At 44.3% G+C, this 72,089-nt stretch overlaps 1 protein-coding gene across 1 annotated transcript; it reads right to left on the bottom strand.

Moving 5' to 3' along the window:
• Window positions 1-11,994: 11,994 nt before the first annotated feature.
• On the bottom strand, window positions 11,995-51,518 carry LOC147717244 (keratin, type I cytoskeletal 16-like). Its single transcript, XM_086924191.1, has 7 exons — window positions 50,745-51,518; window positions 47,297-47,379; window positions 42,168-42,324; window positions 39,466-39,627; window positions 20,876-21,001; window positions 16,289-16,503; window positions 11,995-13,397 (listed from the first exon to the last, which is right to left on the bottom strand). The coding sequence occupies exons 1-7, from the start codon at window positions 51,498-51,500 to the stop codon at window positions 12,911-12,913; spliced, it is 1,986 nt and encodes a 661-aa protein (XP_086780317.1). The 5' UTR covers window positions 51,501-51,518; the 3' UTR covers window positions 11,995-12,910.
• Window positions 51,519-72,089: the final 20,571 nt, after the last annotated feature.

Genomic DNA, 72,089 nt, shown 5'->3' with positions numbered 1-72,089 from the left:
CTTTCAGGAAAATGATTTGGTGCATGCAGTTGACACCAGTGGTCGAGCATCTGAGGTGAAAGATGGTTGTGTGATGGAAAAAGAGAAACTTGTGTCTAGAGATGCAGAAGAGGTGTTAGCAGATGAAGTTTTAGGGAGACGTACTAAGGGTCCAGTGTACACATGGAAGTGCAGTAGTATTTGTAGTGTGCGACAGGATTCAATCAATTTGCTTTGAAATATCTTACGTACATATAGTAAGAAAAGTCTCAAACAAAAAATGAAAATCTTGCAAGAGTTAGATCCTTGCAGAGTGAGAGAAAGCACAGGTTTGCATGGGCATTCACTGGCTTGTCTTTCTAGAAAAGTATGTCAGAGTGTTTTTCATCATTTTAGGATGTTAGCAGTGCATCGTAATAAGGTGAGGAAATTAGTGAGAAAGTTGTATTATGCAAAAAGTCCAGCACTTAAGCTTAAACAGTTAAACAGTGCTCTTTTGCATGGATCTGAAGTGGATGTGAAGACTATTTGTGAAGAAATTGAGTTTTGTTATTTTGGGAACAAAGAGGACAGTGTAGAAATGGATATAGTAATGGATGGTAATGTGCAAGACAATGGACAGATTTCAAGTACAGAAAAGTTTGACGAGGAAATTACCAAGTTTAAGGTGAAATCAAGTGAAAGGCCTAATTTAACTTGTGTGTGTTCTTGACGGACTCATTATAAGATTCAGACTAGGTTAGTTGATTTATATGCAAAATGTGAATTGGAAAATAATAGTGAATGGAAGGATTTTGTAAGTTATTTGTTGGTGGAGAATTCTTTTGATTTGAGTTTTGATCAGCGTATTTGTAATTATTGTTTGAAAAAATTAAATGAAAATAGAATGCCTGCTAGAGCAGTTCATAATAATCTTCAGTTGATAGATATTCCTTCTGAATTGATGGATTTAAATACTTATGAATCAATTTTGATTCAATGTGTCCATCCTTTTCAAGCTATTGTTCGCATGCAGCCTAAGATAGGGAAATTACCTCCTACAGATTTACAAAGAGGATTAAAGGGAAGAGTTGTTTATTTGCCTCTAGATGTCAAGAAAAATATTGATACAATTGGTGTAGAAAGAGTAGAAGAGGATCCTCTAGTTATTCTAGTAATGGGGTTCCGACAAAGAGTAAGAAAATCTGGCAAGATTTAGTGGATGTTAGGAAAGTCAAAATGGCAACGTTGTATTTGGTCAAAAACAATGAGTACTATAAAGATGTAAGTGTTGGAGCAGAGGAAACAGCTACAGAAAAAGACAGTGATTGTTCAGTTGGCCAAATTGAAAAAGTTGATGTGTCTAGAAATGAAGAAATATATGAACATTATACTGTTCATCCTGTGCATTCCAAAGAAGTAATGGGGAATGCAATTGACTTGTTTCAAATGAAAGCAGCAAAAGGAAGTCCCATTAGTGTATGGGAAGACATTTTGGAAGCTCGTTGTTTTCCACAGTTATTTCCAACAGGTCGTGGTGGACGATATGACGATCGACCAGTTCAAATTCCTGCAGCTGAATACCGGACTTTAAGATTATATGCTGAAGATCCAAGGTTTCGGCAATGCATTCCGTATTTGTTTCATCTACTGCATGAAAGGGATTTGTCTGGTCTTTCTTATGCAGTTAATCATATATTGAAAAGTGGAGCTCATCTGCAAAATGTTTCTGCAAGGGACTTTATGGAGAAAGTCAATCTGCAAGATAGTATTTTGGAATCTCAGCTAATCAATCTCATGGCATGTCAGCGTGGAACCAATGAGTATTGGTCCCGTTTCATGGAGAATTTAAATGTATGCTAAGAAACTTAGGAACTCCTACATGGTTCCTCACTCTTAGCTGTGCTGAGTATGCATGAGACGACTTACTTGAATTTCTACGAGAGGCAAATGGAAACATACAAAATATAGAATTGAAAACACCTGGAGAACTGTGTTCTTTGGATCCAGTGAATGTTTGCAGATATTTTAATCATAGATTTGAAGCTATGATGTCTTTTATTACCAACAAAAAAAATCCTCCCCTTGGAGAGGTTTTGGATTTCTTTTGGAGGAAGGAATATCAAGCGAGAGGTGCTCCTCATATACATATGTTGTAATGGATTAAAGAGGCACCCAAATTTGGATCAGATTCAGATGAAACAGTGATGAGTTTCATTGAAGAGTATTCAACATATGCTGTTCCAAAATCTACTGAAGAAAACAGTTTAAGACAACAAGTTTTACGTTTTCAATCTCATCGTTGTGGAAAGTACTGTCGTCGAAAATTTAAAAACAAGGAAAAGTACTACACGAAATGTCATTTTGCGTTTCCACGACCAGTGATTTCTAAGGGAAGAGTAAATAATTTGATGTCATCTCTATGACATACTGTGACGAGGAAATCTCCCAAAAATACATGCATTTTGAAAAGAAACGAAGAATCTAAGTACATCAACGATTACAACCCAGTGATTTTGTCCATGTGGAATGCTAACATGGATATTCAGTTCGTTGCTGACAACTCTATTGCTGTGGCTCGATATGTGACATCTTACATCACCAAAAAAGAAAAGACAGAACTGAAGGAAATGTGGGAGGACATTTCACATGAAAAGAGTCTAAGCAAGAAATTATACAGTTTCAGTTTGAAGATGTTGTCGCATCAAGAAATTGGAGCATATGAATGTTCTGATCGGTTATTATCAGCAAGTCTCTATGCCAAATCAAGAACAATCATTTGGGTGAGTCTAGGTCTTGCTGCAACACGAAACCGAGTTTTGAAATCTGTACAAGAAATTGAACATTTGGCGGAGAAAGAACCAAACAGTACAGATATTTTGAAGACAAATATGTTGGATACATACTATCCAAATAGAAGTACTCACCTTGAGAACACTTGTTTGTATGAAGTTCTGCAAAACTACAGTTATAAGAGGAATAATGGAAAATATGCAGTCATTGGCTATGAAGGATGAGTTGAGAAGCTCCAGACAAAAGAGAATTTTACTATTTAGCTCTTTTGCAACTCTTTAAGCCATGGCGTACAGAAGAGGAACTACTTGGAGATTTCCTCTGTTATGAAGACTCTTTTAATGCAACTAAGGATACCATAGAATGTCCTATATTTCTAAATTATCTGCAAATGTTGAACAAAGAAATAGAGCAAGAAACCACAATTGCTGAAGAGATTGCTAGAGACAGTTCTCAAGACAGTCAGAATTCTACTTCATTGAGTCAGGATCCACTAGGAGGACCTATTATCCAAAATGAAGCTGCCACTGCCATGGATGAGGTGGAAAGAGCTATGGAACAAGCTCAAGAGGATGGAGTTAACTTAGATTTGGTAAAGCAACTAAACGTTGAGCAAAAAAGATATATGATGAAGTCACAGAACAGATTGAACATGGATTCAGACATGAGAAAAAAGAGTGCTCATGTACATCATTTGAGCCTGTCCGACTGTACATAAGTGGAGAAGCGGGGACAGGAAAAAGTTTTCTAATTAAAGCCATTGCAAGTTATCTGCAGAAAAGGACTGATTCACCGCTGTCTTGTGTTGTAACTGCTCCAACTGGTCTGGCAGCACATAACATTAAAGGGATTACTCTACATCGTTTACTGATGCTGCCAGTTGAGCATGATAATCAATTGCATTACAACAAGTTATCTGGAGATGCGTGTTCTGAAGTTTCAAGAGTCTTGAAGAAAATGAAACTTCTTATCATTGATGAAGTAAGCATGGTCTCAAATCTAATGCTTGCTTTTGTGCATTTGAGAATGCAAGAAATTCTTAGAACAAAGTATGATGTGTTATTTGGAGGAAAACACATTATTGTTTTTGGAGATCTATTGCAGTTGACTCCAGTAAAAGGACAACCAGTGTTTAAAATGCTCACGCATGAAGATACTAGGAAGTCCCTTGGAAGCATTGGTAACGTTAATATATGGTTAAATTTTAAATATGCTGAACTGCTTCAAAATATGCGACAGGCAAAGGATGAAGATTATAAAAATATTCTACAAGATGTAAGAATTGGAAAAGTAAGCGAGCTTGGGAAAGAAGCTTTACATGCTCGATTAATTTCAAATTTGTATCCAAATGAAAACATTCTTCCAGAGAATATTTTTAAAAAAATTACTGAGAAGAAATCTGGGATATGTTTGATGCCAACTCTGCAAGAATGTTCCATCTTCAACAACAAAATGTTAGAGTTAGAAAATGAAGAGATTGTGAAACTGGAAGCAATAGATAAAATAGAGCATATGGGTGCAACAATTGTTTTGTCCGAAAATTTGAAAACCACATTGGATTCATTAGAGAAAAGTATTTCTAAAACAGCTGGTTTTGAAAAAACTCTGAATGTGTGTTTAAATTGTCGTATCATTTTGAGAAGGAATTTAAATGTTGAAAGAGGTCTGGTAAATGGAGCAATGGGTTATGTTGTTGATTTTGTGAATTATAGAAATAGAGATGCAATTGAATTTTTAAAAATAAAATGTGATGGCATTGAGCAAGTACAACAAATCAGTCGTTGTTCTGCTAGATTTTTACTTGTAAAAGACTTATATGTTCGCCGAAAACAGTTTCCTGTTTGTTTGGCATATGCAGTAACAATTCATAAATCTCAAGGTTTAGGTGTAGATAATGCTTTAGTGAACATTGGAAGATCTGTGTTTAAAGAGGGTATGGCATATGTGGCATTATCCCGAGTCAGAACTTTATCAGGATTGTACTTGATTGAGTGTGATGAGACAAAAATGTGTGCAGATCTAGATTGTGTTAAAGAATACAATAGGTTAAGAAGAGAGTATGCTCCACATTTGCCTCAATATCCTCTGTTTGAAAAACGTGTGGTAGGCCGAAAAAGAAGAAATGAGAGTAATTGCAGTGAGGTAGTAGCAAAAAGACAAAAAGTAGACAAAACTGTAATTGAAAACAGAAAGAAAAAGGATTGTGAAGTAAATGTTGTTGGATTTCAGTTTGAAAATAGTTCTGGTGTCAACTGCTATGCTAATGTAGTGGTTAATGTTGTTTTTTTTCTTCAAACTTTACAAGAACAGATTGTTGAAAATTGGGATCAAAGATTGTGTGGTTTATTGAATTCTGTGTTTGAGAAATGTAGCAGTGATAGAGCAAAAATAGAAAGTGTAACAGAAATACGAAATATTTTAGATATGTGTTCTGGTCAAGATAAATTTTCACAGAACATTCAGCAGGATTGTCAGGAATTTTTAATGTATATGTTTGGTGTTTTGGAAGATGAAGGTGTAGATGTAGATAATCTTTTCAGCCTTTCTTATCAATGGCAGCATGACTGCGACAATTGTAGTTCATCAAGTACTACTAGAATAGACACTGAAAGATTTATATATTTGACTTTACCAGACTGTAAATCAGTGTCATTTAAAAATCTAGTTAAAGCAGCAGATCATAATATGGTGTGTACCCAATGCAACTATCCAATGCTATCCACATTATTTATACAAAGTTATGGTTAGTATATCATTTTAGTTTTCCAACGATGTAGACCTGATGGAACTAAATTGACAACTTCTATCAAAAATGTTGTGGCTTCTCAGTTATCAATTTCAGGAAAAACCTTTACAACTAAAGCTATTATTTATCATGACGGTTCTTCGACAACCTCAGGACATTATACATGCTACTTAAAATGTGAAAAAGAGTTACTGCAATGATTCTCATTTGACTTATAAACAACGTTTGCCTTATGACTCTACAAATTCTTACCTAGTGTTTTTAAAACCAAAGTTTTAGTAAAGGGAATTGGCCTTTGAAGACGGGAATAGATAATAAAAGTTAGTTAGTTAGTTAGTTAATCTAATGTTTTAAATTATTTATCTCATATAGGTACTGTAAGTGGATCTCAAAGTAAAAAATACTCATATATCTGACACAAATTGGCCGTGAGGAAAGTGTAAGGTATGTTGTTCTTAGATCTTTTTTCATAGGAAGTCGATGAAATGGAAGTTATAGAGCACAGCAGACTTTTTTCCACCAAAAGGACCTTCACTATCTTCTATTTGGCCTCACAGAAAAGTAAGTGAATCAAAGATTAGTGTACATATATGAGATGTAAGTTTCAATGTTTTTTTTTAAACACAATCTTTTAGATTGTGTTTTTTTTTCCCGCTGTTATATGATGAAGACTTTGAACTCACAAATTTAAGTGAAATTCAATATATTCTGAGAACAGCAAAAATAAACAATGTAACATATTGTAGAAGTTATTCTATAGTTTGCATTGTGTAATTTATATTGTATTCACATTGTCTCACACTCATTTTCCTTTTTCACCCTTATTTACCTCTCTTTACTCATTTACACTGCCTTTTTTTAACTTTGTTTCATCACTGTTCCTTTACTGCACTTCATTCACAACTTCTCAATCCAATTTGAACTGTCTGCATTTCCTCTCTTCCTTCCACCACTTTTTATCTTTTACACATTCTCTCAGTACCACTGCTTTAGTTTTCTTCCCCTCTCTTTCTTTCTTTTTCTCCTTTTGTTTTTCTTTCGCACTCATTGTACTGTAGTTCACTCAGCCTTTCTCTTTGTTTTTCTGTATACTTACTCTCTCACTCCTTTTTCATCCATCGTTCTATATTAACCTCATTCCCTTCATCCCTTCACTCTGTGACTCCCCTTCACTCACTCTCAGTCATCTTCTATTCCTCTTTTTTATTAATAGTTCCTCATTCAGACTTCTCTCCTTTCACTCATTTTCCTTTTACTTTCTTATCTTTCCTGATTTCGTTTTGGTATCTCACATTCTTTTAGTATCTTACTTACCTTCAGTAATTTGTTCTCTTTCTATTTCTTTTTCCTTCTTTTTTCTCTTTCTACATTACTTTATTTCTGTTTTTGTATCCTTCACTATTGCTTTATTTCTTAGTAAACTTTTTTAGATTTTTTACCTCTTGAACTGTTTCTTCTATTTTAATATATATTTTTTACTAATTATAACGTGTTTTTTCTTTTGTCTTTCACAGATACAAGTAAGTTTTCATTAACTATATGGTAAGTGTGTTTACAAAATGTAGTTTGTTATCACCCTTTGCTTTAACCTCACTACTTTTCTCTCACCCTACCTCACCCTTGTTTCCTTACTTTGCTTCCCTCACTTATTCTTATCCTCCATGTTTACTTCCTACCACCTTCAACTTCTTTCAGTACCTCTGCTTATCCACACTCCTTCACTTACCTTTTTTACTGGTTCACTTAGTCCCTTTCTGACACTCCTTCCTTTACTCTCTCTCTGCTTTCTCTCTGTCACTCCCCATGTCTTACCCTTATTCACTTATATACACCCTCTTTCACTCCTCTTTACTTACACTCACTGCTATTTTCTTTCCCTCCGTCACTACTGTTTTTTTTCTCAGGTTCCGTCACTATCTGTCATTCCCCATACTTAAGTCTCCTTCCTTTTACTTTCATCACCCATTCACATTTTCCCAGAACCTCTGCTTTAGTCTTCTTCCTCTTTCTTATCTTCTTTTGCTCCCTTATTCATTTTCTTTTTCTCAGTTACTTCCTCTTACACCTTTTCTCTGTCTTACTATCTATTACACAGTCCCTCTGTGTTCCTCCCTCTAGCTCTCTTTCTCTTAACAGCACTCTCTCTGTCCCCATTCCTCATGCTCACTCCTTCATTATTTTTTTTTCTTTTTTTTTTGTTGGTGCGCTGACGGGGCGCGCACCGGTACGCGCACCGTGGCGTTCACCGGTACGCGCACCGGGAGTACACCAGAGTCAAATATGAAAAAAAAAAAATACTATTTTTAAACAAAAATATTATCTTAATATACAATATAGGGTTCATTTTTAGAAGAACATACCTTTCTCAGCTAAAGACATTTGCGAAAAAATAACCTTAGAAATTCACTAAAAAGTACATAGGTATGAAGCCCTATAAAAAGTTAAAAATTTGCAGTTAAAAAACCTATGAAATTCACAGAAAAAACCAAAGGTTTCACACCAGTTATAATTAGGAATCAGCATTAACAAAAACCTATGAAATTCACAAAAAAAAAACTGAGATTTCACACCAGTTATAGTTAGGAATTAGCATTTAAAAAACCTAAGAAATTCACTGAAAAAACCATAGGTTTCACACCAGTTATAGTTAGCTGGAAATTTTACTGACATAAAACCAATGAAATTCCACGTTATAGTTAGTTGGACTCACTATAACTTGCGCGTGTAATGCACTGCTGATGACATCACATATTACATCACTCATAACATGGTCAGTGACATCACTCATGACATCACTGATGACACCATCCTTGTGACAGAGTGACTGACCTCCTTTCACTGTAAAGTAACCCTTGAAACACATATTCAAAAATAGAAACTAACATTTTCAAAAAAGTGGATATACCCATACCAGTTACAACAACCAAATTTAGTAATTCCACCATCTATGTACACATTCACACATTCACCAACAGTTTTATATAGTCACTCATACATATACTCACTCATCATATGTAGTGATACCCCTATACATCCTGTTACACACCGACAGTCATCAAAAAGTTACTCACACACATACTCACACATGCAAATAAACTAATAAACATCCATTTATTTGCATATACAGATATACACACACTACCACCTTACTTCTAAGGAAACTTACACATATTTACTCTCTTAAACAATCACTTATAGAAATATATACTTATTTAAACAGGAACTCTTACAATCTCTCACTCTCACATATACTGACTTATATACATCAATACTCACATATACTAGATTAAAATATATCTTGTTACTGATAAAGACACTAGTGAGACAGGCATTAAATCACTAATACACACATATACACATTCATCCACTCATACAGTCCTGCACATATGCTGTTTTCAAAAAACATACAAACAGTGAGTCAGTCATTGATGCATCTGTGTGCTAAGTAACACCCCCACCAAACCATACAGACACTCATACTGATACTAAAAAAACATATAATAACCCATATACACACACATGTAGCTACTCACCAACCCATGCAGCCACTTATACACAAAGTGAAACACTGATACATATATTTAAATATTTAAACATTACTCGCTAATGTATGTATTCACTAAGATACACTTAATAAGCCAGTTAACCAATCATTTAAAAATTTTTTTTTTATTAAGACAATAATTTAAACATTTATTCTTCCATCGACTTTTACATATACATATATAAAACATATTTATTTTTCAGAAAGACACACATTCACTGGATGGTGTCATGAGTGATGTCATGAGTGATGTCACTGACCATGTCATAAGTGATGTAATATGTGATGTCATCAGCAGTGCATTACACGCGCGAGTCCAACTAACTATAACGTGGAATTTCATTGGTTTTATGTCAGTAAAATTTCCTGCTAACTATAACTGGTGTGAAACCTATGGTTTTTTCAGATATATATATCACTTCTCCAAGTTGCCCCTCGACAAAGGTGCACCCTCCAGTAGCTCGCACAACGGCGTTCACCAGGCAAGGCAGGAATTCGTCCTCCGATAGGATTCACAGTTCTTTAGCCGATCATTAAAAAGCCTGACACGTTTCTGAGTTAAATACTCTTCATCAGAGGCTCGGCGAAAGTTCGTGCTATGACACGCCCATATTCAAAATTAATTCCCCACAGGTGGGTTTCAAACGCAATGTTCACTGGGCATTGTAGTCTGTGTCACATTCATAAATCCAAAGATGGATGCACGATGAATTCAAACTGTCCATGAAAGCCCTGGATGGGCCTCGCTACTCGTACCAAGCCATAATCCTGTCAGCTACCGGTTCCTACGTGAGACTACGAATATTCTGAGCCTCGGGACCCCCAGTAATCACGGGATGGTGTGCCTTTCGCGGCTGGGCTTTTTAATGATCGGCTAAAGAACTGTGAATCCTATCGGAGGACGAATTCCTGCCTTGCCTGGTGAACTCCGTTGTCCGAGCTACTGGAGGGTGCACCTTTGTCGAGGGGCAACTTGGAGCAGTGATATTAAACGCGGCAGCCCAGTCGCGAAAGGCGCACCATCCCGTGATTACTGGGGGTCCCGAGGCTCAGAATATTCGGAGTCTCACGTGGGAACCGGTAGCTGACAGGATTATGGCTTGGTACGAGTCGCCGAGGCCCATCCAGGGCTTTCATGGACAGTTTGAATTCATCGTGCATCCATCTTTGGATTTATGAATGTGACACAGACTACAATGCCCAGTGAACATTGCGTTTGAAACCCACCTGTGGGGAATTAATTTTGAATATGGGCGTGTCATGGCACGAACTTTCGCCGAGCCTCTGATGAAGAGTATTTAACTCAGAAACGCGTCAGGCTTTTTAATGATCGGCTAAAGAACTGTGAATCCAATTCCTGCCTTGCCTGGTGAACGCCGTTGTGCGAGCTACTGGAGGGTGCACCTTTGTCAAGGGGCAACTTGGAGCAGTGATATTAAACGCGGCAGCCCAGCCGCGAAAGGCGCACCATCCCGTGATTACTGGGGGTCCCGAGGCTCAGAATATTCGGAGTCTCACGTGGGAACCGGTAGCTGACAGGATTATGGCTTGGTACGAGTCGCCGAGGCCCATCCAGGGCTTTCATGGACAGTTTGAATTCATCGTGCATCCATCTTTGGATTTATGAATGTGACACAGACTACAATGCCCAGTGAACATTGCGTTTGAAACCCACCTGTGGGGAATTCATTTTGAATATGGGCGTGTCATAGCACGAACTTTCGCCGAGCCTCTGATGAAGAGTATTTAACTCAGAAACGCGTCAGGCTTTTTAATGATCGGCTAAAGAACTGTGAATCCTATCGGAGGACGAATTCCTGCCTTGCCTGGTGAACGCCGTTGTGCGAGCTACTGGAGGGTGCACCTTTGTCGAGGGGCAACTTGGAGCAGTGATATATATATATATATATATATATATATATATATATATATATATATATATATATATATATATATATTCATATACCAATTATTTTAGTGACAAAATTAAGTATTGAGAAATAGCAGCAAATACAGTGACATTCAAATCTGGGTTATAACCTTATAGAGAGTACCATGCGTGCCATAAGGTAAGGCATCTTACTTTCAAGACCACATTTAGGGGCCGATTATGATGGCGGACGGACCTGAGTCCGTCTGCCACCCTGGAGTAGGACGGACCATCCGCAGGGGCAGCAGCGGTCACTCCGTGCAAATTAGGATGTGACCGCCACCCTGGCGGTCACATCCTGTATTTTTAACATTGCGGCGGGTGCTGCTTGAAGCAGCACCCGCCGCAATGTTAAAAATGTAAGCTGCGTATTTGCATGCACAAAGCGGCAGGCACCGTGCTGTGCCTGCCGCTTTGTGCACGTAAATGCAGGGGGGTACCATATGTACCCCCATGTGCACCCCCCACCCCCCCCTTTACCCCTGGGGGCCCGCAACGGGCCCCCACACAAAAATCTGTATGCCTTTGCACGGCGGAAATGCCGCTGTGTAAAGGCATAGTACTCCAGACATCCTAATATGGCTGGCGGTGTCTGATAGACACCGTCAGCCATGTTAGTGCTTTTCCGCCACGGTCGGAAGGTGACCGTGGCATAAAAGCTGCGGACGGAATGCCAGACCCACCAGCCATCCTAATATGGCGGTGGGTCTTTTGAGGCTCCGCGGCGGTTTCCCCGCATCTACGGGGCCAGCGGTGGCTTCCGCTGTCCCGGAGGATGCGGGTAAACCGCAATCATAATAGGCCCCTAAGTACGGAGTTTGTAATTTACAGCCATAAGACTGCTGGTGGTTTAGCTGATGTTTTCACTAATAAATTAATTCTTGTAATGGACCCATTTATCGCCTACTTTAATTTTAGTGATTTTCCAGCACAGCAAAATATATATATTTTTTAAATTGTAGATTTTTGGATAGCTGGCACCCAAGTAATTAGATAGTTAAAAAAGAGACAGACAACGTAAAGTGTAGATAAGCAAAGCTTTATTAAGATGTAGAGAGTAATCCAATGCTGATTTCCATAAACGATAAGCCCGTCATTCAACACATAGTAAACTGACCAATCCAGCCACCCACATAAGATACTTCACATTATAAGCAATCTATCAGTCTGTAATATTTCTCAAGGAGATTAACTAATTGAATTTTACTGTAAGATGCTAAACTATGGCACATATGCTCTAAGCACTTCTAATTCAAATAATGGAGATGCAATGACTAAACTTCAATAATCTCAATTGTGATAAAGTAAGTAAATTTTTAATAAATTGGATGGTTATTTCATAATGTTCACTATGCCCTTATCAAATCAGTCTCCCAACATCAGATGCAATAGGTGAAATTCGGTTCTATTAAGGTCATGATAAAATTGGCTATCCTCTTCCTTTTCCGTTAGGGGGTGCTGTAAACAGATTACCCCATGCCTCTCCTGTCAACTCCCACATCTTGTCATCTCACTAACATTTGATTAGGTGTACTTGGTCCATGGCTTCTCTATGTTTCAGTGACAAATTCTACAAAGTAGATTTGAACATCTTAGCTAAAAGAACGTGCAAGCTACCCCTGGCCTGAGTCACATATTGGTGCCATATTCATTGGTGCCTCATTGATGTACATTGCCACCTCATTCACACTTGTTCTGGTGAATTACCCCATTGCCTAATTTTGGACAATTTCAATTAAATAAAATGTTAACTGCTTCTCTATATATGCAGAGATGACCAGGAGCAAGTAAGAATGATACTCTGGTATCTCTTTTTGGAATGTTTTCTGATAACCAGGGATATTTTGGTATAGCTGCCTGATATGTGTCTTTCTGTTGGATTGTACTCTTTATAACATGCATAAGCAGAGGAATTTTGAAGGTCTGGGGTCTTTGTAGTTTACCAGTAATTCCTCCCTCCTCTCTTAGACTCCCCTGATGAAGTAGCTGTTCTTGACTGGGAGCCACTGGACATGCTTGCCATTCCTGAACTACTAGACATAGAATATCTGGCCTGTGACTGAGAGCTGGACTGGGATGACGCTCCCGCGGAAAATCTCGCTTGGGAGCTGGACATGGCCATGGACTGCCCACCGTCCACCACCAATCCCTCAGAGGATGACGAGAGGGACTGGGATGCTTCCATCACCACGGCGCCTCCTGAAGATTTGGCTTGTGCTGTCCCACCTGAGAACCTGGCTGAGCTCTCCGAGGCAGAGGACTTAGACAAGGACCCTGCAAAGGAGGAGCCGCCTGAAGCAAATTTGGATTGTGACTCTTCCATTGATGCAACGCCTGAAGACTTGGACACAGACATTGATGAGCTCACTGACATCGAAGCCGCTCCGGCAGAAGATTCGTCTGCGTTGTCTATCGACAAACGCCCTCTGCAGTAAATGAATAAATAAATAAACACCACTCCGGTTAGATGGTTTTGTACATCACAAACTGCTGGCCACACTTAAAATATTGTCTCGTTCTCCAGCCATTCTTCATCTGTACATCTATTAGACTAATTTTTCTTTTGTATCATTTTTCCCTATTTTTTTCTTGATTAAAAATGCTACAAGTACAAATGTCATTACATTGTGTGGCCACCCAAAAAGGGTTTTCCGCTTTCTAGTAGCTTTGAGTTTAAATCTTGCTTTTATTTAAAAAATATTTCACATAAAATGTCAAACAAATGGTGATTTTATCACAATTTTATTATGAAAGTTGTGCAATTTATCCTCATTTCTACCCACCTATATTCAGAATGAAAACTCGAGATCTGACCTGAGATTACATTTCTTGTCAGATTCCACTTTCTAAATGTAACCTTCCCTGGGATAACATCTGGCCATCCTTTACTGTTGACTGTTCCACTGAGATTATATGTTATCCTCTGAGCAGTGCCTAATTTGAGCCGGTGGTTGGTGCTGTGGTCCACCGGCACACTTTTTTGGGGACGGATCTTATTTTTTCATATCCAACATTTCCCAAGATCAGAGAGGGAAAGCAAACAAAGGGGAAAGAAGGAGAAAGAGAAAGACTGAGACACTGTCACAATGATGGAAAAGAGGAACCTCCACATGAGATAAAGAGGTAGGGAGTGTCGGGTAGTGGATTAAAGAGACATGAAGTAGATTCCAAACTACACAGCCTCCAGTGCCCGCCTTGAGCTTCTGAGGGGTGCTTTGGGCACCAGCACTTATTCTTGTATAAATTAAGCACTACTTTTAAGGCTAGCCTCAGGGAAATGTCAAGAAATGTCCAATCAGTCCTGATTAACCCCCAAGACCTGTAAACATTGCCTGGAAAATAGCATTAGCCACGGTGGAGTACTTTTAGAAACTTGACACACACAGAACTCCAAAATAGTCCAATTAAAGGAAGATAGGGTCATACACAGATGTGAGTCATATAGCTTCTAACATGAGGTTCTAATGTCAACTTGTGACAGAAGCAGAACACTCTGTATGCCCTAATTCACAAAGGTTGCTTGGGTGTTCCGTGAAGTGGTAACTAAATGGAATATCTGTGCTAATGCTGCCCTTGCTACCTTAATGTGTCATCTCATGCACCTGAGGCTTGGAGGTGCACTCAATCATACCTTCTTACTGGGAATTAGCAATTCCACTTGTGCAAAGTACACCTCGGTGTGTGCAGACATCACAATGCTACACGAATGTTAGACACCCACTAATGTGGCTCTTTTTTATCAAAATTGTGCCAATCAGATACTATAGATTCTCTCCTCGATGGACAGCCAATGTGGAGCCTTTAAGAAGCCACTGAAGGCAAAACATCAGTTTTTTAACCAATAGAATGGAAATATTTTGAAAATAGTTACTTTGTCTATTCACGGGGATATCTATTAGTTGGGGTGAGGGCACAGAGAGTAAGCCATTCAGTTTTGCCATGCATTTTACTATTATATTATTTTGTGCAGGCTAGACGAAATCACCACCAATCAAATTGTAGGTAGCTATAACGTAACAAATCTACTTTATATCAGCAACTTTCAAAGGAAGACAAGTAATAAATTACTGTATTAGTTTTTGCAGCCCAAAAAAAATTTACCTAGTGAAAAAAACTTTGCACACTCATATGGGTGTTGGTGAACAGCAAAAGAAAAAGCAAAGTTTGATTTTTTGCTTCTTTTTGCCTCTTTATTGCTGTATTTGATGTTTACCATGTGCTTGTCTGATGCAATTTGTGTGCTAGTGCAGCTGACTATTCATTTATAAATGCTGTAGAGCAGGGGTCTCCAATCTTTTTTGTAATGAGAGCTAGTTCTGATCTGTAAAAATCATTGTGAGCTACTGAAGGCCAAGTAACTTGTGCATTGTTACCAGCCACCTCTCACCTAGCTTCATTGACTTTAAACATAATGTCCATGGATCTCGATACTATGCATTACATAAGACTACACGGTTTAATTTTTGCCCATGTCAAAAAGTCTTTATAAACAGCATGCATATTACTCCCACTAGCCTGTAGAAATGATTCCATATTTATAACAGGAAAATACAGCCATTAGATTAAATGTGAGGAATTTAAAGTGAAGAAGCATGCTTCATAAAACAATAGGACTTATTTGACAATTTACAGTAGAGAAAAACATTAAGACTATGTTTCATTGAAACATTTTTCTTCACTTTAAATTTCTCCCATTTAAAAGAGAAGGACTATGCTTTTTTAGTAATAAATATGGCACTGGGTCTACCAGCCACTGGGAGCAAGATGCCAGCTGTTTGTAAATGGAACACTTTAAGGGAGAAAATTAAAATGAAGAGTTAACTTAACCATAACCTTAATTTCATTTTAATTTTCTCTCTTTTAAAAGTATTCAGAAATATAATTTTGTTCTCACACTCCTATATTGAGTTGAAAACAACTTTTATTTAGGAGTTAAATACCTCAGTGCTTCCGTCTGGACCTCTGCGACCCACATGGGTCACAGATTTGAGTGTTCATTATCAGATTCTGCTATCTGCAGCCTGATAATAATGTAAAATAAACATAGCCTTTCTTTAACTTTAACAGGAAAACACAACACTCATTTATTGTAGTTCTTAATTAAGAATTAACTCAAGGCTGGGAGCTCTACTAAAGGTTTCTAAGTGAGAATATAAAAATATAGAAACATTAACAGTAATATGAATGGAAAGAGTCTTAGTAGGAACGTAAAACAGTAGGTTTTTGACTGTGAACTTGTTTTCCCGTTTAAGGCAGACAGTGTGAGGAAATCCTTTAGAAGTTGGGAATGCCGCCGCCTAGTCCCACCTGTACTTACCCTTCCTCGTCCAGCAGGCGGCGATATGTCTCAATCTCCCTCTCCAGCCGGACTTTGATATCCAGGAGCTGCTGGTAATCGGCCTTCTGGCGCTCCATGTCACCCCGCACTTGTGACAGCTGCTCTTCAGTGGTTGTGATGATGAGCTGAATCTGCATCAACTGCACACCATAGCGGTTTTCTGTCTCCGTCAAGGACTCTTCAATGGCTTTTTTCTGAAACAATGAATGGTACTCATGAAGGGTGAGGATAAGTGGGTTATCGCACAGAAGAGGAAAGATAGAACAAACTTCAACAGCGGCTAGGGGCTGAAGGATTTTGCAATCACAAACCCCGGGATTTGCAAAATCATTGGGCTGGCCGCCATAAAATACGTTTACTAGTCAATAATAATTTCCATCTTTTAAAAAGCGTTTTGTGAGCCATACTGAAGCACAAGATTTATGGGGTGTTAAAGGCAAGAGCGGCCTGTGCAGGTAAGAGCAGTGGGGCGGGGTGGGGTGGAGTCGACAGACGACGGCGAGTTAAAGTAAACCCCTTCCATGCTGATGATGGCCCCCAGCCGTCATGCATCACAGTGCTCGTGTGCTGATGACGGCTGGGGGTCGTCATGAACCCGCCCACTCTTAAAAACGGCCGCACAGGCGCAGAATTGCGGCCGCGCCCAAGGGGTTAAATAAAAAAAAGAAAACCACTTACCTTGAACTCGCCGCATCGCTGAGTCAGAAATGCAGCGAGCATCAGGTAAGTGGTTTTCTTTTCATAAATGTTCACTTTACCTCGCTGTTGTCTGTTGGCTCCCCCCACCCCGCCCCACTTTTCTTACCAACACAGGCCGCTCCTGGTTAAAGGGGCATTCATTCCAAATTACGATTCAGAGATATGTGCCAGTGATTTCAAACCTTAATTATGGTCCATTTACTGACACCTCTATGAGGGGGTAACGGGTTGACAAAGGGAAAATGGTCATTTTATGGCTTTGTTATTTTTGGGAATCATGCTGGTTGCCTGAGTGGAGTGTTCTCCTTGATATCTTTCCAGACGGGACGCTATCGTGTTTTTTAAAGCAGCACTGGCGTCTTCAAGAAACTTGCGCTTCTTTAAAATGGAAAGATTTCAATTTTGAGGATGTAAACACAGAGATGATGTTCTGTTGTTCTTTGCAGGCCAAAAGACACACAATTGCAGGCCTCCATCTTTGTTTTGTATCCATTCAAATGGGCTCACAATTTGCAATCATGTTCATTAGGCAGGTTGTTCTGTGACTGAGGATTACTGGGGTGTCCTCGGAAGCAGCATTGACACATGAACTCTTACTCCTATCAGTGAGCCAGATCAGTTAGAACAGTTACCTTATACTTCAAAGTGTCTTTTTATATTTAAATCTTTCTTACTATTTTTGCATATGGTTTTGTGTGCGGAAACAGAAAACATTGATTTAATGTATAATGATACGTGATAGGTGATAGATAGGTCGGTGCTGGACTAGCACCACATATTTTCATGCATGTCATAGAAAACAGAGAGACCTTGGCTCACATTTTTCACGTTGTGATAGTTACTTTAAAAGGGCACACGATTCTGTTAACAAACTAAACTTAAATATCAAATGGGGGTGGATCACTTGTCCTGTGTAACTGGGTTTTTTTGCAAATTTCGTGCGCTGCACCGATAAAAAACCCTCATTCACGTACTGAAAATTTCTGATCACTACTGTTCTAACCAGGGGACACCTCCGGGTGGAGGAAGCATAACCACTAATCCTATGATGATGCTATCACGTCCCTAAGGGGTAAAGCGGAGAATTAAGATATACCGCTACTACAGACCTCCGTACGTGAATGAGGGTTTTTTATCGGTACAGAGCACGAAATTAAAAAAAAAAAACAGTTACGCAGAACAAGTGCTCCACCCCCATTTGATATTTAGATATTGAACAAGGAAGCCGTGTGGATCACAAATTCTTCCTTCTCCCTTCTTTTGATTTAATAACAAACTAAAGTTGCCATCTTTTTTCCAGGAATCTCTTTTGCAAAGGACTTCTGCCTATTATCAACATGTAGCTCATGGTCACTCCAAGGTAAGCCTACGGTACATTTTAATTATGCTAGAGAAATTTTGTAAGTTTCTGGCAAGAATATTTTCCTGAAAGTTTGCCTCACGGGCCAGATATATGACCCACCAATTTGTTACTCGCAAATTGCGTTGCATTTGCGACTCACAAATTGGGATGTACAACAATGTCTCAGACACTGTTTGAAATTCATAATGGGGTGGTAAATTGAATACCTCTTTAACATTAATGAGGCAGGCGCAATTTGCAACCCCATTAGGAATGGCTAGCACTCACAAGGATGGTGGTCTGCTGAGGTCAACAGACCACCATGTCTGTGACTGCTTTTAAATGAAGCAGTATTTTTTAATGCAGCCAATTTCTCTTGACGGAAAACGGTATGCAATTAAAAAAAAGAAAACTGAAACTTTTCAGTTTAATTTTTTAAGGGTAGGGAGTGGTCCCTGTGACCACTGCCTGCCCTTAAAAAATATTTTTTGGCCCATTCACAAAAGGGACTGTGGGGACCCCATCCTGTTTGCGAATTGTTTACCACCTACTTTGTTAAATAATATTTATTGAATAATGAAAACAGTACCGCAGGTACAATAACATAAGGCAGAAAAGCAACATATTGACAAGAGAAATGTAATAGAAAAATTTACAAGCTTATGTAAACAAAGAGGAAAAATTAGGTACTTTTTAAAGAATATTCATGTATATAGATATATGTTTTTTATGGGAGTAGAAAAAAGAAAGAGAACGAAAGGATAGAGAAAGGGGAAGAGAGGGGAAGGAACGAGGGACAAGAAAATGTGAGAAATGAGGTATATGAAAGTGTTAAAGTAAGGGTGAATGTGTAGATAGAAAGATTGTAAAAGGTAACCATAGTAAATCAGATGTCATTTTTTGAGACTGTGGAGATTCTATGTTCATCACAGATAAGTTAACATACAAATTTTTGAGTTGTCTTTCCAACAGGTAGGAATAACTTTGAACGTCATGACAATAAAGAGATCAAATAAGTTTAACCCACACAAAGGATTATGGAGAGCAGGAGACATAGAACCTAAAAACAAATTTGACATAGATAATGGAATACAGAGATGAAAAATCTGAGAACATTCTAACCATACGGATTGCCAAAATTTAAAGAACATTAGGACAATGGTATAGTAAATGAAGTAATGTACCATTAGAAGATAGACAGGACCAGCAAAGCGAAGTGTGAGAAGGGTTAATTTTATGTATAAATACAGAAGTTCTTGAAGTAGGTGGTAATTTGCGAGTGTTTTCCAACCACAATTGTGGTCACAAAACATTCATACATACAAATTCGAGTCGCTATTAGGATGGGATGCCCTTGGCATGCCCCTTCCTAATAGCGAGTCCCTAACATCATTTTGCAAATAGGTAAAATGTACAAAAAGAGGTTTGTACATGGCCATGCCATAAATTGTGGTCGGCAACAGGCTGATTCTCCATTTGCAACCGCACTTTAGGGTCATACATCTGGCCCCATGTGATTTACGTAATTTACGACCTCATGACACTGGCTCATGCAGAAAAAGTCTTGTTCATAAATTTTTGTGCACAACATATTCACATCTAATTTTCACTGGAAGCAGTGGCAAACTACATTTGACTCAACTGTGGTATTTTCTTGAAATATCACAAGAATTGTGAAAATGACTACACCAATTCACACACTCTTACTTATGCTGAGAATGGCTGTTTTCGGTCTAGCACAGATATGCATCTCTGTTATATAACTTCACATTATGGCAGAACACTAGGCAGATCCTATCACTGAGTTTACCCAAATATACTGGGCCTAGTTCACAAAGAAAGTATTAAATCAACACTTGCACATGTACATCTATGTGCAAGTGTAGATTTACTATTTGTGGTGCAGGTTTCCTTGAATATTCGAATATATGATTTTACCACGATTACAAGTTCCACGCATGGCATTACCACGCGAATTTTAGTTCGCAAGTGGCTTTACCACGCTGGAATTTGCAACGAAGGATTATACCACGCATTTTAACGTCCTTTAAGCACAAATGATAAATATTATTTTCTTACCTGACACCTTCCTGTCTTTCACCAGCAGCCCGTGGTAAAGATGTTTCCCTGAATATTCATGGGAAGGTCGTGTGATATATTCACACACAGTGAGAATAGAATTCCCTGCGAAAATGCACTTGTTTTCTCCAGGGCAAATAAGTTTTCCCTGCTGAGAAATCCCTTTTTCTATGCCCCATTCCCTTCCAAGTGTGAAAAACCCCGGGGTGAAATAAGAATCAGACTCTTTCCAGGAGAGATGCAGACCTGTTCAGGAAATGTTTCAAGAGCTCAGCTATTCTTACACTTAGGTATTCCGCCCAGTTTGGGCTTCCATTGATACAGTTGATCCCCACTAGTGCCAAGGTACCTCAGGGTGTATGTGCGCTTTATAAATGACATGAACAAATAAGCGTGAGTAGCCTCCATAGAATGACTGTGTGTTCCTCCCAGCAGGGTGCCCTTACCATGGCCAGTTGGGACTGAATCTCGGTCTCTGCGCTTTGAGCCATACGCCTTTGCTCGGACACTTCGGTGGTCGTTGTCTGCACTTCTTCCACGCCCTTGGTCATCTCCCGCTTCAACTCAAGACTCTACAAGGAGAAGCAAAGAGCAACAAAGGGTTAGCTACAGTGAAGCACAGCCCCCTTATTGCGTTTAATGTCTGTCCAAAAAAGACTAAAGCAGCTTCTGGATTTTAGTGCATTTGTCTATATTCACGGGTTCATTATTTTATCTTGGCTTATCTCTCACTTGTACTTCTTGGGCCAGATTACAAGCTAGGAGGTTAATTCCCGACGGAATTACAAGCTTGGTTTTATTGAATGCATCTCATAATCATCCGATGCATTAAATAACCCAAAATTCGTAACATTTTAGCAGGTCAAACCTGCCGAAATCTATCAGAGGAATACATAAGGTATTTACTGTATCATGCAGATTTTGGTGCATTATACACCAACATCTGCATGCTATTTTCCATAAACGCACAATAGGTGTTATTTATGGCATCCGGCAAATAAGGTATTCTGTGGTATCTTTATTTATCAGTGGAATAAATAACTCCTCAACATGTCTTCAGGGCCTACGTGTCTCTTTAGTTCCTTTTCGCTTTTGTTGGCCTGCCATAATGTCTTCTCCTAGTCTTTCTCCAGTCTTCCATTACAGATTTCTTCCTTTCAAACTGGATTTTCCCTTTCTTCTGTTGTTTTCTTTCTTTCTTTAGGGACGTAGGAACCCCATGGGTTTTAGTTAGTGGTAATTTAAGTAGTGGCGCCGGCATAGCTCGTGCGTGGCGAGCGGCAGGGGGGGTGTCATGCGACGGGGAGTCGCGAGGCGGGGGAGTCACACAGGGGTTGGGGTGCACAATATATAAAAGTAAAACTTACCTTGCCGCTGGGTCACGCGTCTCAGCTCCTGCTCTTCTAGTCGTAAAACAAGAAGCGCAGCCAGGCACCACTGAACAATCACAATGCTGCAATGCAGCATTGAGATTGGTAAGCATCCAGGCTCCCCTGACCAATCACACACCGCTGCAATGCAGCATTGTGATTAGTCTGAGCGCCTTGACATGTCACTCAGCCAGGGGCTGGAGGGGTGGGCATGTTCTCCATGAAGGCTGTAATGCAGCCTGCATGGAGAACAGGGAAAGTAGCAGTGCGCATGACTGGTTTGGACGGCCCAAGAGGGTCATTGCACACTTAGGAGTGGGCAAACCACTCCTCACCTGCCCTGCTCGAGAGCAGAGCAGCCCCGCCCGCAAAGCAGCACGAAGCATAAAATGATAATAACTCAAAGTTTTTAGAATTTTATGTTTCGTACTTTGCACTGCTTAAAAGCAGTGAGGCGATGCTCCTCTGCCATAACGGAGGAGCCGCCACTGGATTTAAGTGACAGTAGTTTTCTTTCTTCTCACGTTTCTTTTTTCTTTTAAGTATCTGCTCTGTGAAATTGATGTATATATTTTTTTCTTGTCTTCATTTCTCCTTCTCAACTCTTCGTTCCTCCTTACGTTCACTCCATCCTTCCCATCTTGTTTCTCTACTTCCTCATTTCCTTCCTTCTTTGCCTCATCACTACTTTTGTTCACTACTTCCTTTCTTCCTCCACTTATTTCTTCTTTCTTTCGAACTTCACTCTTTCCTTTCCCTATTCACCTTGCTCCTTCTCTTTCTCCTAAACCTTCTTCACTTCTTTTTTCTCTACTTCATGTTTTCTGTTCCCTCTTCAATTATTTAGTTATCTTTCCCTTTCTTCATTTACTTATTTGTCAGTTATTCCATTCTTATTTTCCTTTTCCTCTTCCTTTCCTTTCAACCTACTTCTTTTTTTCCAATCACTATTATACTTTCATCTCGCTGAAGTAATTAAGTGCTTTTTCGAAAAAACTGTACAGAGGTACAAAAATTGACCCAAAATATAGGGTATAAAATAGCCCATCCACAATTTAATGAAAGTACAAGGGGGCAGATTTACAAGTCCCTTGTGACACTTTGGCGCCGCTGTTCCATCACTTTTATGACACAGCGCAGCATAAACAATGCGGCCAATTTACAATGTGACGCGCCAGGGAGAGGCATCATATTGAAAAGCCCGTCATCACATTATCCCTGCGTCATGTATAATGTATGCAGGGTGGGCGTTCTCACGCAGGAAAGCCTTGTAAAAGTGACGCAGTGAAATCTACAAGATTTCACTGCGCCACTTCTAGGATGCCACTGTGTCAAACCCTTACGTCTGCTTGAAGCAGTTGTTAGGAAGGACACAGTACAGTAAGTATAGGCCTCATAATGCATTGCTGGAGTTGCATCGTGTTTGCGACATGACTCCAGCAGTACGTGACCTTTGGGCCAACAGATGCGTAAACATTTCTGACGCATGTCAATCCTTGCACCATGGTGCGCCGTATGGTAAAATACTGCGCATCCATGGTGATGCAAGGGTATCGCAGGCTGGCGCAGGGAAACTGACGCGTCTCTACACATGCGTCAGTTTCTAGTAAATCTGCCCCAAGGACTTTTTGACAAGTAGGAGCAAGGCTATTAGCTAAGGGACTGATTACGAGTCTGGCGGCTCATGGACCTCCAGGTTCGCAGTGGCGGTGGTCCGTCCACTGGCATATGACTCTCCGAGTTGTTCCGGCGATGGACCACTGGCTGTGCCAGAAAGCCGTAGTTCCCTGGTGGTGGCGCTGCAGAGGGGGCAATGCAATATGCTGACCCAGTCCCGCAGAGCATATTATGAGTTCCTAGACTGCCAGCTTTTCATGGCAGTGAGCCCGCCATGAAAAGGCGGGTGGGGAGGAAACAAACCTGGCCATTAACCACATCGCTGCTGTGGTTATTTTTCCCCTGTGCTGAAAATTGCCATTTTGCTGGTGCATGACGAGCTCAGCTCCTCATCAGCACAGCTCAACTGTGCCTCATGACTAGCTGAGCTCGTCATGAGCATGGAAGGGGTTAAGGGCCGCCATGCCCGCCTGCTATGGGGGTGCATTCAGGGGGGCACAACATGTGACCCCCTGACTACTTGCACCTCCAGTTCTAGCACAGCATGGACTTTGCAGTCCATGCCGTGCTGAAACATTTTTGCTCTTCCCATTGCGGTGCCCTTTTTCAGGACACCATCATGAGGAAAGGCAATAGGACCGTCCGCCTGCACGAGTTGAACTCGTAAGCAGGTGGGCGGTCCTTCTGCGGCTTTGGCAGGGCTGTACCGGCAGAAAGCCAGCGCAGCACCTCCAAAGTTGAAATTGGGCCCTTAGTTATTTTATAATATCATGGGCTTCTATGTGACATGTATTATTCTTACAATGTATAGTAGCAGGTATTTTGTTCCTTTTATACCTGATTACATTATCTTTCCATAGCTCCCATGTTAACCCTTTGGTCTCTTGTTCCTTGCTATGAAAACGGTCTTATTGTTCCAGATGCAGGGAAGCAATCTTGAGACCATGCTTTGAAAATAAACGGGAGACATCGCTAACAAGGCACACGTTACAACGTGTGTCACTACAACGCAATTTTTGCAACGCAATATCCATCACAACGCATGTCATTACAACGCATGCCGTTACAAGGCGTTCCCCAAAGTAACGCCCCAGCGGTGTTAGAATAGTAATTTGCTTTGTAATGGATTACACGTTGTAATTGTGGTTCTGGGCGTTCTGAACCTGTGTTTTAAATGTCATGATTCTGTTATGAATTTGGTATCAGTGAACCGCAAATGGCGAATGCGTTATTCATGAGTATTTTCATCATGTTACACCAATGGATTCACTGTGCATTTGAAGGTTTTGTATTGAACACTTGGGTTTCATCTTGTAAATAGCAGCCATGTTATTTCGTTGCCCTTACAGTAGGCTTTCCCCATGGCAGAGCAAGCATTTAAAGGACATAACCTTAGCATGGGTTTGTGCTGACTTCTGCATGACCTGACGACAGCTGACCCTGTTGCTTGAGGCTAACCTCCCAAGCCAGTTCCTTGTTCAGCAGCTGGCGCAATAAAGTTCAAAGAGCAGGACATGTCCGACCTTTTATGGCACCATTCCCACCGCTTCTATCTCCGTCCCATCTGTTGCTGCCTTTCCTTTACAACATGTTCATCGATCTGGGTTGAAGGTTTTATGGTGGGTTTGTCCGGCCTGATGGAACAGGAAACCAAGCATGTGTGCAATCCTTTTTTAGCCTGGACTTATCTTGAAAGTGATGCTTTGTATGCACGTCCTGGGAATTTGCAACATAATGCACTTCAAAGCAGGAATGTGTGCTTAAGGCGAAATATTCTGTATAAAAGGCCTGTGCGAAGGCCATGCAGGGAGACTCTCTCATCCAGTTGCTTTAAGCGTGGCTGGGCGACGGAGCCTCACAATTAATGATAATAAAGATGTCTTTTCATATTTCAGATTCTGTGTTGATTTCTTTGCCACTCTTGAATGGACTACTTATTGGTAAGACCCCTGAGAAGAGGTATTGTAAATATTTGGTTCTTCAGTTGGCGCCCAATGTGGGGCATCATCGTGGAAGTGACTACCTGGAGGAGAGATTTTTCAGAGAATAGAATTATGCTGGGGAAGGCAAGACAGGAATCTACTAAAAGAGGTACTCTGTGCACGGAGGTTCTGGGGGATTCTCTGTCTTTGCGGCCTGGCATATTTTTGATTTTTCTGACTTAAAACTCTCCAAAAGATGTCACTCCTGACTGAGCAACCCTTTTTGTGTACGTTTTTTTTAAAGAGACTGTTAGTGCAGTTAGAAATTGGCAGTTAGAATTTGGACACCTATTTGTTTGGTATAGCTTTGATAAGTATATGTGGGTCGCTCCCATAGTCCTTAGTTGTTGACGCTTTTGCTAGTGTTTTTGTCGGTGACACTTTGCTAGCGTTTTTGTTGTTGTTGTGTTATTTGACGCCTGCAGACGCCAAAAACTGAGGGTATTTGTTCTTTGCAGGGACTTGGTAAATCCCGTAACCCTTGAAGTTTGATGCTGGATTAGTGAGCTATAAGATGCCTGATCTTAGCGAATTTGAAGCTTTGTATTGGCCAACTTTGTATACGTTTGAATTAACCGGTTTATCTAAATAGGTTAGATTTACAAACATATTTCTTCCTTGGTGATTTTGTATCCGCAGGGAATTAAAATATGTAATAATACATAATAAGGATGCTTTACTCTGTATAATTTTATGAATGGAGATGCAGAACGATTTTTGGTGTTCTGCCAGCTGCAGCTAGTGAATTGAGTGTATTTTTGGTTTTTACACTGTTGAGCAGTGTTTCTTGTAAATATGACTTACAGCTACGTATAGTCCGGACTGTCCTGTTTTCGTTCTGAGTGTTGATTTGTGGGTTTAAATGTGTGTTTGAATGCGTGGTTAAAATGTGTGTTTACATGTCTATTTTGTTTGTGAGTTTTGTTGTACATTGCGACGACGCGGTTTACAAGAAATGGTTGGAGAGCGCTGCATTGTGTGTCCTAAATGTTTTCAACACTTTCTGTTTATGTCTGAGATGAGCACAATGTGTGTGGTTCACATTTAATGGGTATAAATAAGGCCCCAGCCAAAAACGAAATTGCATGTTTTTGCAGAAATAAATACATTTACAGCGTTTTCACTTACATGCACTGTATTAAATGTTTACAGGCAAAACGTTTTTAGCTGTAATATATTTGCATAGGAATGTTTCTTCAGCCAGCAATTTTTGTAGTTCAACACGGGTGGAATTTTGCATGACGGCCCTTTTACATGACAGAGGCCCTAAAATTGACGCAGAATGTGACGCTTTTTAAATTAGGCATATGCGCTAAGGTTTGTGAGTTAATGCATGTCAATAAGAGGCAAGGGATGTAGCGGGCTCTTATATGTAAAAACAATCACAAACAGAAATAATTGGGTTTTATTAGAAGACAAAAATTATTAATTATGGAAAAATAATTCATAAAAATTAGTGCTACCAAAATCGTTTTTTAATATTCATAAAGCGTAACACTCATGCTATGACCTCTTAGCATTAAAATGTGATTTGCGTTATGTTGCATCACTTAAATGACAAGAATTCATTTGTATAAATTCGCTTGCCATAGGCGCAAGCAAGCTCATTTTTATAACATATAAATTATTATTTTCAGATACCTGACTCTTGGATTATGTAATAGACTTTCTAGTAATCCATATTCTGCAAGAAAATTGTAAAAAATTCATTTTGTAATGCCCAAAATCAGAAAGTCGATTTTGAGTAAATTCACTGTTTAAACTGCATTTTTGCTTTCCTTAAAGTGTCTCAGCCTTAAGCAAATGCATGCATTTAGGTTTTGATATAAGGTTGTGCTTTCTTGTGATTCAGTGGGTTAATGTGCCAGTACACAGGCTCGTTTTAATATCAGGATTGGAGGTTCTACTTTCAAGATAGGCCTACGGACAGTTTGCTTATTTAACACTGATGAAGTGTGTGCCATAGGATTGCAACAAGTAATTACTCTAAAAAAACTGGTCTGTGTGTCTTTAGCTTTTGAGACAAATTGACAGTGAATGTAGTCTAATAATATGGGAATAGTGATCATTTTAGCGCCTAAAAAGAGAATTTTTTTTTTTTTTAAATAGCTCGGATTATTGTTGATTAGATCCAGCCTACTGGCTTTGTCAGCTCCACTGTGGCAGAAGCTGGGGGCTGGGAGAATCTGCAACAGCTGGCTCAGCGCGCTCGCGCCGAGATGTTCTCTTTTAAGTGTTTCCCCATAAATTATGGAGAAGGCCCCTCATGTGTTGCCATTTACAGCCTTTTAATTAGGCCTTTGTTTCCAAGGAATGCAGAATGACCTCTCTGCACGGGCTGCTAAGGGTGAGGTTTCTGAGGTTTCTGGTTTCACCGTGGTAACATGAAGGACCTTGATTTAAATGGGGAGATGAAAAGGGGTTTCTTTAAACATCGTGTTAAATGCTTGGCAGGACTGCTACAATGTTTGCTAGCTGTGTTTTATTTTACAGAAAACGAAATGATGCATCCAGTTTTAGATAAAAATAACATGCAGCCTTTTTCACACAATTTTGAAGGTTATAGGTTACAGGCCTACATTCAATACAGATTTGCTCATTAACAGTTAAGTAATAAACAGTTATTTTTTGTGTATGTTGCAATGTTTTTTGTTGTGTTGTGTATTTGTTTGTTTTTGCCAACAGATTATTCATGGATTATTCTAAGGAAGAGAAGACACGTGAGTTTGGCTAGTTGACAAAAGATGTGTTTTTGCGTCATTTCTTTCACAGAAAAAAATGTACATGTTTCTGTTTGAGGTATTTACAGCTGTCATGACATATTATATTTGACAATGGACCGACAACTGCGTTGTGCTCAATGTCAAACTGAGGGTGTAGAGTTTGTATGGAGTTTGGACCTGACAATTTAGACAGGCCCAAATATTGGGTTTTTTGCTGCAGGTTTAAAGTGCATAAAATACACATGCCATGGTGCTGCATTTTTGTATGTTTTGTTCATGTTGTTACCATCACAAGTTCTCCTGTGTTCTGAAGAGGTCCATATGACGATATGTACCTCTACACAATTATTGGATGAATTTGGTATAATGATAAATTTCACAGATATGGTTTGCATACTGTGAGGAATAATGGCAGCACTTTTACCAGTGCATGCCTACCTTTGGCTATACATTTGGCTGTATTGAAAATAAATAACTAAACAAATATAACAGGTTCAAAGTGTATCACCTGATGTTACGTGCTGCACATTCCCTTAAAGGAATAGGCAGCCCTAAATTGTTATGTATCCTTGATTGGACCTAAGGATAGAATTATAGATCTGTGACTCACGGTGACCTAATTTTTATATTGCGTTATTTAATCATGTTTTGTTTCTCAAATAGCATATGGCTTTTGTCCCCTTGAAAGGAAGCCAGGTTTAATTTTTTTCCTCTCCCTGAAGAGAGAACAGGAACATAGAATTAGAATTTGTGTAACTTTGGTCTTTTGTGTATTCCCCGTTCTCTTGGTGCTGTGTTACATGCCTGAGGCACCCAAGCACACTCTTGTTCTTCCTATAGATTTTTCTTTTGTTGTTCCGCCCCTGACCAATGTCGCATTATGCTTAGTTATTAGGCATTTTAGTTGTGTCCTAATTCCATTTCCCCTTTTCCCATATTCCTTTCACCAGTCAGCCCATTTATCATTATGGGTGTATTGTTTATGTGTACACTTCTAGACCGTAGTTATGTATTAGGGACCCCCCATGTTATGTAAAATGTTTTTTTCCCCCCATGTCAGGTAAAAAAAAATTTCAGACTGACTGTCAAGGTAGTGATAGCCTGGTTCCAATGTCTATTTTTAATTTTTCAGCTTTCTTGTGTTCCTGCTGCTTTAATTTTTGGTGGGATTAGATGTGTTCTAAACATGCAAATACCAGGACTTTCTAGTGTTTGTTCTTTGTCTTCACATTTGATCATTAGCCTTTTGTATTGCATAGTGCACTTAATGCACATTTTTAAAGGGACTTTTTCTTCATGTCTTTGATAATGTGAATGATGTTATCTTTCTATTCGAGATGTTCTAGATAAGGAATTTAGGAACACCTAGGCTTAGTCATTGAGGGAACACATGTATTTACCCCATTAGACAATGCCACTGTGTGAGGAAATTCATCTTGATAGAATTCCTGTGTAGCTATAGATGACAGAGAATAATGAAAAGAACATAACTGAAGATTCTAAAGATACTGTTTTGCCCTTTTTTGCCTTTGCTCTTGTATTTTATGCCCATGACACATTGTCACTCCCTTGCAGATTGCAGGTCACCTGCTTGCCAGTCCTTTTGTTAAAACACATGAATTGCTTTTGTGCTTGATTTGAAGGAAACTAACAATTGTGTTACACATCCTGCATCACTAGGGTCCTGCTGAGTCTTCCAGAGTTAAAGGAAGAGTGATTCCCTGCAGACCTGTGATCAACACTAAGCTCACTCCCCATCAGTGACCGCTCTAAGATGAACAGATGTCCTGGCTCTACACTTCTTGCAAACAAGGAAGTCGCGAAGCGGGACAACGATCATCAGCGCGACATCAGTGGTACCTCCAAAGCAAGGCAGTTGATTTGCGAAAGGCGTTGCAGAAGAAAGGAGGAGCTGATTCGTTTATTTGTTGTTTGGGCTCTGTACCTGTTATGTGCTGGTAAACCTCTGTCAGTGTACATTCCCTTGAGCCATTGGCCCGAGTTTTGGGCACATTCACACTTTTGCTTTGCACCAGTGGAACGGCAGTGCACCCGAGCATCCACGTTTAGAAAAAGGCACTACATTCTGGTGCCCAGGAGAGAGCAGCTTGAGCGTCCTCTGACACTAAATAATGAGTGTTGGAGCCTGAAAGCGCTGCTGATTTTGCTGGTCGTTTTTAAATAGTGCTTGGATCTGCACGAGATGCTTTGTGCCCTTGATCAATAAACAGCACATCATTTGTAGTGTCTGCCACAAGAAGAGACACTGGTGCATTGTTTTGAAACACTGAGACTTTCGAGTGAGCTGTGAGTGTTTTCCCCGAGCGGCACTCCAACTAAACAGTATTGTCTCCTCATGAAAGGCCTGACTTGAAGAGGCCCAACGCGAAGTACACTGGAAGCGGATCTGATGGACTTTGGGTATTTTTTGTGAGCTTATATAGACTTGAAGTTTGGAAAATAATTTTTGCTGCTTTGCTGGCATTGTTTTAAAGTATTTCTGTTTAGTAAAAGCAGAATAAAGTCCACTCTCTGTGGAAGAGTATCCCTTTTTCATCTGAGAGCATTGATCAGGAACACCATTGTTTCACTTAAACATATAATGAATTACTGAAATGCATAGGAAGCTATATAAAACGTTATTAGATAATTCTAGGATTTGCTGTCTGCTTAGGACTGTGCAAGTATTACGCATTTGACCTTTTGTTGTTCTTTTTCCCTTGCTGAATTGTATTATGGTTTTTTGTTAAATTTTTGATTGGTTACCATTTGCCAGTTGCAGGGTCACGTAGGAGTACAAACGGTTCAGTTTGTGACCTGAGTAGTGGCAGTAGGCCTGCAGGACTTGCAGTGTCCCTATGACCTGCTAATAATCACAGCTGATGTACTCTACCAAGATTGCGTGAGCGACATTAGAAAATGGAGATTGTATTGAGGAATGACGATAAAAAGCAAGAGATGAAAAACAGACATTATAGAATATTGTTCTCTAAGTGCAGTATAGCTCTATCTATTTTAATACTTTAATGTATTTTATTGGCTACTATATTTTGGTATGTTTCCCCCTACACTATTGACGTCTGCACCAACTTCCCAACATACTCTTTCTTTTTCTTCACATGAGTTTCATATTTTACCTGAACATGAACTGGTTAGGTCAGAGTTTACTGATAATTCCTTTGGTACAGTATTTACATCAACACCAGCTAGTGATGAATATAGCCATGGTCTCAGAATTAGCATGAGTATAGGTTATTGCCTATGTAAGGGCAAAAGGATGCTCTGTGGTTCTGGGCGTTCTGAACCTGTGTTTTAAATGTCATGATTCTGTTATGAATTTGGTATCAGTGAACCGCAAATGGCGAATGCGTTATTCATGAGTATTTTCATCATGTTACACCAATGGATTCACTGTGCATTTGAAGGTTTTGTATTGAACACTTGGGTTTCATCTTGTAAATAGCAGCCATGTTATTTCGTTGCCCTTACAGTAGGCTTTCCCCATGGCAGAGCAAGCATTTAAAGGACATAACCTTAGCATGGGTTTGTGCTGACTTCTGCATGACCTGACGACAGCTGACCCTGTTGCTTGAGGCTAACCTCCCAAGCCAGTTCCTTGTTCAGCAGCTGGCGCAATAAAGTTCAAAGAGCAGGACATGTCCGACCTTTTATGGCACCATTCCCACCGCTTCTATCTCCGTCCCATCTGTTGCTGCCTTTCCTTTACAACATGTTCATCGATCTGGGTTGAAGGTTTTATGGTGGGTTTGTCCGGCCTGATGGAACAGGAAACCAAGCATGTGTGCAATCCTTTTTTAGCCTGGACTTATCTTGAAAGTGATGCTTTGTATGCACGTCCTGGGAATTTGCAACATAATGCACTTCAAAGCAGGAATGTGTGCTTAAGGCGAAATATTCTGTATAAAAGGCCTGTGCGAAGGCCATGCAGGGAGACTCTCTCATCCAGTTGCTTTAAGCGTGGCTGGGCGACGGAGCCTCACAATTAATGATAATAAAGATGTCTTTTCATATTTCAGATTCTGTGTTGATTTCTTTGCCACTCTTGAATGGACTACTTATTGGTAAGACCCCTGAGAAGGAGTATTGTAAATATTTGGTTCTTCATAATGGCTTGCGTTGTAATAACATTGGCAATAATGGATTTTGCGTTGTAAAAAATGTGTTGTAATGGCATGCATAGTTCCTTTTCTCTTTTGTTGGCTTTTGTAATGGCTTGCGTTGTAATAACATTGACTGTAATGGATTTTGCGTTGTAAAAAATGTGTTGTAATGGCATGCATTGTAAATGAGTACATTGTAACATGTCCTATTCAAAATAAACACCAGAATGCAACTTTTATTTGGTTAAAATATCACGTCACAGCTTATCTGTAATAATTTATTACAGTACAGTATGTCATTTCCTTATTACTGCTGAGTAGTAATGTTGTCAAAAGATTTATCTACAGTTTTTAAAAGCTTGGTGCATTATAATAATATGAAAAATGTGAACAGAACAACATGATTATATGTGACATGCCGTAAAAGGAAGCGCATAAGGTCCTTATCTCGAATGTTGGAGCGGTGCCTTAGAGAAAGAAGGAAATTCTGGAGCTTGAAACAAGAAGGGTGGAAACGCAGAATTAAAATGAAGTAGAAGGAGTGTAAAACAATGAGCGATCATGGTATTTGAGTCTATTAAGCAGAAAATGGTCTGATGATGACCCAGTTAAGGCTCGATACTAATGCAGTCACCAAAAGGACCTGCTTGACCCCAGATTCATAGGTTCAAATCCAACAGGTGCAGACAGACTTCCATCCTTCTGAGGTCGACTGTATGAGTGCTATTGTATTGAAGAACAATAAAGCATCTTTTAGACAGCACCAAGAAAGCCCATGGAAATCTCGGTGTGAAGTAGGAGACACAGCAGTGTGGATGGGTATTTATTTATTTATTTAAGGTTTTTGTAGAGCGCGTAGTAACCCTTGAGCATCCCAGCGCTTGAACCTGAATTCCGGAGGGGTCAGCAACGGAAGGGGCTGAGAATCAGGGGAAGAGAAGGGTCTTCAGTGCCTTCCTGAACTGAAGGAGGTTAGGTTCAGTTCTTAGTCTCCGGGGGAGACTGTTCCAATGTTTGGCCGTGTGTACCGAGAAGCGGCGTCCTCCAGACCGAGCTTTTTTAACTCTGGGGACAGTGATGAGGTTCTCTCCGCTTGATCGAAGGGCTCTAGACGCTTTGTAGGGAGTGATGAATTCCTTGAGGATGGGTGGACCTTTGTTATGGAGAGTTTTGTGGGCCAGACAGAGGGCTTTGAAAGCAACCCTTTCTCTGACTGGGAGCCAGTGAAGAAGCTTCAGAGCTGGCTTTGCCGAAGATCTGGCTGGGGTGTGAGTAAGTAGGCGGGCCGCGGCGTTTTGGATTTTCTGCAGGGTATTGAGTGTAGCTTCAGGGGCACCCAGGTAGAATGCATTGCTGTAATCTAGCCTCCCCAAGATGAAGCCCTGGATCAATAGTTTCCTGGAGGTGGCAGGAAGCAGGGGGAAGACCTTTCTGCAAGCCCTGAGGAGTCTGAAGCATATTCCTGCCGTCTTTTTGGCCTGAGTTCTGAAGCTCAGATCCTTTTCGAGCCATACGCCCAGGCTCTTAACCTCCTCCTTGGGTGCAGGGGGGTCACCTAGACAGTCGGGCCAGATGTTAGGCGGCAAGGAGGGCCCTTTATGTCCGAGCAGCAGAATCTCGGTCTTGGACAAATTCAATTTCAGCGTTGAGGTGTTCATCCAGCTGTGGATTTCGGTGAGACAGCTATGAAGGTCAGAGGGATCTTGGTGAGGGTGTGAGAGGGTTACCACCAGCTGGGTATCGTCGGCGTAATTGATGATCGTTACGCCGAACGGGTTGACCAATTTCTCCAGCGGGGACATATAAACGTTGAATAACGTAGGGCTAAGAGATGAGCCCTGCGGTACTCCGCAACGGAGGGGGATTGCGGGGGAGTGGCTGTCATTTTCCCAGACTTGAAAGGAGCGTCCATCTAGGAAAGACGTGAGCCACTTCAAGGCCGTGCCCCTTACTCCAATGTCTCCCAGTCGTTGGATTAAGGTGTGGTGGTTTACAGTGTCGAAGGCCGCACTGAGGTCCAGGAGGATCACTGCCACTGATCCTCCTGTGTCCAGAATGCTTCTGGCCTTCTCCACTGCCGCCAGGAGGGTGGTGTCGGTGCCCTGGCCTGGGCGGAAACCTGTCTGGGAGTTCCTGAGTAAGTTGTTGCTCTCTAGGAATAGTGATAGTTTTTTATTCACTAGCTTCTCCGTGATTTTACTGTTTCCTGGGAGAAGGGAGATTGGTCTATAGTTGGCTAGGTCCAGGGGGTCCAGTGAAGGTTTCTTTAGAAGACCTTTGACCACCGCCGCTTTCCAGCTTGGAGGGACTACTCCCTGAGAAAGGGAGGTGTAGATGGGGGACGTGAGAGGAGGGATAATGGTGTTGGACACTTTTTTCAGGAAGCGAAGCGGGGCAGGGTCGCTAGGGGAGCCACTTTTGATTGTGGCCAGTGTCGCGGCTATCTCTTCCGTGGATACTGGGCTAAGCATGGGCGAATTTTGCGAATCTCGCGTTCGCGAATTTTGCGGATTTGCGAACTCGCAATCCACAAAATCCGCGAATTCTCGCGAATTTGCAGATTTTTTTTTGTGTTCGGGCGGGTTTCTGCCAGTTCGCAAGGGTTTTGTACAATTTCGCAAAACGCGAACTTACCTGTCGGGTCGCATGTTTCGCGAACTTGTTGTTTCTACGTGTCCAGCCTGTTTGGGACACTCTTCTTCATCACTGCCACTCTCTGTCACCACTGCCACTCTCTGACTACTCATGCCACCCTCTGGCCCACCCATGCCACCCTCTGTTTCATCACAGCACCCTCTGGTTGTCCAGTCAGTGTACATTATTGTGGCAACGCAAGCACACCTTCCCTGCCTCAAGTGACCTGAATTAATTTGGGGCTGATTAATGTGTCACAGAATATTTTTTTAGCTGGCACCTGCTTCCTTAGTGCTTCCTGATTAGTGATCTTTTGCACTTGCTAAGTGCTTTCATTGTTGCAAAATTAGTTACAACACCTGCCCTGCCCCAACTGACAATAATGAATTAGGGGCTGATTAATGGATTTGAACTTCCAGCCTGGCTCCTGCTTGTCTCCCTTAGCTGTAATTCAGGACCTTTGTGGCATATGTGTAACTATTCTGAGGTTCAGAGCAGGGTCACATAATAGTTGCAACTGGCAACTGAACTCTGGAGGGGCCCCTCAGGAAGTACTACAGGAAATGGCTACTAATGATGAGCCTGAACTTTTGAACCTGGTAAGTAGTTTCAGTTTTGCTAAGATCGTATTTCTGCAATTTTGCGCTTATTCGCGGGGCGCGAAGTTGTACTGGGAAGCCGCGAACTCACGCGAACAGTGCGAGCAAGCCATAAAATCCGCTGCTCGCGGATTTGCGGATTTTGCGGGAGATTCGCGAATCTCGCGGATTGCGAATTTACCGAAAATCCGCAAAATCCGCGAGCGAAACGGATTTTCCGCCCATGCTTATACTGGGCCGAAGGTGTCGAGAATGGGAGAAGGGCCATCGGTGTGGTAGTGGGGAGAGATGGAAGGGTCCCCGTCCATATGGCCGGCGTCGAAGGGGGGTAGGGACGCGAGAATTTTTTGAATTTTCTCGTCAAAGAAAGTGGCTAGTTTAATACATTTACTTTCCGCTGCTTTAGGATCCAGAGGTTTCGTAGGGGGGTCCGGAGCATGAAGGAGTTCTTTAAGAATGGCAAAGGTTTCATGGGCCGAGCAGGAGGAGTTTTTAATTCTATCTTCGTAGAATGCGCTCTTGGTTTTGTGGAGTTCCCGTTTGTAAGATTTTAGGGAGGCACGGAATATGTCTTTCTTGTCTGCCGTCTTATCTTTCCTCCATGTGCGTTCGTTTCTCTTGCAATCCTTCCGTAAGAGATTTAATTCGGGGGTGTACCAGGGAGAGGGGTTGACTCTCTTGGTACGTTTGAGGGTGCTGGATCTCGGGAGGATGCAATCCAGAGATTGGGTGACCCATGTATTAAACTCAGTATCAGCAGTAATGGTGTCTTGAGAGGGGGGGGATATCTTCCCGAAGTTTGGCTGCCCATTCATCTGGGACCAGTTTGTGCCAACGTCTGATAAGGGTTCTGATTTTGGGAGGTTGGGGTGGGGGAATGTTGATGTGCCATTCAAAGGGGACCAGGAAGTGGTCGGTCCAGGGAAGGGGGAGGTGAGGGCGGGTGTTCAGATCTTGAATATTTGTGAAGATGGGGTCAAGTAACTGTCCTTTGTCGTGAGTGGCCTGTGGGTTCTTTAAGCTGAGGCCAATGGAGGAGATGTCTTGTAAAAGTTCGGCAGCCTGAGTGTCGACTGGGTCCAAAAAATGGAGATTGAGGTCCCCTAGTAAGAGATAATTCGAGGAGGTCGTACACTCAAGGGTGATATGGTCCAAGAGCTTGCTGGGGAATTCTGCGAGTTGGCCGGGGGGGGGGCGATATACAAGCAGACCAGACAAAGATGTTACTGGAGAGATTTGGATGGAGAAGTGGCAGCTTTCGCAGTCTTTGATGTTGCCATCAGAAATTCTGCAGGTGAAGGCATCCTTGAATATTATGGCTAGGCCGCCTCCTCTACTACGTGGTCTATTCAGAGAGCAGATTTGATAGCCCGGAGGGAGTGCGTTGACAATGTCAGGGCCGTTGTTGGGAGTGAGCCATGTTTCAGTGAGAAACAGAATATCCATAGCGTGGTTTAAAATCAAGAGGTTTATTTCGTGGGCGTGTTTAACAAGAGACCTGCAGTTGAGTAGACCTAGTTGAAGGCCACTGTGTTCCGAGTCTGTGCCGGGAGGATTGCAGAGACTGCAGCCGGTAAATGGGTTATCGCCCATATGGGTATAATTGCAGGAGGGATGTTTTTGTGTATTTAGGGCCAGAAGCCTATCTCGGGTGTAGGCAGGGCATTTCTTGAGAGAAATGGGTAGAGTAACTGGGCCTGGGTCCGGCTGGGCCCTGACGGGCCCAGACGGGCTTGCCTTTGGCGCGCCTTTGGCGCGCTGACGGCGCGCCCACTGCGCCCGCTGCGCCCGTCCGCTGCGCGTCCTGGTGCTGCACATGATTTTATACAGGAAGAGGGGCTTTGGAGGCGTGGCCTGACGAAGTGGGCGTGGCCTGTGAGCAGGCTCGCTCGCTGATGGCGGTGATGGCGGTTACCTACCCCGTGGCAGCGTTCAGATCGACTGCACAGGTGTTAAAGGTTCTGGATAAGTGCCCCAACCAGACTAGCAGGTGAGGGAGAAGTGCGCAAATTATTAAAATCAATTTCACACAAACAAAGTTTTTAAAAGTGCAGATTCAAACAGAGCTCCCGGCTGTGCCTCAGGAGTACAGGATCTCGGGAAGGCTGAGCGTCGGCGCTTTAAGTAGTCGCAGGGGGCGTGGCCTGGAAAGTGGGCGTGGCCTGATGAAGTGGGCGTGGCCTGTGAGCAGGCTCGCTCGCTGATGGCGGTGATGGCGGTTACCTACCCCGTGGCAGCGTTCAGATCGGCTGCATGGGTGTTAAAGGTTCTGGATAAGTGCCCCAACCAGACTAGCAGGTGAGGGAGAAGTGCGCAAATTATTAAAATCAATTTCACACAAGCAAAGTTTTTAAAAGTACAGATTCAAACAGAGCTCCCGGCTGTGCCTCAGGAGTACAGGATCTCGGGAAGGCTGAGCGTCGGCGCTTTAAGTAGTCGCAGGGGGCGTGGCCTGGAAAGTGGGCGTGGCCTGACGAAGTGGGCATGGCCTGTGAGCAGGCTCGCTCGCTGATGGCAGTGATGGCGGTTACCTACCCGGTGGCAGCGTTCAGATCGGCTGCACGGGTGTTAAAGGTTCTGGATAAGTGCCCCAACCAGACTATCAGGTGAGGGAGAAGTGTGCAAATTATTAAAATCAATTTCACACAAACAAAGTTTTTAAAAGTACAGATTCAAACAGAGCTCCCAGCTGTGCCTCAGGAGTACAGGATCTGGGGAAGGCTGAGCGTCGGCGCTTTACGTAGTCGCAGGGGGCGTGGCCTGGTAAGTGGGCGTGGCCTGATGAAGTGGGCGTGGCCTGTGAGCAGGCTCGCTCGCTGATGGCGGTGATGGCGGTTACCTACCCCGTGGCAGCGTTCAGATCGGCTGCACGGGTGTTAAAGGTTCTGGATAAGTGCCCCAACCAGACTAGCAGGTGAGGGAGAAGTGCGCAAATTATTAAAATCAATTTCACACAAACAAAGTTTTTAAAAGTACAGATTCAAACAGAGCTCCCGGCTGTGCCTCAGGAGTTGAGGAGAAGTTAGATGAGAGTGGAGAGTGTACTAAGGCTAAGAAAAGGAGAGCGCTTGGGGAGGGCGGACCAGGAAGAGAAGGCTGGAGATTGGTATGGAGAGAGGGAGCAGGAAGCCAATTCACCAAAAATCCAGGGTAGCGGAAGCGACATCACGCACCTTGTGTTCTTCAGTTTCACTCACACACATATGCTTGCACATACACACTGATTCACACGTAACACTCTCCCTTTCTTATTTAAACACACACCCAACAGCACGGACACAACATACATTTAAAAAGCAGGTTTATTTTTTAATTACCACAGCTGCAATGGAAAGTCATATTCCAGCTAACTGTCCTTCATTTTTTATTACACTAGTGGTGTATAATAAAACATTATTCACGATTAGTGTCATAAAAAAATTAAGAGAACACAAAGAAAGTGGAGCCCCAACATTCATTCATGAGGGTGAGCTGCCACTGGGTTCCTGGCACTGATGTTGCCACCTCTAAGATCAGGGGTTGCCACGGGTTGCAAGGGGCAAGCCAGGGGTCGAAACTGGGACCCCTGGCGACCCCTAATGATGTCCATGAGAGGGAGCTTGGAAGGCAGAATCCCAGAGATGCTAGAGCTGAAGTGATGAGACTGCGAGGTCACCCAGGACTGATTGCAGATAGGAGGAGAAGCCAAAGTCATGAATCTGAGTGGAGAAGGTATAGAAGGGTCTGGGAGTCAACACTAAGAAGTGGCCGGAGGGTGGGCTCAGAGATGCCACAAGAGGCATACAGGTGGAGAACAGTAGAGGCTGACGGACAGAGAGATGGGACAACATTGCAGAGAGGGATATAGTGAGAAGAGTGCCTAGACTAAGCATTTGTGTATGTGCAATGGGAGCGACAGGAGGCTGGCCCAGCAAGTGTGGAACATTGACCTTTGCGGCATCTTCCTTCCTCCCCTCTTTCCACACCCCTTTCTTTCTTCCCGAATGGTACCTTCTGGATGAACCACTGCTCGGCTTCCATGCGGTTCTTCTCAGTGAGTATCTCGTAATCGGCCCTCATGTCTTTCAGGCGCTTGGTCAGCGCGACCCCTGGAGCGGCATCAATCTCCACATTGACCTGGCCAGCAGCCTGGCCCTGTAGCTCCTTGAGCTCCTGTAACAAGAAAAACATGTGTGAGCTATATCTGGAAGCGTAAGCCGCTCGGACAAGCACCAAGCCAGGTCTGGCACGATGTGCATATCTGTGGCCAACCGAAAGGTGGTCCTCCCATCCTGTCAAGGATGATGACACAAGTAACATTTAGCAGGACAAGAATAATAAGCCCATATTTTGTAAATGCCAAATATAATCTTGTTATCATTATTTTAGTTCAACAGATTTTATTTCAAAGTGACAACAGGAATTGAGTAATATAGGGAATAGCATAGGGGAGAAATACAAATCTGTTACATTGAAATATTCCGGGAATATGCGTCTTGAGCATAATCACCTAAACCAAAAGTCTGTGTTAAACCCTCCCGGCTGACATCTCTGCGATATGAAGTCCGCATATTTAAACCTTGACAGGTCTGGATCAACCTCGTATCATTATGAGGTGGGTTAGATAAGCACCACTGAGCAGGATAACAGTCAATTATTTTATTCACAGTGCGTGTAATGCCAAAACCGTGGCAACTATTAATATTATTATTATTATTATTATTATCATCATCATTTTTATTTTTAGCATTATCGTTATTATTATTGTTATCATCAGCATAAGCATTATTATTGATATTATTATGAATATTATTATTAATATTATTATCATGATCATTATTATCATACTTATTATTATTATTATTATTATTATTATTATTATTATTATTATTATTATTATTATTATTATTAATATTATAATTCTTATCAATATTATTATGTATCATCATCATCCTCACTATCATTATTATTAGTATTATCATCATCATCATCATGATTATTATATTATTATTATAATCATCATCATTATCATTATTCTCATTATAATTATTAATATTATTGTTGTTAATATTAATATTATGTTTATTATTATTGCTACGTTGTATGCTTATACGTATTTTCCTCTTCCCTTCCCGCCTTGGGGCTTTTGGTTGATTTGTGCTGCGTTCACACTTCTGGGACTGGACATTTTAGTGTGTGCAGATATATATGACAAAAGCACTTACAACTGCACATTAATATTCGATACATTTGCACTGGATACCCCTAACCACTCATTTGCAACATACCTAGAAGTACTAACTTGTGTGTAAACTTAAGCGTGTAAGTTACGCACCCATGAAAAGCAGATGTTCACAGTTCGTAGTTACTCGTATTTACTGGAGTAAGGCAGTCGTACAGCTGTAAATCAATTATGATGTAAATAAGGCTCATGGTATGGTCCTTGCTCCCTCTAATCTGCTCCTACGTGTAAGAGAATGTAATAGCTTGTCCTACATATAGCTCTCATGCCACACTTCTAACATTTCTATGCGCTGTAAACAGCAGGTGCTATACTGGGGCACTCGATTTACCAGAAGCATGAAAGCTTTAGTAGGCGCATCTGGATTGGGTCTGATGGACCTGCAGACGACAGCAGACCCAGCAACAAGCACTTAATTCACTAAATCATATTTCTGGATCAAAGTCCACATACCATGGAAAATGGCCATACACGTCCTCAGATATATTGACCATGCAACCCCCCTCTTTGTTCACGCGCTATGAGGACAGGTGAGAACATTGGAAATGTCAAGCTGAGCCTCCAGTCCATTGATCTCACCTCCACAATTGTGGGCGCCCCAAATTCACGAAGAGAACTTGGAAGGCAGGCAGACAGTGCTGTGACGCTACACAATTAGTCCTCTAGTGCATAGTCTGGCATCCACTCTCCTCTTATTAATTGGTGGCACAATGCGAGGCTCCCTGCCAGGGTTCATCAGATCCCTGTGTCTGTTTTAGTGCCCTCAGTCAACAGGGTGACTGTAAAAGGACCGTCTTTTCAGTGTAGGCATTTTATCTAAATTGTATTTTACACCATTTGAAGGTGTATAAATGGTATGAGGATGCTGTGTTGTTTCTGAACTTTGGGTCAAAGGCCCACTTGTGTACAATTGAGTATTGCTGGGTGTATTTGGTGTAGGATGTGGCACTATTTCTCTCTATCTCTTGAGTGAGTTTGGAAAGCTGCACACCTGTTTACTACCTTACCCTCTTGCTGCATGTGCATAGATGCACATTGGTGCATCTAGTGATCTTCATTCTCAACTATGCATCGTGAATTTACTTCCACTTACACAACTGTGTGTGGCACAGTGACCCGACTTCCATATCTACAACTATTGAATCAATATACCAGAGAACCACCGGAAGTTCTGAATGATTCTAAAAAGTCATCTTCTGGATAAGATTTGCTTCCATCGCGTTTTGTGAAGTTGTCATCTACATGGGGTTATCTCCACATACCATGCTATACTCCAACCTTCTTTGATTGATGCAAACACACACACTCGCATGATTGGAAGATCTAAAGTTCTTGAGCACAACATTAAGCCTGTAGAGATGTGATGACTTGAATCTAGTAGTTACTTTTGATCTGGCTTCCACAGCTTTGCTGGGCGTCAGGAATTCCACAGGTCACCACAACTTGTGTGGGGTCTTTATTTATACCATACCTCTTGGTGGTTTGTCTTAAGGTAGGTCAGCTCCTCAGTCATGGTTTCGATCTGGACTTCCAAATCTGCCCGGGCCATGTTCTGCTCTTCTAGAATCCGGCGTAGGCCGATGATATCAGCCTGGACAGATTGATGGAAGTATAGTTCATTCTCATACCTAGGCAAGAAAGAAAGAAAGATTTATAGATTGTAAATAAGGCACCACAGCTCCAATGCAGATTATAAACTGAGAATAAATATGGTAGCAGTGACCAGAAGAGTCCGCAATTTTAAAGTTCTCCTCGTTGCGGTGGTTGTCTCCACATGTGAGAAGTCCCTCTTCAGATATGACGTCAACATTTGAACTCTTTCTCTGCTCAGGATTGGGCATAACTTCTGAAATGCAACTACATTTTTAGATAGTCTCGATGGTTGGACAGGGTCCTAAACAGCGATTTAAATGGGCAGGTACTGTCCAATACTGAGTACCGCCCTTTTTATTTTGAGAGGGACATTACCTGCACTTCTCAAGAGAGGCATAATACTTTTTATTGGAGAATACTGGCACATTTCAGTAACAAGCAGGTACTTTGGTACCTAGAACCTGCACTTCTATATTTCCATTTCAAGAACTGGTCCTAAAGTCCTTGAGGACACGCCCTACCCTACGTGGGTTATAATGGACAAGCCCACCCACAGTGCCTTCTCAGAACGGAAGGCATGGCGGGCTTGTCCATTATATCCCAGCAGAAATAGTCCCTGCAGCTCAGGGCTTTAAGTCGGCCGGGTCCTGCCGGTGTTGAACACAGGCAGTTTTTAAAAATGGACATCGAAACTGGTACTTATTCGGCTCTGTTTTCATGCCCTGGAACAGACAGTCCAGTTTTTCCACAAACTGTGGCTTTCGAGTGAGCATGCGCACCAGTGTGAAAAAGATGTGCACATGCTCGCTTTTAACTAATGGAGCAGTTGCGAGTGACGTCACACCAGGTGAGTGTTGAGGCGCGAAGGGGATCCTATAGAGACTTTTTCTATCTGGATTTCCATTCCTTTTCTGTAAAGCCAGAGCAGCAAGAGCATTCTCGTGCCAGCCACTGTGGAAATCAAATCACTGGAACCACCTGGGACCAAACTGGACCACAATGCCCCTGCTTTGCCCACTGGAGTCCAAGCTTACGGTAGAGGACCAGCAGCATCCAACCACCAGTACGACCCTGCTCTGCTATTTCAGAGCAAGTGACCGGCCTGCACACTGCAGTGAAATCCAGCCACAGGGGAAGGGTTTCTCCTTTCAAAAGGATTTGCTGAGGTACCAGCCTGCGTGATCCTGCCCAGCGCTAACAGCACCAGGAAGTTTCAACTCTGAGCAAAGATTTGGATGTTGTGCTGTTTTTCTTTTCTTCTTGCTAACTCCATGGTGTGTCCCAGTGTTTGTATATTCCTGACATAGATTTAGGGGTGGCAAATAATCGCCATGTACAACTTTGGATGCACCCCACAGTGCTCGTGCTGAGGTGTGGGAAATGTGTAAGTCCCGCACATAAACAACCAATGGCATTTTGCTTTTTCCATGTGTGCTGCAAAAATGAGGAGGATTCATGCATTTCTCTTGTTTCTCCAACTTAAGACCAGGTTTTCCCTGGTCTTAATTTTGGTGCTGCCTCCTATGTACCCCACCCTTGTACATAGGGGGCAGCGTCAAAAACAATGAGTGTTGCAGTGGAACGCCCACCTCAACACCCACTGCCCCCCCTTTCACGCTAACCATAGCATGAAAGGGGGCCTTATTTACGAGGCAGCCTTAAACTACGTTAAGTGGCTTAACACTGCCTTGTAAATAAGGCGAAGCCCATATCACCACCACAACGTCGGTAAAAGTGACGCTGTTGTGGCGATAGGGGCTTGTACATATGCACCTATGTTTTGAATGTATAGCTTTTCCACCAGTCCACACATCGTTCTACGCTTTATTTACGTTCAAATGGACACCTATTTTTTTCCTGGCTGTGAGCAGGCAATATTTTTGTCTTCTCTATCATTTTCTCTTCACCTTGAGCTAATTGCTTTTGTGTCTCATACTCAATTGTACACAGATGTACCACCATTTACTCAACCAAAACCCATCAACAACAGACTTTGTTACAGAACATGGTCAACTACCTATACCATGGGTGCAACCCATTGCTCTGCTTCATGGATAGTAAAAAAAAAAAGTAAAACACAAAATGTGACATTACATACATTTCCTAGCATTGGCAACCAGACATTACAATATATGATGTCTTCCATCAGAACAGCAAGCTTTAGGCCTCGGGTGAACAATGCAGAGATAATCCATTCGTCGGCAGGTTCAGGCACTAATAATACTCCAGGAACACACGTATAATCTTAGTGTTAGCGGTTTGCCATGCTTGCACCTTGGGGAGAGACCACCCGTCTGCTGAGAATATTTAAATTTGTTCCATCAAGTAACTAGACGATAGTCACCACTCATCAATTCTGTGTACATACTCAATGCAGACAGAGGGTTTATGGTCCTGGTTGTAGTCCACAAGCTAAAATTCCACTGGCAGTGACATTTAGTCAACGTATCTGCTTCACTGCATCATCAAATAAAAGCATTAAAATATTATTGTGGTCTCAAGACCTGTCTCTTCGAATGATCCTCCACCCAGCGGGACCAGCAGCCCCACCCAAGCGCCTTGAGACCCTCACGGGTGAATAGCCGCACTTTATAAGCCCCTGATTTATTAATTGAACAAAAAAGTGAGCATTTTGAAGGAAGTCACAAACGTATACCAGGATTAAAGGATCAATTAAGAAACTCTACAAGGAATAAATATTCAAAAGTCAAAAATGCCAACACACCGCCAAAACCCTGCTGGACCATCGACTTTTTTTTGGTCTCCACTATCAAAGTATCTTTATTCAGGGTCCTGCTCGCTGCACTTCAATTACATTAGAAGCAAACATGTACCCCAGGCATTGGACTTCCTTTTATTATCCTTTGCTGAGTGATACCTCGTGATTTTCATAAGCACACAATGCTAGTCCCCATGGTTTAGGCCACGCTCATAATTGGGTTTGCCACGCCCCTATTCGAGATCCCCTTGCCCCAGTTTTTTTCATCCCGCTCAAAGCCCTATGTGACTCTTGTCCAATGGGAGGGGTGAGCCCTGAATTCTATGTACTATAAGGAACTGTGGGCCCTTTGGAGGACTACATCCCAATAGGACAAGTAAACTTGGTGGCAGGTATGTAAATAATTCTCTGTAGAACTAAATATAGAACGTCGACAACAGCAATTCATTCCTAAAATCTGAAAGATCTCTTTCCAGCAGTACCATTATCTCAATGGGCCATTGTTCAGAGACATTTTGGCTCCTCTGGTAAGCCCTTTCCTCTCGCTTTGAACCATAGTCAGAAAATTAAAACCCCATGTAAGAGGATGGATATAGGACCACAGTTTCAAAAGAGGTGAACAATTCAGTTTTATTTTCGATTTGCATGTTTAGAGCAGCAGAAGCTGTTCATGCCATCGTTCTGGGGAACAGTCAGAACACTGCGGTCTAAACCGCGAGTGTTCCGACTCCGCAAGCTAAACCATGCTTGCCTTAACCACACATATGCGCAATTAAGGCAATGCGCAGTCTAGCTGTTTGCTGAATTGGACGAAAGCAGGAAGACCTCGCAGGAAGAGTTCCGCAGTGAGGTTAGTGAGGCTGGGCTGTAGCTCTGGGGGGGGGGGGGGTCGGAAAGTTTTGTGGGCTAGGGGTGTGTCGGGGTAAATTTGATGGCTGGGGGGTGGGTCAGGGTAGTTTTCTGGGCTGGGGGATGGAGTGCTTTGATGGGCTGGGGATGGTTTGGGGTAGTTTTGTGGGCAGGGGGTATGTCGGGGTTGTTTTGTGGGCTGGGGTGAGTCGGGTAGTTTTGTGAGCTGGGGGTGGATCTGAGGTAGTTTTGTAGGCTGGGGTGTGGGTCAGGGTAGTTTTGTGGGATTGGGTGTGTCAGGAGTACTTTTCTGGGTTGGGGTTTTGGGGCTAGTTTTCAGGGCTGGGGGGTTGGAGGTAGTTTTCAGGGCGGGGGGTTGGGCTATTTTTCTGGGCTTGGGGGTTTGGGGGTAGTTATCAGGGCTGGGGGTCAGGGGTAGTTTTCAGGGCTGGGGATTCGGAGTAGTTGTAAGGGATGGGGGAGGATCTAGTATTTTTTTTAAATTTGGGGTTTTGGGTATTAGACCTCAGGGCAAGGGGGAATGGGTAGTTGGGGTATTTTTTAGGACTTAGGGGTAGCCAGGGTAGTTTTTAGGGCTGGGGTAGGGCTGGGCTGGGTCAGGTTAAGGGACAGGGTTTTAGGCCTCGGGGCAGGGGGAGGGGAAGGGGTAGTCAGGGTAGATTTTAGGGCTAAAAGAAGGCGGGACGTTTTTAGGGCTGGAGGGGGTTGGGTAGTTTTAAAATAGGGGTTTGCCTAAGCGCAGTGGAAGGGGTTGGGGCAGGGACAGCGCAAGGGGGTCTGAGGGGGTTGAGGTAGTGTTTAAGGCTTAGGTACAGCGTGGGGGTTGGGAAGGGTTAGGAGTATTTGGACCTCAGGGCGGCGACAGGGTTTGGGGGAGTTTGTAGCTTTGGGCGGGGGATGGGGGTCACAAACTTAGCCACCCATACCCTTTTACCATTCATGCCTTTACCACAAAATTACATGGTAAAGGCATGCATGGTAAAGGAATGCATGGTTAAGACGCATTTGTGGTTTAGGCGGCATAGTAGAGGCACACGTGGTTTATCCAGTCGTGCCTCTTTCATACAACCCATCCTTCTTCATGAAACGCATTTAGAACCAAACCTGACGTTGATTTGCAATAATAAGAACAATAATATTAATAGGGACATGTGTATTCTTGGGAAAGAGTTATTGAGTAAAATGTTGTTGCATGTTTTTCAGGAAAACGTTTTCATCCTTGAGAAAGGGTAGTGTGGAGCGAAACAAACACACATCAGTACCTTATGATAAGAAATCTGGGAGTACAATTAACTAAATTGGAATTGGAAAAGTGAAGCATAGAATATGTGTTCTCGGAAACCTTAATAGAAATATTTATAAAACCTTTGAGAGGGGCTGCAGTGAGCCCTCCTGCTGCCGCCCGCCACCCTACTCACTTTATTCTGAAGTCGTCGGCAGCCAGCCTGGCATTATCGATCTGCAGAACCAGCTTGGCATTGTCAATGGAGGGTGACTGTATCTGGAAGACAGGCACAGCAGATCACTTTATTAGTGAACGCAACACCATCAGGTAGACAGGCACTTATTATCACAGACAGGCACAGCAAATCACTTTATTAGTAAACTCGCCATCATCAGCTCATTTCTAGGTCTAATATTGTGGACTCAATTCAGACTTGCAATCTTAAACCTGAAGTCTAAATTTAGACTTGAAGTCTAGGGCCCAATTCAGAAAGGTTTTGGCGTTGCAGCACACGCAATGTAATTCTTTTTATTTATTTATTTGTTTACTCAACTCCGTTCGACACAATTCCGGAGTTTACTACCCCCAACCCTGCCCCTCCCCTACCCCGCCCCACAGCCCTGCAGCACTCCCTCGAGGAGCCGCATCTGAATTTAATAAGTCATTCAACTCAAAAGAAATTAATATAAAGAATGTATTTTTCCAATTTAAGTAGGAAAGACTCAGCAGGGCTCTTTTGCAAATACTATCAAGCACCACCGGCCGCCTCTACATTATGCTAAAATTGTCTCAGCCCACAGAAAGGCTGAAACTTGCAGACATCCTGCTGCTTGCCTTGGTGCTAAGCCCTTTCACACTAAATAACAGAGACATAAAATAGACTTTCAGAATGCCCAGGTGTGTGTGCATGTGGTGCGTGGGGTTCAGGGAAACGTGTTAATAGCCTTAGTTCCCACACACTGCAGGGCATTATTAGTTGGGAGTTGCCTGTTCCAGGAATATGTGCCTTGCGCCTCCACTTTGATACATGCCTGAGAGCAGTTGGTATCGTCCTCAGCAGAGGGAACAAAGATTAATTACATTTCAAATTAATAAAAACGTAGGAGCAGATTTAGAAACCCTTTGCGCCTCTTTGCGCTGTCATTGCGTCACTTTTTGTGGTTGAATCAGGCGTAAGGAGTGACGCAGTGTAGTGGGAATAGTCCACAAAATGCATTGCTGGAGTTGCGTCGTGCTTGCTACACAACTCCAGCAATGCGTGACTTTTGCCCCAAAAGATGCATCAGAATTTCTGACGCATCTGTCAATCCTTCCGCCATGGCGCACCGCATTGTAAATACGGCGCATCCATGGTGGCGCACGCATTTTTTAGGGTGCCACAAGGAAAGTGACGTAGCTTTATAGATGCGCCACTTTCTTGTAAATCTGCCCCATACTTTTTTTTTATGAGACGACGAGTTGTGTACATTTGAGAGAGGCAGATAGTGCCTCTGCCTTATTGTGAAGTAGAGTCACAAGCAGGAACAATCAGTTTGTCTTCAGGCATATATATGTGCTTGGAATGTGGATGCACGCCTGAAGGCTTCATGGCGCTTCAAGCAGTTGATCTGACAGAGTCTCCCTGTGTCTAAAGGTTTAGTCCTGTATTAAACTTACTTTGGTGATGTTGTATCTGAATGTGGCTAGAAGCAATGCTTTAAATGTCTAGATGAGTGAGAGTATCTATTGGATTAAATGTTGCACGTGCCATATTGATTATTGCAGACTGTGCACATCCTGCCCACTGTCCAAAAGGATACATGTAGGCATGCTTAAAATGTGATCTTATGTGAATTCTCTCTTTGACAAGAGCGTCAACCTGCTGCTCACGAGCTCTAACGTGCGCAAAATGTCACCATGTCTCAGTATCTAACAGCAGAAGAATCCTGGTTAGTTGTGCAAACCTACAACTTTTGTTAATATTTGTCAAGGAAATTGCATGAACACAGTCTCGATGTGGTCCGTTTTGAATTTGACTTCGATTAGCAGCCTATCCATTCAGGGAGTACCCTGGCCCTCGCGTCATCATGCCTTGCCCTGAAAATTCCAGCCATTTGCCGATTGTAATGCAGGTGGATTGATTTAGTCGTAAATTGTATCAACCCCGACTACCAAATCACCTGTGAAATGTATCAAGCCAATTTATAGCTTTGTTTTTTTCTTTTTTAACATCAAATAATCATTTACCTAAGAAATGCTGAACATAGCAACAGAATCGTGATACAAAAAGTGATTCGGTTTGGGTCATAAAATTAATTTTTGCATGTGAGATGCACCATGTATGTTGATTAGAAGACAGGCTAAATAAAACAACATCGACTGGCTATGGAACTTTCTATATGCATATTTACATTCTGACAGTAGAGTATAATCGCAAAGTACAGAAAGATTGAGCTGGTGAATAATGCGAAAAGAAGGTAGAGAGGGTAAAACATTTCTCCCTAATCCTGGGGTTACACCTGACCCTTCCCTTGGTGTAGGGCTGGGTCGTTTTACCATACCACTCGGTGCCCCATAGCTATTAGCGCGCTTTGCTGAACGTCTTTCCTGCAACAACCTGAGAAGACATCGGATTGCACCCTTTGCATTATCTTTCTTTTAATAACATGTTCTGGGTCAGGGATGCCCTGTTCAAAACGTCCCTCCAACATTATGACTTCTTGCCAGTCATGATGCCAGTTCAGGTGGAGCTTATGTAGCAATTCCTATACGTTGATTTACACACATATAATTGTAATGTGTGTGTGATGCAGAGTGCTCTAACACCCTACACTGGTATGTGTGGCGCTATATAACAAATCAAATGCAACTAAGATAGGCGGGTGATGGAGAGTTGAGGGGCATTGTTAAAAGGTGGTGGTGAGTGAATCTGGGGTGGAGGTGGTCCCCACCCCCACCATGGATGGGGAGGCGCCAACAAACATCGTTGCGCCACCAGCGCAAAAGTCGCCCTGCGCGCTGGAGTGACATGAATCGTCTTCATTAGGTTCAGGCAAAGCCCAACTGCTTCATTTTGCATTTCCTGAAGCTTTCGGATTTATTTGCTATTGGTCTGTATCTAGCCTTTGTATTCGTGGATCAGATTGGATAATACTCAACGCCAGGAATGATTGATTACCTGATGAGTGAACGAGCGATCTGAGGAAAGCTTCACTGAAATGTTTACTTATATTCCTGCCTCTAGGCACACGGCAGGGCACACACAAGTTATCGATTCAGCGGGTTCTGTTGGTGTGCCTACTGTTGCACCCAAGGAGCGCAGCCAATAGCTTGAACTGTTTTGTTACTGAATTCCATGTAGCATGTATTTCCAATGTACTCCCACATTTGCCAAAGACATCAGACATCAGAATATTTTTTACATTTAACAATCTCTATTAAATTTGCGGGTATTCATCACCTCAATGATTCCTAGCATTAGTGCTGCACTGAAAGGGCGTTGTAATGAAAAAAAACATGCAAAATTAAGTTTGATATCATAAGTATCTAAACATTTCTCAGACATTGATGAATAAAAAAGATACCATTCTGTTGCGTGTTTTGTTTGGGGAATGGCTTCGCCATTTTTGTTAAGTGTTGAAGTTAGGATGCCCTTTTCTTACCTTGCTCCTGAGTTCAGCAATTGTCTCAAAGTACTTGTTTTGGTCAGGATCAGGGCCGACAGTGCCAGAGTTGATCTGCTTTTCATACCACTCTCGAATTTTGACCTCTAGGTCCGCGTTTGCTGCTTCCAGAGCGCGCACCTTCTCCAGGTAGGTAGATAAGCGGTCGTTAAGGTTTTGCATGGTCTGCTTTTCATTGCCAGGGAAAAGACCTTCAGGGGCCCCATAATCACCAGGGAAACCAGGGCCCATCCCACTAACATAACCACCTCCACCACTCCCAGGCCCCTGAAATCCTGGACCATAGGCGTCTCCTGGACCAATACCAACACTACCTCCCATGCCACCTCCAAAGCTTGATCCCAGCCCACTCCTTAAACCTCCTGCAAAGCCACTACGAAAACCTGCTCCTTGGCCGCCACCAAAATCTCCCCCCTGGCTAACACCAAAACCTCCTCCCTGGCCAATGGCAAATCCAGACCCCTGGCTGGCCCCAAAACTGCTAATGTTCCTTCCAGACCCCATGCCTGCCAAGCTGCCGCCTGCACTCATGGCATAGTTGCTGCCAATGCTTTGGGCATAGTTGCCCCCTGCACCTCCACCCATGCTGTAGCCACCACCTGAGCCCTGGCGAAAGCTCATGGATGAGCCCCCACTCATGCTGCCCCCAAACCCAGCCCCACTGCTTTCATATTTTTGGGACGATAGCCTGCTATATCCACCTTCCCGCTGGACAGACATGCTTCTGGTTGCCATTTTGTGATGGCTGGAGGTTCTGCCTTTGCAAAGATCAGTGGCAGGCGTAGGTCTTTATATAAACCACCGTTTGGGTGTTGCAGTTCAGCCCAAGGCCCCCCCGACCCCACCCCATCCCCACCTCGAGTATCCGCCTTTTTCTCATGTTGGAAAGAGCTCTTTTTTTTGCCCGATCAGCTTTAAATGCAGAATTGAATGCACTCATTTCTAGGGGAATATGTCCCCAGGAATATTTGCTTTATTCAAATGAGAAAAGGGTGGGGTGCAAGAAAGTCTATATGAATATGTCAAAAGCAAATATGACTGTAGGAGACAGTTCCACCTCTGTAGATGTTGGGATGACTTATAGATAGAAGACCATGCCACATGCACACATAGGTTCACCATTCTTAGGAGTAGATTCACTAATATTTGACTTGGGCAACTCCATAGCGCCAACTAATGTTATGCGCTGTGTAGCAGTACAACTGGGATTGTAATGTCGATCAGCTGAGTGAGCAAAAAGAATTTGGAGGTGCAAGTTATTGCTAATGACATGCAAAGTGGGCGTGCCAAGTTGTTAGCAACCGTAAACAGTCGCTAACATCGCTATCTCTTATTACCTACAATGGCGTACTTTTGGAAATATTTGCGCGAATATCTCCAAAAGCTAACGCCTGCCCAGAGCAGTTCTTAGCCATGTTATCCAATGGAAGGTGGTTTACATGGCTAAGTGCATTAGCTCGGTAATGCAGGAATATCGCTGACTTTTCATCGATATTCATGCATTTCGGACGATTTTTATAGCTTTTGAGATAAACCTTGATAATAGCAAGGTTTATCTGAGATAAAAATCGGCGGAGCTCAGCGATAATAATATTGCCGCTAACCGTGTTAAGCGATGATTATCACTTGATCTTGGTAATAGGCCCCTGTGTTTCCCATGACACTGGCTGGACTGTCCTCCTCCACTGTGTCTTACGCTCATTACAGCTCACTGGAGGGGCGGCAGGTCTGGCCCAACTACAACTAGCAAATCACAAGTTGTTATCGCAGTAAACACAATCATCTGAAGAAGTAAATCCGGCTTTTTAGGTCTTGCCTCCAGACACCGTTCTTTGTATTTTTTTAAAAAAACTAAAAAACTATTGTATCCAAAGAATATGTGTGACGAGGTTTGTGTGAACCCGTTGCTCATGGTTGCATGATTTTCTTGTCTATCTCAATTCCCTGCTCTCTGTTTGGTAGCTTTCCGCCTATTCATGTCTTTAAATTGCCCAAGGAGTACTTCAGTCTGATAGTTTTTTGAATGGACGACTTGAATTTTACCACTCTTGACCTCAAACCTTGCAGTGTAGTGCATGAGGAACTATTTTCTCTCCATCTTTCTGTCAGTTTTTTCTCTCCTGGTCTTCTCTTGCTCACCAAGGGGCAGATTTATGTTAACTGGCGCATCTCCAGAGATGCGCCAGTTAACGTGCGCCACAGTGCACCACAGCTCCGCCACCCATGGTGCGCCGCATTTACAATGCGGCGCACCTTGGTGCAAAAACGGCACAAATGCGTGACGCATCTGTGCTGGAAAGGTGGCGCATTGCTGGAGTTGCGTCGCAAGCGCGACGCAGCTCCAGCAAGGCTCGGGGGTGCCCCATCTTCATAATGCTGCGTCAAGACCTATACCTGCTTCAAGCAGGCGCAGGGTTTTGACGCAGCATTGGCCTGAAAGTGACTGAGTGAAATCTCATAGGTTTCACTCAGCCACTTTCAGGAGGCGTTCCTGCGCAGGAACGCCCCCCCTGCGCAGGAACGCCTCCTTATGGCGCAGGGCTTTACAACGTGACGCATCTTATCGTAGTTCCCATGGGTATAGTCCCCTGTGTTTTACCCAATTTCCCCAGACTTTGTCCCATTTGCCAGGACATCCCGGATTTTGTAAATTACTTTCTCTGCCGCGCAGCACCAATCTAGGTCTTGTTCCCAATCTTTCACTGTTGGTGGCTGAGCCTGTCCCCATGATTTGGCAATGTTTCTTTTGGTTGCTACATCTGCTAGCATCAACCATAATTTATTATATTTTGCCCAGTTTATTTCTCCTGTAGCACACAATAAATGCCATCTGGCTTCTAATGGGGCTGCCATTCCCGTTACCTTTGACATTACGGTCGTGATTGCCCTCCAGAATCTCAGAACTCTGGGGCAGCTTCATAGTGTATGGAAGAATGTGCCTTCCTCCGCACATCCCCTGGCACACATATCTGAATCACATTTCCCCATTCGAAAAAATCTGAATCTGGTCGTGTAGTACCTATGTATATTTCTAATTTGTATCAATCGAAATTGTGCTCTTATAGCTTCCTCCTTAGGGCTCTGGATGACCTCAAGCCAATCATCCTCTTCTAAGATGCTGATACCCGCCTCCCACTTCTCCCTAAGGACTAGAAATGGGTAAGCCTGGGCGGAGAATTCCGTTCCGCTTGGGTTATTTCGCTTTCCACCGAAAACGCAGAATTGCCCAAAATTCTGTGATCCGCGGCTTTGCAGAATTTTTTGCTTGTTCGTGCTTTTAAAATGCTTGTTTGCAAGATATTATTCCCCGAGCATGCAAACAGCGTTCGTGAACAGGAAAAAAGTATCACGAACGGGCGGAACAAGCAATTCCACGTGTTCGCTGAACTTTTGCGTGCTAAAGGACATTTTTTACCATTTCGCAGAGCTTTGCGTAGCGCGACTACGCAAATTTCTCCCACCCCTAGTAATGGGTCTGATGTGTGATTCATAATCTTTTTGAAGATAAGTGAGGTTGCCTTTTCCGATATTTGGTCTACCAGTATTCTGTCTTCAGGTGGTGTGGCTTCTGGTATTTGTTCTCCCCTGCTAATGTGTGCCATTAGGGCATATTTCAATTGTTAGTATCTCAATTTCTCATTGTCTGACATTTGATATTCTAACTGCAGGTTTGAAAATTCTACCATCTTTTGGTTTCGCCAAATATCCCTCAGATAATCAATACCGAGGAATGCCCATGCGCGGAATCCCTTTAGGCCCGCACTTCCCCCCTGGAGATCGCTGCCCCATAGAGGAGTGCACTTTGTTATTTTCCCTTCCCAGCCCAAGAATTTAGTACCTCTCTTCACAGTCTCACTGTTGTTCGTGAATGTGTCTGTTATTTATCCAATGCTTTCTTGCTATACAGGGCTTCCAGATACCCCTTTCATCCCACCAACCAGCAATATGCCGGTTCCTCTCTTTCAGCATATACCCAATCATTACCCAATCATTGATCGTCACCAGCTGGGCTGTCCAATAATGTTCATGTATATCTGGGACTGCTATCCCCCAGTGGTATGAACCACTCTGCAACTTATGCAATGCTAACCGGGGTTACCCCATCCCACGTCTTACCTGAGAATCTATCTTTTGGAAATATCCCAATGGTATCTTATATGAGGTATTTTGTAGTATACATATTAGGCATGGTAGAGCCATCATTTTAAAGATGGCTGCTCGTCCATTAGTGACAGCGGCAACTTTTGCCAGTGTGCCATGCCTGTTTGTGGGATCACTATTCCCAGATGTTTCAATTTTGTTTTAATTACTAGCGCTCATCCTATTGTTGTCAGGAGAGGTACAAATATCAATGAATTGCTCCAATTTATTTGATACCCTGAGTAACTGCCAAATAATTGGAATTTATGGAGTCGCATACAGGAGAATTTTGTCCTCCCTTTCTCCTCCAATCGGTATATCTTTTATCAATATGTTGGTCCTAACCCATGCTGCTAATGGCTCAAGCGCAAGTGCGAACAGCAGGGGTGAAAGCAGGCATCCCTGTCTCGTACCCATGTGTAATTTCACTTGCCTAGACACTGTGCCGTTGACCCTTACTCTGGCCAGGGGGTCTGTATACAATAGTTGAATCCAAGCTCGAAGACTAAGGCCAACGCCATACTATTCCCACTCCAAAGAATACAACAGTAGGGAAAGTGTTGGATAGCGGAGGGGTAAACATTACTATTCCTACTCCAGAGAGAGCAACAGTAGGGAAAGTGTTGGATAGGAGAGGGGAAAAAATTACTATTCCCACTCCAAAGAGTGCAACAGTAGGGGTAGTGTTGGATAGTGGAGGAGTAAAAATTACTATTCTCACTTCACAGAATGCAACAGTAGAACAACTGTTAGATAGCAGAGGGGTAAAAAATGTTATTCCCACTCCAGTGAATGCAACAGTAGGGAAACTGTTGGATAGCGGAGGAGTAAAACAAACTTTTCCCACTCTAAGCAGTGGCACAGTAGGGAAAGTGTTGGATAGCGGAGGGGTAAAAATTACTATTTCCACTACAATGAGAGCAACAGTAGGTAAAGTGATGGATAGTGGAGGGGTGAAAATGACTATTCCCACTCCAAAGAATGCAACAGTAGGGAAAGTGTTTGATAGCAGAGGGGTAACAATTACTATTCCCACTCCACTGAATGCAACAGTAGATTAACTGTTGAATAGCAGAGGGGTAAAAAAAGTATTCCCACTCCAGTGAACGCTACAGTAGGGAAAGTTTTGAATAGCGGAGGGGTACAAATTACTATTCCCACTCCAGTGAGTGCAACAGTAGAGAAAGTGTTGGATAGCGAAGGTGCAAAAATGACTATTCCAACTCCAGTGAGTGCAACAGAATGGAAAGTGTTGGATATCGGAGGAGTAAGAATTACGATTCCCCCTCCAATAAGTGCAGCAGTAGGGAAAGTGTTGGATAGTGGAGGGGTAAACAATACTATTCCACTCCACTGAATGCAACAATAGAATAACTGTTGGATAGCAGAGGGGTAAAAATTGTACTATTCCCACTCCAGTGAGTGCAACATTAGGGAAAGTGTTGGATAGCAGAGGGGTAAAAATCACTACTCCCACTCCAGTGAGTGCAACAGTAGGGAAAGTGTTGGATAGCGGAGGAGTAAAAATTACTATTCCCACTCCAGTGAGTGCAACAGTAGAGAAAGTGTTGGATAGCGGAGGTGCAAAAATTACTACTCCCACTCCCCTGAATGCAACAGTAGAATAACTGTTGGATAGCAGAGGGGTAATAATGTACTACTCCCACTCCAGTGAGTGCAACAGTAGGGAAAGTGTTGGATAGCAGAGGGGTAAAAAATACTATTCCCACTCTAATCAGTGCAACAGTAGGGAAAGTGTTAGATAGCGCAGGGATAAAAATTACTATTCCCCCTCCAGTGAGTGCAACAGTAGTGAAAGTGTTGGATAGAGAAGAGATAAAATTTACTATTCACACTCAAATCAAATCAATTCAAATCAAATCAGGTGTTTGTTAAGCGCGACTACTCACCTGTAAGGGTCTCAAGGCGCTTGGGGTGTGGGGGAGGTTTGCAGGTTCCAGTACATCAAGAAGGGGGTCAGTCGAAGAGCCAGGTTTTGAGTTTTCTTGCGAAGATGGGGAGCAATGTTATCTGTCTGAGGTGGAGCGGAAGGTCATTCCAGGCACTGGCCGCGCGGAAGGAGAAGGAGCGGCCTCCCGATCTGGTCTTTCTGGTGCGGGGGACCACGGTGTAGGAGAGCTGGGCTGATCGTAGGTTCCTTTGGGGTGCGTGGAATTTGAGTCAGTTGTTCAGGAATGCTGGTCCGGTGTCGTGGAGGGCCTTGTGAGCGTGGGTTTGCATCTTGAAGGTGACTCTAGCTTCGATAGGGAGCCAGTGGAGTGTGCGCAGGTGCTGGGAGATGTGGCAGTGGCTTGGCAGGTTGAGGACCAGTCTCGCGGCGATATTTTGGATGTTCTGTAGCTTGCGGGTGAGGTTTTTGTTTATTCCGGCATAGAGTGCGTTGCCGTAGTGGAGCCTGCTGGTGACCAGGGCATGAGTGACGGTCTTTCTGTGTTCGAGGGGAATCCATTTGAAGGTCTTACGTAGGAGGCCGAGGATGTGGTAGCAGGAGGACGAGACGGAGCTGATCTGGTGGTCCATTTTGAGCTATGAGTCCAGGATGATTCCCAGGTTGCGTGCGTGGTCTGAGGGGGTGGGCGGCTTCCGAGAGCGAGGGCCACCAGGTGTTGTTCCAGGCGTCTGGGTTTAGGCCCATGGTGATTACTTCTGTTTTGTTTGTGTTTAGTTGTAGGCAGCTGCTTTTCATCCATTTGGCGATGGCTTCCATGCCTTCTCGAAAGTTGTGTCTGGCGGTGTTGGGTTCGTTGGATAGGGAGAGGATGAGTTGGGTGTCGTCTGCGTATGACACAATGTTGAGTCCGTAGGTTCTGACAATGGGGGTGAGCGGAGCCATGTAGACGTTGAAGAGCAAAGGGCTGAGGGAGGACCCCTGGGGGACTCCGCAGGTGGTAGGTGTAGGGTCTGAGAGGAAAGGGGGGGAGTCTGACCCGCTGCGTTCTGCCAGAGAGGAAGGAGCGGATCCAGTCGAGGGCCTTGTCTTGGATCCCTGCATCATGGAGTCTGCGCATTAGGGTGCAGTGAAAGACTGTGTCAAATGCCGCTGAGAAGTCGAGGAGGATGAGGGCTGCTATTTCTCCTTTGTCCAGTAAGGTACGGATGTCGTCTGTTGCTGTAAGGAGGGCGGTTTCGTACTGTGTTTTTTTCTGAAGCTGGATTGGGAGGAGTCAAGGATGTTGTGCTCTTCGATGAATTTGGCGAGTAGGCTGCTGATGGCTTTCTCAATGAATTTCACTGGGAACGGGAGCAGGGAAATGGGTCTGTAGTTTTTGAGGTCAGTGGGGACCGCCGAGGAATTCTTCCGGAGGGGGTTGATCTCAGCGTGCTTCCAGTCATCAGGGAACGAGGCGGTTGCCAGGGAGCGGTTGATGGTGCGGCAGAGCATGGGTGCGATGGTGTTGACAGCTCTGTTGAAAATCTGGTGGGGCAGGGGTCCGTGGGGGCCCCGGAGTGGATTGACTTCATTGTCTTCAGTGTGCCTTCGGTGGTGAGGTCTGTCCAGTTGTTGATCGCTGGCTTCAGGGTGTCGGGGGAGGTTGATGAGGGTTCAGTGTGTTGGTTGTCTTCGTCGAAGTTGTCGTAGATGCTCTTGATTTTCTGGAGGAAAAAGGTGCTGAGTTTGTCGCAGAGGTCTTGTGAGGGAGGGATGTCGGTGGACTCACTGGTGGGTTGAGCGAACTCCTTGATGATGTTGAAGAGTTCTTTGCTGTTGTGTGCATGAGTGGAGATTCTGTCTTCAATCTCTTTTTTCCACATTTTTCTGATGAGTTTGTTGGTGGGCGTTGAAGTTGTTGTGGGCTTCTGTGGATTTGATGTTCCTCCAGGCCTTTTCGAGGCGGCGGCAAGTGCATCTGGACTCTCGAAGTTTGGTGGTGAACGATCTAGCTTTCTTGGCGTGGGTGTTATTGTTTTTCTTGAGGGGGGCTATGTTGTTGGCGCTGTCGGAGATCCATCTGTGCAGGGTTTGGGCTGCGGTGTTGGCGTTGTTGTTTTCCGCGATGGTTGAGGTGGAGTTGCTGAGTGATGAGGTTAGCTGGTCGTCGGTGATTCTGGACCAGTTTCTTTGTGAGTGCAGGTGCTGGTGTTTGTGGATGGTGGGTGTTCTGAAGGTGAAGTAGATGCATCAATGGTCAGTCCATAGGAATCGGTGGTGTGGCTGAAGGTGATGGAGTTTCCTGTTGTGAAGAGGGGGTCGAGGGTGTGACCTGCTGAGTGCGTGGGTTTGTTCATGATCTGGCGGAGTTCAATGTTGTGGAAGTGTCAGGGAGGGATGTGATGATGGGGTCCAGTTGGTTGTCGAGGTGGAAGTTGAGGTGTCCCAGTAGGGTGTCATTGGTGGACGTGATGGAATGCGGGGAGATGATGTCCGTGATGGAGTTGGCGAAAAGTCCGTTGGGTCCAGGGGGTCGGTAGATGAGGGTTCCACGGAGGATGGAGGTAGGGCTGGCCAGTATATTGAAGTGAAGGTTTTCCATCAGGTCTGTGGGATCGTCGGGGAGTGTGCTCAGGCGGAGGGTGAATTTGTGGACGATGGCGATTCCTCCTCCAGGGCGGGTGGGGCGGTCCTTCCTGGAGATCTTGTATCCTTGGGGAATGGTGATGTCTGGTCCCATGGTGGTGTTGGTCCAGGTTTTGGTAAAGAATGCTATAACCGGGTTTGGCCCAGATTTCGGTGGCGTGTTTGTGGAGGGATCAGACATTGAGGAGGATGCATTGCAGGGTCTTCAGTTCGGTTGTGTTCTTGCGGGCGGATTGCGCTGGTTCAGTGGTCTTGGCGGTGCTGCAGGTGTGCCGGCAGCGGTGACAGCTGAAGGGTCCTTGGGTGTCGGCTGGTGATGCTAGCTTGCAGTTGTTGTTGCGGCCTGGGTTGACAGCATGGAATGCCGCTGGGTCGTAGCGTTGGCGGTCAGAGATCCAGGGTTCCTGGCGCTGGTTGCAGTGGGGTCGCAGACGGGCGCAGATGGGCTTGCCATTAAGTAGGGGTCGGGGAGGGCTGGACAGCTGGAAGGCAGGAGCGGGGAGGTGATCTGGATTGGGCCGGTCGCACTGGTCGTGCTGGGGGGAGGGGCCGCAGGGGCAGCAGTGGCGGGGAAAAACGGGCTAAAAAAGGCAAAAGGAAAAAGGCAAAAAGAGAGTGAAAAGTGCAAATAAGGCAGCAAAAGCGCAAGAAAGAGTGGAGGAAAGACACAGAGAATACCGGAGAGCGAAAGGGGGCGATTGAGATGAGGGTAAAGAACGAGTGAAAAAATGGAGGAAAGACACAGGAGAGTGAAGGAGGAAGCTTGAATTGAGGGGAAAACAACAAAAAATTGAGGTTAAGACCCAGAAGTAGATGGAACGGGAGAGATAGAAGTGAGGGAAAAAACGAGTAGAAAAGGAGAGAAAAAGCGGAGCAAGAGAATGGAGACAGAGGTCCACTGGACCACCAGGGATGAGGTGCAGGTGAAACTTGAGGGTAGAGGAGGGCCTTGAACACCAACCCTCGAGAGTGCAGGGGCTCGGGGGAAGGCCTCACTTAATGGTGGAGCTGCGAGGGAGGGAGAGCAATTTCACTGGCAATGAGTCAGTGGTCTTGCTCCGACTCAAACAATTAAAGAAAAATGATAAACATTACAAATTATTTAAAAAAAACATAAAAATAAATAAACAATATTTAAAAATGAAAAATACAATATATTAAATATGTATACAATGTAAATATTGTAATATTAGTTACATATCAAAAATGTACAAATAATAATATAAAATAATAAATACATTTATAAAAGAAAATTATTTATACTAGAAAATATTTACAAACAAATTAATTAATACATAAATCTATGTATTGTATTTCCTACCCTAAAACACCACACCAATAACAAAACACTTAAAAAATTTTAATTACGTTTTTCCCCAAAACTAACATAATAATCAATAAAAAAATATTATTAATAAAAAACGAATAAAAATTAATTGACTACACATATTTTAACACTATGATAGCCACAACACACACCTAAATTAAACTCTAAAATATTAAAACACAATTAAAACGTATTTAGAATTTAAAAACTATTACTATTAACAAATTATAATAAAGTAATTAAAATGTATTTAATACCCACCCTTTACCCCTTTAAAAGTAAAAACAACAGACAATAAATTAAACAATTGCCCAAAAACATATCAAATAATTATTAGTAATCAACAACTATATATTAATTAATTAAATACAAATGTCTTCCCACCCTTTACTCCTATAAACACCAAAACACACACCTAAAATTAATTACACACTTACCATAATTAATTACCAATTAATTAACTAGAATTAATTAACATCCAATTATTAACTCATCAATTAAAAATAAATTACTTCCCACCCTTAACAACTATAAACCCCACAACACACTTACAATTAGTTATACGATTACCATAATTAATTAGCAATTAATTAATTGGAATTAATTAACAACCAATTATTAATTAATTAATAATAAATTACTTTACACATTTGACACTGAAACATCTCGATTAAAAAAATATTAATAAATAAAAAATAATCAATAATTTAGTATAATTAAGTTACTTCCCACCCTATTCCCCTATAAAACCACTACCCGATACAGAACTAAAAATGCAAAATGTCAATAAATATTAATACCTAATAACAATTTAATACATATATTAAAAATACAATAATAATAATTCTGAGTTTTTAAAGCGCCTGGTTACACCTGCCGGTGTGTCCCCGCGCTATCAAGGACTGAACAGCAGCTAAGAGAGGTATCTCAAGACATGCTCCAGAAAATTAGGACTTAGGGACAGGAGTGTTTTCGGCTCTTTCTGGAACAGCACCTCAGAGGGCTCCGCTTATGTGGGAGGGAGTTCCATCTTCGCGCGGCTAAGTAGCGAAAAGAGCGTCCTCCCATTCTTGCCCTATTAATTCTAGGGACCAAGAACAGGCCTGCGCCCATGGAACGCAGGAGTCGGGTAGGCTTATAAGGAAGAAGCAAAGTGCGCAAAAGACAGGGCCCCTTTCCATGGGCAATCCTGTGACTGATACAAAGTGCTTTGAATTCTATACGTTCCCTGACAGGGAGCCAATGCAGTGTCTCCAAGGCTCTTTTTGAAGAGGCTCTCCTGGGAAGCTGTAACACCAATTGCGCGGCTGCGTTCTGGATACGCTGTAGTCTTAAGGTACAGCTTGCATAAGCTCCCAGGTAGAGGACATTCTCATAGTCCAGCCTAGAAGTAACCACAGCCAGGTTCTGAAACTGGGATGGTGCAGTGAGCTAAAAAACGGTGTTGGATCTAGCCCTGATCTCTTGACTGGGTGAGAGCTTTCTGCTTAATTCAGAGACTCTGTCCCTCACCACCCCTTGTTGTAAATATTTTTGTCCACCCTAAGCGTGGAAGGGTATTCTCAGATGTGAGACCCTTGCTCATTGCACCATCAGGATTCAAGCAAACCGGGCCGAAGACGGCTGTAATGCCAGAAACCGGTCCCCGGGAGCTTGTTTCCTTCCCAGTGTAAGAATTGGCTTTTGTAGTTTGGTTTGCCCTGTTCATATCATGCACTGGGACAGGAACAGACTAATTTGCATACAGCCAGGTTCTGAAACTGGGATGGTGCAGTGAGCTAAAAAACGGTGTTGGATCTAGCCCTGATCTCTTGACTGGGTGAGAGCTTTCTGCTTAATTCAGAGACTCTGTCCCTCACCACCCCTTGTTGTAAATATTTTTGTCCACCCTAAGCGTGGAAGGGTATTCTCAGATGTGAGACCCTTGCTCATTGCACCATCAGGATTCAAGCAAACCGGGCCGAAGACGGCTGTAATGCCAGAAACCGGTCCCCGGGAGCTTGTTTCCTTCCCAGTGTAAGAATTGGCTTTTGTAGTTTGGTTTGCCCTGTTCCCATCATGCACTGGGACAGGAACAGACTAATTTGCATACAGCCAGGTTCTGAAACTGGGATGGTGCAGTGAGCTAAAAAACGGTGTTGGATCTAGCCCTGATCTCTTGACTGAGTGAGAGCTTTCTGCTTAATTCAGAGACTCTGTCCCTCACCACCCCTTGTTGTAAATATTTTTGTCCACCCTAAGCGTGGAAGGGTATTCTCAGATGTGAGACCCTTGCTCATTGCACCATCAGGATTCAAGCAAACCGGGCCGAAGACGGCTGTAATGCCAGAAACCGGTCCCCGGGAGCTTGTTTCCTTCCCAGTGTAAGAATTGGCTTTTGTAGTTTGGTTTGCCCTGTTCCCATCATGCACTGGGACAGGAACAGACTAATTTGCATACAGCCATGTTCTGAAACTGGGATGGTGCAGTGAGCTAAAAAACGGTGTTGGATCTAGCCCTGATCTCTTGACTGGGTGAGAGCTTTCTGCTTAATTCAGAGACTCTGTCCCTCACCACCCCTTGTTGTAAATATATAGAAGTAACCAAGGCATGGACCAGGGCCCCTCTGGCAGACGCTGGGAGAAGGTCAAGTGTCTTTCTTAGACTGCAGAGGATTCCAAAGCATGTCCCTGCGACACGCCGAGTATGGTAATCATAGGACATTCTGGAATCTAACCACATGCCCAGATTCTTAACTTGATCCTTGGGGACAGGTAATGGGCCCAATGCCTGAGGCCACCACGCAGAGGTCCACACCGAGGGGGACTTACCGACAATGAGCACCTCAGTTTTGTCCCCGTTCAGCCTGAGACCGTTTTTTGCCATCCATCCTGCCAGATCTTGAAGGCAGGATGCAAATCTACTGGCTGCATGCTCAGCTGGCTGTGACAAGGCCACAACCAGCTGAGTATCATCGGCATAAGTTACTACCTCTATCCCATACTGCTCAGTGATAGTAGCCACGGGCGCTACATACAAATTAAACAGGGTAGGGCTCAGGAGCTTCGCGGGCAACCAAGATGGCCGCGTAAGCTCGGAGCTCCGCGAACCTTCCGATCCTCCGCAACCATCCTGCCCGTAATCCTGATCCACGTGGGTGGATATTTGTTGTTGATGGTCCACTGAGGCGAGAACCGTTTTCAGATCTCGAATCGGTGTCTCCTACGCTGAGCTACGTCGAGTGGGACTCCGTGCCAGCTCAGTGCCATTGTCTTTCCGGACTCCGCCACTACGCACTGCCGATCTGCGGAGTGCCTGCCTACCCTCACCAGCGACGAGGTGTACTGGACAGCGGAGCGATCCTGCGGCAGCATTCTACGGTCTGTCCCGGACAAATCTCCGGCTCCCTGGGCTCGGGCTTGCCTGGCATAGCCCTTTGTACTTTGGACCTAATATGGCGGGCAAGGGGGACCCCGACAAGACGTCGAACAAAGGCGTCCGCGGCAAGTCACAGCAACAGCAGAACAGGATTGAGCGCTATACCCAACCAAGGACGCCGCCTGTTACTGGACCCTCTGCCAAGAACATCCCGCACTCGGGCTTGTCGGACGGCTCTGAGCCCACCTTGAGCGAAATTTTGGGGGCCATTACAAGTTTCCGGGCGGATATGCAGCAACAGCATGAAGTCCTTACGCATAAGGTGGATGGCATGGCCGTTGATCTGACACTCATTAGAGCCGACCTGGGTAAAACTAATGATCGAGTCAAGAACTTGGACATCAAGACGTCCAGTCTTATGGGAGACATCTCGGACTTACAAACCGAGGTCCGTAACCTGCAGAGGTCAATTTGCACGGCGGCTGGATGACTTTGAGAGCCGTGCCAGGCGGCAGAACGTCCGCATTGTCGGTGTGCCGGAGGGTTCGGAGGAGGCGGCGACGGACCTCCTCGTGGAAGACCTGATCAAAACTCATCTGGCGCCGCCTGGCCTCAGCAACTTCTTCTCGGTGGAGCGAGCCCACCGAGTACCGGGTGGCCCGCCGAAGTCGGGCGTGGCACCCAGACCCATCGTAGCCCGGCTGCTCAACTTCCGTGACAGAGACGCGGTCCTGCAGGCTTCCAGACGACATGGACCGCTTAAATTCCAGAATGCCGATGTCCATTTCTACCCGGACTTCACCAGGGCGGTTCAGAGACAGCGCCAGAGCTACGCAGGGGTGAAGCGAAGACTGCGGGACCTGGGATTCAAGTATTCCATGATGTTCCCTGCCAAGCTCCGGATCGAGCATGAGGGTCGTGCCCTTTTCTTTGACTTTGCTGAAAATGTAAGTGACTGGCTGGACACTCTATCGGCGCGCCGAGACGCACAGGATGACCATGAAGGTGGCGCTGCTGGCGGCCCGGACCTATGAGACTTGGCTCTATAGTGGGTGATTCCTCGTCTGTAATATCTGCCTCTATTGACTATCGAATGTAGCTTTAAGATGCCGTATTACCTTTCCTGATAGTACATGGAGGGTGGCGGGAGGTGTTCGCGAAGATTCCTTACTCCTCTGGGTGTCTTCTTGTAGAGTAGTTATGGGGCGACAGGCACACTGCTGGTTGGGGGGGCTTTTTAGTCATATGCAGGGGTGCAGGGTGGGGGGTGCAACTATGCAAGTTTTATTGTTTGTTTGTTCTATCTCTTTCTCTTTCTTGAGGCAATGGGTTGTGTGTTTTACTATGCACTTGGAAATTGAGTCGGTTGGTGTCGGGCGGGGCGGGTTGTTGGATGATGGGGGGTAGGAAATTGAAAGTGCTTAGCTGGAATGTCAATGGACTAGGTGACCGAGTTAAGAGAGGGGTGGTAATTCAACTGATAAAGAGGCACATGCCTGATGTTGTACTTTTGCAAGAAACGCACTTGGTGGGAAACTCCTGTAGGGCTCTGAATCGTAAGGGTTACAAAATGGTTGCCCACTCTGGGTTCTCCTCGGGCTCCCGGGGGGCGGGCATCCTTGTACGTGCGTCCCTTCCTCTTGAAATAGACGTCACGCTACTAGATGACAGAGGACGCTACGCAGCTGTGGCGGGCAGATGGGAGGGGCGCTCCTTGGCGCTGCTTTCGGTTTATGTTCCCCCAGGCCTCCAATCTATCACCTTCCAGGACCTTGGTAGTGCCATCTTGTCCCTGCCTTCGGGCTTGTTGATCCTAGGGGGCGATTTCAACTCAGTCTGCTCTGGCACCCTTGATCGCCAGCCACCGAGGGACATACCGGGCTCCCAAATGTGGCTGCCGACCTTCCTTGACTCTATGGGTTTGGTGGATTGTTGGCGGCTACTGCATCCTGCTCTCCGCCAGTTCTCGTTCCTTTCCGGTGCCCATGGGAGCCTGTCCCGCATAGATTATGTTCTCACTCTGGCGGCACAATCGCCTGCCATTTCTGAGGCTCGTTTTCTGGCAAGGGGCGTCTCCGATCACTCGCCGTTGTGGGTCTCCTTCGATTTCGGTGTCGTCCTGTCCAGCCGTCCGGCAGCGGTGAATCCTTGGTACTTCCGCAACCATAAAACGCGAGCACTCCTGGCTAAGGCCATCGACCTATATTTCGCTGAAAATGTGGGCTCCGTTGGCTCTGCGATCACCCTGTGGGAGGCATTCAAGACTGTGTTGCGGGGTGAAGCCCTAGCTCTCATTGCAGAGGCTAAGCGAGCTTGTGATGCCGACCTTCTGCATGTGGAAGAAGAAGTCTTGAATCTCGAGTCCCGTTTGGGGCCTGAGCCTGACCCTTCTCTCCTGCACGAACTCTCCCTGAAACAGTCGGAGTATCATGATCTCGCTACGAATGCTGCCCTAGTTTTGGCCAAGGAGCAGCAGGGCCGCATTTATGATGTCGGTGACAAGGCCGGTAAATTGCTGGCCTGGTTGGACAGGCGGGAGATGGCAAGCCGGGTGGTCCCGGAGATCCTGGGCGAGGACGCAGTGGTGGTCACAGATCCGAGTGCCATTGCCGAGTCTTTCGCTGACTATTTCCGGGGTGTTTATACAGCCGGCTCGGATCGTTCCGAGGCCGATTCAGCTGAGTTCCTCGCGGCGATTGACCTCCCTTGTCTTTCGGAAGAGGAGCGTGTCGATATGGACCGAGATATCACCGCGGACGAGATTGCTTTGGCGATCCGTGCCCTGCGAGCGGGCAAAGCTACCGGCCCCAATGGCATACCGGTTGAATTGTACAAGATCCGGCCGGATGTGATCTCTCCTTATTTGAGGGATATGTTCCTCCGGGCCCGAGAGGAGGGTGTCCTTCCCCTGGACCAGCGGCTGGCCACCATAGTGGTCATTCATAAGGAGGGCAAACCGCGGGATGTTTGTAGGTCCTACCGCCCCATTTCTCTCCTAAACGCGGAGCCCAAGATCCTGGCTAAACTGCTGGCTAATCGACTGGTCGGGGTTATCAGCGACCTGGTACACCCGGACCAATCCGGCTTTATTCCCCGTCGTAACACCGCCCTCAACCTGAGACGCCTGCACGGGGTCATGGCCAGAGCACATGCCCTTACGGAACCGGCGGTCCTTGCCTCCCTTGACGCCACAATGGCCTTCGATTCCCTAGAGTGGAGCTACCTATGGGCGGTACTGACAAGACTCGGGTTTGGGCCAGGCTTCCTGGGCTGGGTGCAACTCCTTTATGCCTCTCCTCTGGCAGCTGTCACGGTTAACGGCCGCATGTCTGCCCCTTTTGCGCTCCACCGCGGCACCAGACAGGGTTGCCCCTTGTCTCCACTCCTGTTTGCGCTGGCCCTGGAGCCACTCGCGGCTATGCTACGCTCGCACCCTGACTTGCATGGGATCTCATGGTCCCCGGGCTTCGAGGATAGGGTCTCCCTGTATGCGGATGACATCCTGCTGTACCTCACCTCCCCCTGCAAGTCGCTTATTGTGGCGTGTGACGTGCTTAGGCTGTTTGGGCGCTATTCTGGCCTGATTATTAATTGGGCCAAGTCCTCCCTTTACATCCTTAAGGGTGACACGCCGCGCCTCCCCAGAGGTTGCAACATACAACTGGCCGGGCAAGGCTTCAAGTACCTAGGGATCTACATCTCGAATAACCCTAAGGCAAGGTATGACCACATCTTACTCCCGCCGCTCCACCGATTGCGGAGGGACGTGGAGAGTTGGCGCAAGCTCCCTCTCTCTCTCCTGGGCCGGGCGGCACTATTTAAAATGATGTCCCTGCCCAGGTTTTTATATGCCTTGCAGAACACCCAGGACCTTGTCCCGGCCCGCTATTTTAGGGAGGTTGAGAGTCTGCAGCGTGCCCTGCTTTGGGATGGTCGGCCTCGTGTCGCCATCCAGAAGCTCACGATGCCGTGGTATGATGGGGGCATTGCGTTACCGGATGTGCGGAGGTACTACTGGTCCTCTCAGCTTACCGCTATTAACCATGGCCTTTATGGTCCTGTGGACAGCCCGGGCTACGCTATGGATAGATGGCTCTTGCAAGGCGGCAACTACTACCGCGCCCTCTATTCTAGATCCCTCGATCGGCGCCTCACAGGCCCGACTAAGGCGGCGGTCCACACGTGGCGAACGATCGATCAGATACAGGGCTGGCAGGGAAGACTGACGAAATTCACCCCTCTATATGATTCAGATATCTTAGGCAAGCTCTGGCATACTAAGGGTTTCGACAAATGGGACCTCATAGGAATTTCAAGGGTGGAAGACATGCTGGCCAGGGGGGAAGTCAAGACCTTTCCACAACTACAGGCGGAATATCAACTGGGTGGGACGGAGTTCTTCCGTTATGCCCAACTTCAGCACGCAATAACCGCCGCTAGACCGGAGGAGGGTGAAATCCCCGAGAGCTCCCCCTTGGAGGACAGAGTTCTGGACGGATACATGCCAGATAGCGCCATCTCTCTGTCCTACAAGAAGCTGATTAATGTTAGAACCGACCTCCTCCAGCGCTTGCGGGACCAGTGGGTAGCTGATGGCCTGGAACTGGACGACGAGGACTGGCAGAGTGCTGTGTCCTCCCCTAAGGAGGTTGCCATCTCCTCGCGTCTGCGGCTGGTGCAGTTTAAAATCCTCCACCGGGTGTATGTCACCGGCCCCCGGCTTGTTCGTATGGGCTTCTCGCCTGACGGCTTTTGTCGTCGAGGCTGCGGAGCCCTTGCCACTTTTATGCATATATTATGGGAGTGCCCCGTTATTGCCCCCTATTGGGAGAGAGTACATCGAGTGATGAGGGAGGTGACTGGAGTTGCGTTGGCTGCTGAAGCGCGCAGGTGCCTCCTCAATGTTTGGGAGCCGAATGACTATAACACAGCGCAGACTCGTTGGGCCACACTGGGTAACATGGTCGCTAAGAGGGATATAGCGCAGAAATGGGGATCCAACGCGGCCCCCCTGGTGGTGCAATGGAAGGCCAACATGGATTGGTGTATGCTGCGAGAGAAGACTGTGTATACTGCCAGGGGGCGGCCTCAGACATGGAATAAGGTGTGGGGGGCATGGAATGCTTACAGAGGTGACCTGTGCCTGCCACCAGAGCCGATTCCCCGCGATGACCACCTTTCACCATAACGAATGACACCAGCTATGTTACTCGTATTGTAATTCTCCTGTTCCTTCCTCCCCCCTCCCCCTTTTTCTACATCCTACTTACGTTCTTTCTGAATCTTACCTGGCCTCTGACGGCCCTACTGACTCATAGGCATCTCTCCTTCGCCATTGCCTTTCTTCTGCGCCCTAGGGCGCCTCTGTTTAGGTTCTTGTTTGTATATATAATAAAAATGAAAAACAACCTGCATTGTACTGATATGAATCGCTTTGCATACTGCTTCTCCTGATACCATGCTGCCTTGCCTCCGGGATGTTAGGCTGAATAGCTGTGTGCTTTACCACAATAAAGGTTTTAAAAATTTTTTTAAAAAAAAACAGGGTAGGGCTGAGGCTGGATCCCTGGGGAACACCCTGCTTAAGATCCAGAACCTCTGACCTATATGCACCCTGTTCCACATAGAAGCTGCGGTCATGGAGGAAAGATTCCAACCATGACCAGGCTCTTCCAGTCACTCCAGTTTTCCTCAGACACTGTAGCAGAGTATGATAAGCTACAGTGTCGAATGCAGCGCTGAGATCAAGAAGAATCAGCGCTGCTGTCTGACCCTCATCTACAAGTTTCCTCAAAGCCTCTGTGGAAAAGAGAAGGGCAGATTCAGTGGAGTGAAAGGCACGGAAGCCAGCCTGGGAGGGATGGTAGAGCCTATGCGCCTCGATGTGAGCCGTCAATTGTTGGTTTGCCAGTTTTTTGGCTATTTTAGAGAAGTAGGGGAGGAGGGAGATCGGCCGTAGAGTTATACTGATTTGTGGCTTTTTCTTGAGTGGAAGTACAACAGTCTGCTTCCATGTTTTCGACACCCTGCCAGATTCGAATGACAGAGCTAAGAGATGCTTAACATAAGGTGCCAGTACCTCCATACTGCCACTCAGAATTTTGGCAGGGGCTAGATCCCTGGGGGAGCCTGATTTGACCCCACTCGCTACTGCTATTAGCATGGCCTCATCCGGGACCGAGAATACGCTGATGCAGTCCTCCTCCAAGATAGTACCTTCCATTGACGGGTCACCGCTGAGGCCAGTCCTGGCCTCTTTAGGAAAGGTGGTATAAATATCTTGTACTTTCTTGTGGAAAAAAACAACAATTTGGTTGCATAATTGTACAGAAGAATCTGCTTGTTCCCTTCTAGAAGCCAGCAATGATATCTCCTTATAAACTACAAAATTTTCTTTGGTCGAGCACTCAGCCTTATCAATACGATCAGTAAAGTAAATTGAGCAGGTTTTCCTAATCAAGGCATGGTAGCGTCTAAGGCTATCTTTGTACGCCTTACCTGCCTCTGGAAGATAACCCTTTCTCCAAGCTCTTTCTATACGTTTACATGCTGTTTTAGTTTCTTTCAGCTCAGCATTAAACCAGGGAGCTGATTTAGTTTGGCGCAATGGACCATTCATCGACCAGGGGGCGGTCAGCTCTATGGCCATCTCAATGCGTTTATCGAGTACCGCGCAAGCTTCCTCAATAGTCGCACCTAGCCCATCTGGGGCACCTCTCTGTTTTAGGCTGGTATGAAAATTATCCAAGGAAAATTTAGCCCATTTCCTCTGCTTCTTTTTAGTGTCACTACCATTCTTCAGGTTACTGCCCTCCGTGAGTTTAAAACAGAAAGGAACTAAATAATGATCTGTCCAGTTCATTGGGACCGGGCACCCGGCCTTAATGCCCTCCCAATTGCAAAAGAGGGGATCCAGTTGATGACCTAGCCGATGAGTAGGAAGTGTCGACTGCAATATCAATTGCATAGTCGACAACTCTTGGCATACCTCTTGGGCTGCCATATTAGATTCATCGTTGAAATGCATATTGAGATCGCCAAGTAAAAGGAATTTATCATATCTCATGGCAGGGGATAACAAATTGCATATTAAGCTCTCCACAAACTTGCTGCTGCTGCCCGGGGGTCTATAAATTAAGAGGCCTTTAATAATTGTATTGCTGGTCACAGTTATAGAGAACGTCCCTGTCTCACTGCCCACTATGCTAGCAGGCTCCATAGTGCAGATAATATTGTCCCTGTGGATCAATGCAATCCCACTCCCCCTTCCACGCGGTCTGTCTTGCCTACAAATGCCATATCCCTGGAGCAGAGCCTTTAGTTTCTCAGGTTCTGACTCCCCATCGAGCCATGTCTCTGTTAAAAAAAGAATATCTAGATTGTTATCCAGCAGTAGGTCCCGCATGTTGGACAGGCCACCTGAAGGGCCACTCTCCCCCCGGCCCGACCCGGCCCGAGCCCGGTCGCACCTATGCCCCACACCACCACTGCACGTTCTCCGTCCCCTCAGGGACTCCTGCACTCGAACATATCGACCTCGTGGGCCCGATCCACTGCTGGCCCACGCGCCCCACCTGGGCGCCATCTTGGACACCCCACCACGAGGCCGCCTGGCCCCCGATCGACCTCAACCTCGGGCCTAGCCAGGCCTCAGACATCCCGGCACCACCATCTACCCAGGAGGTGAGCGGGCTACTTGGCAAGTCAATGGGAGAAAGAGGTGTCGATGGCTCTCCCTCGCCGAGTGCCGCTCATCCATCGCCTCCCCGGGCGCTGGCTACACCCCCCTGCTGGTTGTCTGAACTACCTCATCCCGGACCTCCCGATCCCCAAGTGCGAGGGTCCGGACATCAAAGATCACCAGCCCTATAACTGGGGCAGCTCCAGAGCAGGAAGGCAGTTGTATCTTGGAGTCGAGAGACGCAAAGAAGAACTCATCCTTGACGGACTACTGGCGCTGCCG

Source organism: Lissotriton vulgaris, chromosome 5, assembly GCF_964263255.1.
Source record: "Lissotriton vulgaris chromosome 5, aLisVul1.2, whole genome shotgun sequence".
NCBI lineage: Eukaryota > Metazoa > Chordata > Amphibia > Caudata > Salamandridae > Lissotriton > Lissotriton vulgaris.
This window is presented reverse-complemented; position numbering and strand designations above follow the sequence as displayed.

What these genes read in the sequence shown, in the direction of transcription:
- LOC147717244 (XM_086924191.1), bottom strand. Translation starts at nt 51,500, where the DNA reads ATGGCAACCAGAAGCATGTCTGTCCAGCGGGAAGGTGGATATAGCAGG. An exon ending in GCCGACGACTTCAGAATAAA is followed by an intron (nt 42,325 to 47,296) that starts GTGAGTAGGGTG and finishes TTTCTTGCCTAG; the next exon opens with GTATGAGAATGAACTATACT. An exon ending in CGCCTGCTGGACGAGGAAGG is followed by an intron (nt 13,398 to 16,288) that starts GTAAGTACAGGT and finishes CATTTACTGCAG; the next exon opens with AGGGCGTTTGTCGATAGACA.